The sequence below is a fragment of the Myxocyprinus asiaticus genome, chromosome 49 (genome assembly GCF_019703515.2).
Source record: "Myxocyprinus asiaticus isolate MX2 ecotype Aquarium Trade chromosome 49, UBuf_Myxa_2, whole genome shotgun sequence".
NCBI classification, from domain to species: Eukaryota; Metazoa; Chordata; class Actinopteri; order Cypriniformes; family Catostomidae; genus Myxocyprinus; species Myxocyprinus asiaticus.
This window is the reverse complement of record NC_059392.1, coordinates 22403730-22475818: the sequence shown is the minus strand read 5'-3', so window position 1 is coordinate 22475818 and position 72089 is coordinate 22403730. Positions and strand designations below refer to the sequence as shown.

The 72089-nt window shown below is 37.7% G+C and overlaps 1 long non-coding RNA gene across 1 annotated transcript; it reads left to right on the top strand.

Annotated features, from left to right (window-relative positions):
- The first annotated feature begins 49788 nt into the window (after positions 1-49788).
- Positions 49789-50369, top strand: LOC127438462 (uncharacterized). The gene is made up of 3 exons (XR_007896744.1): positions 49789-49906; positions 50006-50081; positions 50179-50369. It is a non-coding gene; the product is annotated as an uncharacterized LOC127438462 (long non-coding RNA).
- Positions 50370-72089: the final 21720 nt, after the last annotated feature.

Sequence of the window (72089 nt, the reverse complement as noted above, 5' to 3'; positions counted from 1 at the left end):
GTGAGCTAAAAGAGGCCATATCAGATCATTTTTGTATCCCGTTCCCTAGAATAATGTTAACAATGTGACTAACGTTACCAAAATGTTGCTTTCTTTAAGCATCACAACCAACAATGGCGTAAGTTTTGGGCAGAACTATCTGTTGACCAAAGGGAGACAGGAGGACTATTTCCAAATAATTTTGCCATTCTGTTTGGTGAAGCTAGTGATCATACACACAGGTTTTATGCACAAATACGTGCATAGCACAGTTAGCGAATGGGACCCATCGAATAAAATAACTCACTCGGGCTGTGCTGCAATAAAGCAAACTGACATTACTGCATATTGCTGTGGTGACCAAGTCTATGCACAGAATTGGAATTTCTCGGCATGTCTATTTTTGCACTGGGACTCATATCTCCAGCCCTTCGTTTTTGGGGTCAGTTGGCACACAGCTGTTTTCCTACACTGTTTCAAACATCTGTTCTGATCTCATTAGCAAATGTAATTGTGACACTACTCACTAGCACCCTATTTTATTATAATGAAATACTTTATTTTGCCTGAAAAAAAAAAAATAAATAAATACAAAATTCATCACAATACTCTGTTTTTGTTGATGTACTTATGTGGTTCATCAAAGAAAGTCAAGTAAATGGAACGACATAAGGATGAGTAAATGATGACAGTTTTTGTTTTAGCTGAACTATCGTCCTATTAGCTCTTTTAATTGAGTAATGAAGCATTTGAGTATTTAACTAACCATATCTTCATAAAAATGTGTCTCTAGTGAACAAATGAATGACAAAAAAAAAATATATATATATATGTGATGAATACTGATTCAATATGTATTCTTAAAAGGTGCACTCAGTAATTTTGTCCTCATTAAAAAATTTTTGCAATATATGTAGGAAATCATGACCACTCACATTCAAATGAAGACTCCAGTCATATCAGTAACCTTACAAAAGCTGTTTTATTCTACATGGAGGGTCCGCACGTAGGGGCTGCCATTTTAGAATCTCATGACCAGCCGAATACTACTCACTTAATCTCAGTAACCATCCTGTTATTTGACGCTTTCACTCATTGATTAAAGTAATTATGGCTGACTGTGAATACTAAAAGTACAAATTTACTAAAGACAAAAGTTACTGAGTGCACCATTAAAATCACAAGATCATTATTTTAATATGTGCCTCTTTTCAGTGGAGAAGTAACAATTTTCACAGAACCATTATTTGTAGCGTGCGCCCGTCCTGCACATGTTAGCTAATGTTAGCTAACGGTGCTTAGTTAGCCTCTGCTTGCTTGCAAAAAACAAAAACAAAACATGCTGCAACCCCCATTTCAATGATAACAGCGACTTCTCTGATGTGATCTCCCTTAATCCTTTTGCACATACAATCAAACCGGTGTGATTACGGTAGGCTGGGCTGAAAGGTGTACGATCAAACTGGTGTGATCTGCATTCGTGCTGCTGTTTACCAGCTAAGAGGTACTGAAGCGATTGTCATAATGAACCAGCTGCTCAAACAGTCTTTTCAACATCACAGTGTCTTTATTTTTGTTATGTTGCAAACATTCAAATAATAACTAAATAAAAGTTTAAAGCCGTTACTATAGGCGTGCACTGTTTTGATGCAGTGATGCGGCCATGTTTTCTGACATCAAACAAAGAATGCATAAACTAATTACGCTCGAGCCTTCTCCCATTCCATCCATAACTCACTCTCACCACTCCCAGTGCAAAAAAAGTGGAAGGGCTAGATTTTTAAAACCTTCTATGCTTGATGAACTCAGAATCCAACAATATGACGCTTTGTGCGGCGCCATATGCAAACAATATGGCGGTGCACATAGCCGGCAATTGCGTTCACAATCACATCTTATTTATCATAATAAATCATTATAAACATCTAAAAATCACATTATATGTTTGATAATATATCATTTAATCTGTCCTCCAGTGCATCTGCTGTGAAGTGTAAGTTTATATTTATTTATTTATTTTATAACAGCGCGCATTAAAGAACTCAAGCTGGGGGATGCATCAGTGCAGGAAAAACTCATATGCGAAAGGGTTAAGCATTTTTGGTAGTACTCATACAGAAGAATATACCATCACCAACATCTAAGATCATCAAGGTTTAGGTTATCTCTAAGAATAAATTTCTTTAGTTGATAATCACACATATACATGAACATGTGGCTGAATCTAAAGTCTTAAGCCTCAAACACAAGCTGGCACAGACATACTTCAGTCATGAAAACTCTCTAAAAGATTTAGCATGTTAATGTTGGTATGACATATTAATAGGATGTTGGTCTTGGCGGACTAGATCTGCTACACTGCTGCTGCTTTTGCTGCAGAGCAAATACGAAGACTTGCTACTGCTATAATATACACAGACATATGGAGTTAAACATGTGGACATGCTGCTGCTGTTGTACAATTCAAAAAACACAAGACATGCTGCTGCACAATTAGACATAAATGCAATCCCCCAACAAAGCAAGGAAGATGCACACACACATAACACATAAACACAACCCTCAAACAAGCAGATCTACCACCAAGACTTTTGTACTGCTGCTGCTCTGAAGAGCCATGTGCACTGAGTGTATGCTTGCTAGGTGTGCCTGAGTCTGCCTGGCCGAATGGCTTAAACAGCTAGTAACCTGACTCATAATGTGTACATGGACCTGGAAAGCCCATACCTTATTTATATAGTGACTTAGCCTAGCTAAGATAGCAATGTATGTCAATGCCTAGTTTGGCTACAGTTTACCTTGATAAAGACAGCTTCTCTGTGTCATGCCCAAAAGCAGACCTTACCGTGCAAGCTGCTAGAAGAAAAAGCTGCACAAATAGCCTTTTCAAAGAAAACCCTCAAAGCGCTACAGTGAAACAGGCTCGCAAACTGCAAAAATTTAAATGTTAGGCAAAGAAAGAGTACACAAGTTGATAGGCTACACGATTACATGTCAAAGGACCTATCAGCTTACGCCATGTGAACAGATTGGCTTACGAAAAAAATCACATTAACATCATTCACTGGGTCATTATTTTGCTCTATAAGAGTACTGTAAAAGATGTATGTTTTTGTATGAGCTAACTCATACACTTTTTCCATCTCATACTACGTATTATTAAGTCTTAATAAGACTGGGTTGGCAGTTTACATCTTCCAAATTGTGCATATCTTAATTTTCATCTCTGCTGTTCAGGCTGGTCTGTTTTATGGCTTATTAATGGGTTTTGGGCACGTTTTATCTAGTCAGGCTGGGAGACCACGTATAACTTTGAAGATTACTTACATTTTCTATAAGCAATTTCTGCACCACTAGTTTCTCAAACACTTCCCCAGTCTCTCATTGTTCAGATTCTCTTTTTGGCGTTTACAGAGCCTAGAGCTGTCATAGAGGAATGTGTGATTTCTCGGAACATCTATTTCAGTGATATTTGTCATATAGTAGGAACATTTTATATGTGGTATTCCAAATATATTTACAGCTGGTTGTAGGCAAAATTATTCAAGCATGTTTTACATTCTTGTAGAATATTAAGTCACACAGTGAACAGCCTTTAAGGAGGACACTGTTTAAATAATTCCACCCCCTGCTTTTATAAGCAGCACCATGGACGATTTTTACTATAAACAAGGAACCTGTATCTGCACCAACGCACCGCATAAACCATCTGCCGTGTCCATAGAGCCCCATTCAAAGAGACACTGCCTGGTTTAGATGCCGTCTGCTCACGATTATAAAACCCCCACATCACCCCAAGCCCATACAATGAAAAAGCCGGATGCACTATTTTCAATCCAGCCATATCGATAAAGACATCTCTGAACCACTATTAAAACAGTGTGAATACATTTGGTGTCTTTTTACAACCAGATGTTTTCTAAGAACACTCAAATACATTTAGATCTGTTACTAGTACTCATAATGTTGATTACCTTTGATTTTGTGTTCATGCCAAGAACTCCCTCAGGTCCTCTATACAGATCCAGCTGTGTTGTGTGTGAATAGAGGGACTGGGGAAGAAAAAAATGTAGGTCAGAAAACAATAAGGAATTATCACAAATAAAACTTGCATTCTTTCACTGTCTGGGTACAATTTTAATAGTTCAATAAAGGTGCCCATCTGTGTAGAGAGTGCCTGGAAAGTGTGTGTGTGTGTGTGTGTGTGTGTGTGTGTGTGTGTGTGTGTGTGTGTGTGTGTGTTACTTCATGGAGAGAAAACATTACATGCAACATTGATTAAAGCGGAGGAATTTATAGACCAAAGTCCATGTTGTTCTAACCCAACTAGTAAAGTTTTCACAGTGCCTCTCACCCCTTAGATGTTCAGCTGTCAGACCATGAAGAAAGCCTCTAGTTAGTGGAGTTTGCTAAGGCAAGCATCACTGGGGTTATTTAGATTTGTTTTTACTGACCAGATAACTGTCTGATCATGAAAAGACCATGGGCTCTATTTTCATGAGCGTCCAAAGCACAGTGTTATGCGCTACGACCATGTGCAACGTCATTGTTAAACATGAATAACGACAGACTAGATTATTGCGTTCAATCTCTTTACTCCACGCTGTCAAAAGCAAAAACACTCTCCAAAGCAGGCCTTTCTCCACAGCACCCATTTGTGGTCTTAGAGGGGAAAACTAAACTTAACGATTATATCAAATTTTTGTGAGAGCGCTTAATCTAAGTGCAATTTTCATGCCAGTGCAAAGTGCAAGTGGGCGTGGGTGGGAGTGTTTGCGCAATCTGTGGGTGTCTGCACGCAAACTGTGGGTGTATTGTATGTTAATTATGTGACGCAAAGCACAATTTGCTATTTAACTGAGAAATAGGTCATTGTGTTAAGACGTTTCAAAAGCACGTCTGTTTGCTGCACAAAGTCTAAACTTATTTCCTGCATTTGCAGTTTGCAGATTCCATCAGTGCATTCCAATACAATCACTGTTAATACTAGCCATGATATGTCTATATGTTCAGGTGGTTCATCAGGTTCATACATTTTAACATGTGCATTACATAACCAACTACATTACATGCTTGTTTGAACACAAATTGCACAGTAGCTTAATTAATGACCGGGGATGAGCCCTGAAGAGCATGAGCCGAAAGTGTCAGAGGAGCATCACAAAATGATATGGTTGCTTCAGCAGTTTAGCTTTTCATCTAACATTTGCTTTTTATGACACTATTGGTTAGATTTAGGTTTAGGATAGAGAGATAATTAACCTTAGAAGCCTCATATGTTTCAGAGAAAATTTCACTTCATTTCAGCACCACTCAGTGGACATTTCACCTCAGATCTACCATGGAAAATGTCGCCACAGTCACGTAATTTTCATGAAATCAGAAACCATGTGTTCACTATAGCAATTTGAATTACTTTCTTTATATATATATATATATATATATATATATATACAGTTTATTTATTTTATATTTCCAGGTTTTCCATGACTGTTGGGACCCTGAGTTGGTGAAGCAGAAATATTGCTTTGTGATGTCATAAATGATTAAAAGCAGTTCTTCATAGCTGTAATTTTATCACAAATGTTAAATATGTGCAAAGAGATCCCCTGTGATGTGAATGTGAGAATTTATCAGCCAAGTAGGCTAATTTTGTCTGCAATGCTGGATTATCCACCTTATTTTTCAGCAAAACTAAGGTGCCGCCATTATCAACCTTGGATGTGGACCACTTCCGGTGTAAGCCACTTCCAGCTATTTTAGCCATACAAAAATACTACATTATGCTGCTTTATATTACAGGTTGGCAATAAATGTCGACATATTATTATCATTAATTACGATTTTCATAAACTCATTGGTTTTGAGCACATATAGTTTTACCGTTTCTCACATTTTACAATTGTTTAATCACACACTGTTGCACTGGCAGAATGAATGAAATGAGGCGCTGACACGGACAGTCCTGGGCGCCGTCTTGACACGCCTCCACAAATTTTACTCTCCGTTCTTGTCAGAGAGCATTCTCTCTTCCTTAGCGGTGCATAGTAAACAAACACGCAGATCTCGCATTCAGCATGGCTTCTGAAACATCGCCTTTGGAAATAAATAAATAAAGGCATCATTGGAGGTAATGCAGGTACATATGAATAGAAGTTTACATGGAGACAAGAAAGACTGCGTCATTACAATCTCGGTAAAGAAAGAAGCAGATTTTATTACCGTCTCTTCAATACAACAACACACAGCAACAACTCTTTTACTATAAATGCTGATGTTAGAAAATTATCTGACAATGGCACATAATTCTGCTGTACATCCTGTGGTTGTGTAATAGTTTATAAGCCCAGTTCACTAACTCTGGTATTATAAACTTCTAGTTATTTACATTGCCAGCGGAACTTTCTCACATTCACCGGAAATGTAGCCGCTGCTTACTTCCGCGTTGCAAAATAAGGTGGATATGATAGACCTGCCAAGGGAGGCATCTGCTCACGCAAAAACATCTGTACCTTAGTGTACTTCATAAAGTCTTATGAAAGACTTTCCCCATGACAGCCATCTGACATCAGTACATAAAAAAGCACTGCACGTTTGCGGTCTGTTTTATTACACAGTACACAGAACAGATGTAAATCCGTTGGTCAAGCCTCGATGAAATTCACAGCTTTGACATCACTTCCTAGCACAGATTTAAAATCCTCAGGCATTTTCTTGCCTTCAAGGCCATACTGTGGAGTCACCTTCAAATGAGATATATGTTCTCCAGTAATTCCCATTGCTAGCGTGTTGCAGAAAAAAAAAAAAAAAAAAAAAAAAAAAGGCAAACATGCTTTCAATCACTTATTTATATTTACATAAACAAGCTTATTGGCGTAATTTGTAGAGTTCATGATCTTGTTGATTGCAGTGAAACACACCAGCTCTTTAAGTTTCCGTAGCTCAACAGGTAGCATAGCACTAGCAGTATGCATATGCTAATGCTAAGGTTTGATTCCTACATTTTCCAGTTCTATGGGTGAATACATAGGCTGCAGCTGTGGCTACATTCAGTGGCGTAACATCCATTAATTGGCAAACTGTATACTTGACAGTTGATAAATAATACATTTTAGGTTAAATAATACAGTTCTAGGATGAAAGTTATTTCTGTCAATCCACCACAACACTAAAACAAGACTTTTAAATTTTGCCAGTTACATGCGGTTTAAAAAGAAATAACTGACCGTTCTTAAAATTTGAAAAAGCACATATATTCATGCACAAGACTATACAGACTTTAGTGTGCCTGATATCAATTTAAAGTAACAGATGAGAAGCTTGCATGTTTAAAGCTCCATTAAAACAGGTACTTCACTAAAATAACAAAGAATTCTGCTCTAAATGTCATGTTTGCGTTGAGATTAAATGCAAATATAATTGGCAGAAATGGTGAGCCAATACTTTTTTGACCTTTTTTATCTTGCAGTAACACACTGATATTATAATCAATGTCCCTTACAAAAATCGAGAGTTCATGGCAAATTTGCCACTGATCATTTTCACATGCAAATGCGCTTTGTGGCACTTGTGATCGGATGGCCTTAAAGTTATCCTACTACCAGGCAATAAACAGGGCACACACTGCAGGAGTGAGACAGAGAGAGAGAGAGTTAAAAAGTGACGCACGAGGTTAAAATGCTTTTCTTTTTTTTTCTTTTTTTTTTTTTCTGTCACAATGATGGAAAGCATTTAAAATAATCCATTAAAATAAAATAAAAGTAAATGTTGTATCATTTTCGGTTAATGCAACCCCTGGGTGAATGTATAGTTTAATAGTGGCCCTTTTGCTACCATGTGTCATATATTTTCAGTGCTCATGCCATTGATTACATTTTTCCAGTGTACAGTTCACCTGTTTCTGCTATCCACAGATTAGCATTGTCACCTTGTCCTTTGGAAACTGAGGAAGCTGGCTAACAGAGGTTGCTTATGGAGGATGTGAGTTGCTTCATCCTGTTTCTTTGAGAAAAAAATAATAATAATGAACTTTGACAATCAAAAACATGTTCCATATTTAAGTTCTGCCGTGGATCTGCTGGCTTCATACTGTAATTGCTCAAACACAATGTGGCCTTGGCTCTTCCTCTGTTCATATGACAGTAAATTTTAAACTAAGGCAGCTTGCCAGTACTTGCTAACACTAGTGGTGCAGTCTTGATCAGGACTGGCAAAAAGTGCTTTTTTTATGCAATTTATCTTTTCATTCTCAAAATGTGTCTGACAACAATCCTCTTGCTATTTAGCAACTGAAAATTAAAGCAATAACAATGTAACTAAGAATCAACATATTAACAAACAATAAGGATTCCAAACGGACATGACGCAAAGACTTGACTATGATTAGTCACTTACTTACGTATACACATTTCCCTCACACACAACACCCTAACATCGTGTCTGCGAGTTTTGCTCAGACAAGCACCATTTAAGCTTTCTTAAGAAAATGTAAAAAGCTAGTTATATTTATTATGTAAGAACCCTTTAAAAGGTAAACAGTGTAGTCGGAAAAGCCAGTTTTCAAACTGAGGTGGGCTGGGGTGGGTGGGTGGTGTTGAGAGGTCCCGGACCACACAATAATGCTAAAACAAATTAACTTGGGGGGTCTCCTGGTAATATAAAACAAGATTTTTATTATTATTATTTTCTCAGAAGACCTACGATCAAGAATTGTTGCTTTGAATAAAGCTTGAACAGGTAACAAATTTAATTTGAAGAGCTTAGATATTTATCTGTCCACAGTTAGACAAATTGTCTATAAATGGAGACAATTTAGTACTGTGGCTACTCTCCCTAGAAGTGGCCGTCCAGCCAAGATGACAAGGGCACACATCAGAATGCTTAATGAGGTAAAAAAAGAACCCTAGAGTGACAGCTAAAGACTTGAAGGAATCACCGGTACTGGTTGACATCTCTGTTCATGAATCAACTATACAGAAAACAATAAACAGGCATGGTGTCCATGGCAGGACACCATGAAGGAAGCTTATGCTTTCCAATAAAAACATTTTTGTGCACCTGAAGTTTGCCAAAGACCACCTTAACACCCCACACTGCTACTGGGAAAATGTTTTGTGGACTGATGAAACTAAGGTTGAATTGTTTGGGAAGAACTCGCAGCACGACATATGGCGTAAAAAGGGCACCGCATACCAACATGAAAACATCATCCCAGCAGTACTGTGGAGGCAGCATCATGATTTGGGGCTGTTTTGCTGCATTCGGGCTGCTTTGCTGCCTGGACCGTTTGGCATCATCAAGGAAAAAATGTAGTTTATAAGTTTATCAAGATATCCTAAAGGTTATTGTCAGGGTGGCTGTGCGCCAACTGAAGCTCAATGACCCTAAACATCTAAATAAATCCACTACAGAATTGTCACCGAATATCAGAGACAGGACCCAGGCACAGAGTTGATAAATAACAGGGAATTTATTTAATACAAAAAGGGCAAAAACATAAACCAAAACTCCCACAAGAGGGAAAAAAACAACGTAAACTACCCCGAAGGGCAAAAACACAAAGCAAATAATCCAGGCTGGGCAGGGGAAACAGGGAACAGGACTGACCAGACTGGAAAACAGGAACCAGGGAAAGAGCAACAAGACCAACTGGCAGGACCGACAAGGAAGAACAAACAAGACTGGAAACAAGACGAACTGGCACTGGACAGCAAACACAAGGAGACTAAAATAGGGAGAGAAATAAACAGGCTAACAAGACAGGGCAGGTGTGACTAGTAAACTAATAATGGGCAAACAAGGAGGCGGGGTATGACATAAGACAGAGAGACACACGGCGATACAGAAACAAAACAAAGCCACATGCTCTCACAAGACAACAAAACAACCAAATGGCATGAGTGCACATCACCAAGACAATGAGGCAATATACACCCATGCCAACTGACAAACAAGATGATAGAATGCGTAGCAACGCATGCCATGCTTTCTCACACTAAACGAAACCTGAGCATACATCGCAAGGCAAACGGCAAGCGATGAATGCAGCAGGCGACAAAAAAAAGACAGGACACCTGTGCGAGAGTTTGGCCACACACACCTTAGACTGAAGTGACCAAACCTCAGCACAACATGAGCTCCCAACCCGAGTGCGCAACACTAGCACGACGTGAGGTGCGCCCGTGTTTGCGAGAGACAGACAAACTATTGACGCAAGTGCATGCTGCCAAGATGACATAAGCGTGATGTACCCATATCAATAACAGACAGACATGGAGCACGAGTGTCCGGATCCTGACACAGACCGAAACTGAACCAGACAGGAAGTCAGGATCCAGACACTGTGCTCCCAACATGAAACAAGACATACCAAAGAGCATACAGCAGGGAATACAACCGAAACCGTGTGCTCATACAAAAACAGACAATGAAACACAAGACAGACATGGGACGATAATGCCACAGTCCTGTCAGACAAACACCCAGACTGAGAGTGACAGGACCGTGACAAGAATGGCTTCAAAAAAATAAAATCCACCTTTTGGAGTGGCCCAGTCAGAACCCAGACCTTAACCCAATAGAGATGCTGTGGAATGATCTCAAGAGTCATTCACACAAGAAATCCTAAGATTATGGCTGAGCTGAAGCAGTTCTGTAATGAAGAATGGTCCAAAATTCGAACGTTGTGCAGATCTAATTTGTAGCTACCAGAAAAGCTTTGTTGAGCTTACTGTGACCATGAATGAGATTTGCTGTGTTGTCGTCCAACCACGTTGCACTGTTTGTGCATTTCCGCCGTTGCGGGTGAGAACGGCACACTGAGTTTATCCATTAAAGAACCAATAATCATGGAAGATGGATTACTAGCCGTTCACCGCGTCTCTGAGTGATAAGACTAGCGGTTGCAGTCTCTTCCACGATCGCTAAACCACACACACACATACGACTCCTCACAAACATACCTGCACGCACATTTGGCGAACACATAACTTGGCGATAGAGCCTAGCTTTGTCTCTAAGTTATTGTACCAGCGGAGACACGTGTTAAACGGGCAGACGCCATTAACCAGTCTCTCCGCCCACATTCTCTGGCCGGAAAACCTTGTGTGACGTACTCTCCACAAGAGCCACGCCCGCCATTTTGTGCACCCCTTCTCTCCTTACACACATACACACATACACCCATTCACACACATACACCTCTACTCTCCTCTCATGTATTATAGGCATATCTGTTACCATATCTAATCATGTTACTGTTTAGTATGTATTTGGATGTCAGAAGTTTATCGACAGCATTGTATTGATTATATATTGATATTACTGCATCAACAAAACTTTGTTGTACTTTAAAGAGAAGTGTTTTGGTATTGTTCTGCATGCACCTGTGGATGTCAGTGCTCAGATTCAAGCCTTGTTCCATTTTTGAATTTTTTTTCCATTTTTGAATGTCGATGTTCTCCGGACATCGACTTTCTAAGATAGCAATCCAATACTGAGACTGCTATACAGTCTGATTATTAGTCCCTGATTCCAGCGTGGTGCCCCAGCAATATTAATTCATATTAATATTATATTGATTTTGATAATCGATAGTTATCTTTGATGACTGTTGATTTGAAGGATTAATAAGCTAATGTTGATTCTAATCAAAGTTCTATTGATTTTAATAATTAATAATCATTTTTGATAATTATTAATTATTGCTAATAACCAAACACGCTCCTGAATGAAGCCCCAACACCTGTTAAATACCAAAAAAAAACAACAACAAAAAAACAATCTGAAACTTCTGTAATTGTAATTTTTCAGTATGTATTACCAATAACATTTACATAATATATGGGTTATTTCCAGATATTAATAATAAATGTTTAATATACAGCATATGTATACACTGGCGGCCAAAAGTTTGGAATAATGTACAGATTTAGCTGTTTCGGAAGGAAATTGGTACTTTAATTCACCAAAGTGCCATTCAACTGATCACAATGTATAGTCAGGACATTACTGATGTAAAAAACAGCACCATCACTATTTGAAAAAAGTCATTTTTGATCAAATCTAGACAGGCCCCATTTCCAGCAGCCATCACTCCATCACCTTATCCTTGAGTAATCATGGTAAATTGCTAATTTGGTACTAGAAAATCACTTGCTATTATATAAAACACAGTTGAAAGCTATTTGTTTCATTTAATGAAGCTTAAAATTGTCTTTGTTTTTGAGTTGCCACAGTATGCAATAGACTGGCATGTCTTAAGGTCAATATTAGGTCAAAAATGGCAAAAAAGAAACAGCTTTCTCTAGAAACTCATCAGTCAATCATTGTTTTGAGGAATGAAGGCTATACAATGCTTGAACTTGCTAAAAAACTGAAGATTTCATACAAAGGTGTACACTACAGTCTTCAAAGACAAAGGACAACTGGCTCTAACAAGGACAGAAAGAGATGTGGAAGGCCAGATGTACAACTAAACAAGAGGATAAGTACATCTAGTAGTCTCTAGTTTGAGAAATAGACGCCTCACATGTCCTCAGCTGACAGCTTCATTCAATTCTACCTGCTCAACACCAGTTTCATGTACAACAGTAAAGAGAAGACTCAGGGGTGCAGGCCTTATGGGAAGAATTACAAAGAAAAAGCCACTTTTGAAACAGAAAAACTAAAAGAAAAGGTTAGAGTGGGCAAAGAAACACAGACATTGGACAACAGATAATTGGAAAAGAATGTTATGGATCTTAACCACATTGAGCTTTTGTGGGATCAGCTAGACTTTAAGGTGCGTGAGAAGTGCCCGACAAGACAGACACATCTGTGGCAAGTGCTACAGGAAGTGTGGGGTGAAATGTCACCTGAGTATCTGGACAAACTGACAGCTAGAATGCCAAGATCTGCAAAGCTGTCATTGCTGCACGTGGAGGATTCTGAATTTTTTTTTAAATTGTACTAGTAATTTTTCATGTTATTAATGTCCTGAATATACATTGTGATCAGCTGAATGCCACTTTGGTGAATAAAAGTACCAATTTCTTTCCATAAGAGCAAAATCTGTACATTATTCCAAACTTTTGGCCACCAGTATATTAGTATTAATTTATTTAAAAAAATATATATAATTAACTTGATTCCAACATTTTATGGATCATTGTAGAAGCATGCCTTATTATTAAAAATTATTTATTAAATTTGTATAAACTTATTTAATATTATATCATTAAATATTACTAAAAATATATGAATATATTTGTATTAACGTATATGTTTATATATATATATAACATATTAAATTGTACATTTTGTAGTGTGGCAAAATTTGAATCTGTTATGATGGCTATATTAATTGTTTTCACAGTATTAAATTAAGTTTAGACTAGTGCTGTCAAAATGAATGCATTAACACATCGATTAATTAAAAAATGTGAATAATTTTCTAAATCGCAATTAATACATTTAACGTTAATACTTAATAAACCAGCACCAACACTGGTTGGAAGGGCGAAACCTTTGTGATGTGTCTGCCCGGAGTCATTACACTGACGCACACACCTCAAACACACACAACAGTGATTCTTGATAAAGTGATGGGGAAAGGAGCTCTTAACACTATTTGTTGTACAAAACAAGACCAGATTGGACTTTTGACATAAATCAAGTATTTTTCAGCATAAGTAAGCCGCATTTTAATTACCACAGAAGCACACTGTCTTTTTTTTCTCCCCAATTTGGAATACCCAATTCCCAATGCTCTCTAAGTACTCGTTGTGGCATAGTGACTCAATCCGGGTGGCGGAGGATGAATGTCAGTTGCCTTCGCATCTGAGACCATCAGTCCTCACATCTTATTATGTGGCTTGTTGAGCGCTTTACTACAGAGACATGGTGCGTGTGGAGGCTTCACACTATTCACCGTGACATCCACGCACAACTCACCATGCACCCCAACGAGAGCGAGAACCACATTATAGCGACCACGAGGAGGTTACCCAACCGGGCCAATTTGGTTGCTTAGGAGACTTGACTGGAGTCACTCAGCATGCCCTGGATTTGAACTCACAACTCCAGGGGTAGTAGTCAGCGTCAATACTCGCTGAGCTACCCAGGCCCCCCACACCAAGTCTTCATTATCACCAAAATGCAGAATGGGATGTTTTTGTCTGCAAGCACTTTTCATGTTACTTGAATTGGTGCTATTTTAGTGCATTTTTATCTTTATATTGCGGAAGGCTTTGTTTGGAAAATGTTAATAAATATTGTTACATATTGTTTTGTTTTCTTTCCTAAAAAGGAAATAAATGTATTTTTACAGGGAAAAAAAAGTATATTTAGAGTCAACTTATAGCACTTTTACAATCTGGGATTAATTGTGATTAACTACGGAAAATTATACGATTAATCGCAATAATAAAAAAATTAATCGACTGACAGCACTAGTTTAGACACATATCTGATTAGTTAGTAATTTAACATTTTTGGTTTATGAATAATTGTATTACATTTAATATTTATTTTGTTGCCACTCACCAACTATAATTGAGAACTTCATTTCTCAGTGTCTTGATACCTTGGCTATTGTATAATGGCAAGTTTTTGGAATTTAAAAAAAATACACCAAAAAGACTAATTTCTGAATAATTTAATACTTAGGTACGTCAGTAAGCAGCTTTAATTAAATTAAACAAGCTAAAAGAGGGAATGGACCAAATATGACAAAAACGTATTTGCAAATCATCCTAAGTGAAGGCAGATGACACATTATAATTAATTCAAGGGCAATCAAAAATGCTTTTAAAGCACTATTCAGATGAAATGTGAGTTTACATAATTTACATCTGCCATTTCATGTTCTGTACTGATTTGGTTGTGATTGAGATAGGAATCCTGGGAATCTGTATGGGAACAAGACTTATAGATCTTCCTATTTTAGTAAGTATAAGATTTTAAGTTAATTAGTGTTTTTGCCAGCAGAAGTTTTTATTTAAGGTTTTTTTTTTTTTTTTTTTTTAGTTCAAAACCTTTAATTAAAATATTTGTATGAAATATAACAATTAACATTTCAATATAATTCCCACTACCTACTAGGTCCTCATGGTAGCGCGGTTACTCACCTCAATCCAGGTGGCGGAGGACAAGTCTCAGTTGCCTCCACTTCTGAGACAGTCAATCTGCGCATTTTATCACGTGGCTCACTGTGTATGACACCGTGGAGACTCACAGCACGTGGAGGCTCATACTATTCTCCGAGATCCACGCACAACTTACCATGCACCCCACTGTGAGTGAGAACCACTAATCGCGACCATGAGGTGGTTACCCCATGTGACTCTACCCTCCCTAGCAACCGGGCCAATTTGGCTGCTTAGGAGACCAGGCCGGAGTCATTCAGCACACAGTAGTAGACAGCATCAATACTCGCTGAGCTACCCAGGACCCCAAATGCTCTGAATTATTAAAAATAACAATTATCATTATGATTTGCAAATAAGCTTTTTGTTATATTTGCTCCATTTCCTCTTTAAGCTTGTTTCATTATTTGTTGACCACAAGAACAATAATAATAATAATTATTATTATTACAATATTTGTTGACCAATGATTTGATGTTTTTGCATGTAACCTTTTACATTTTTGCTGTTTCATTTTATATATATATATAAATGTGTGTGTGTGTGTGTGTTCCAAAATTGTAAAACTGTTACAGTTCAAATTTAGCTAAAAAGCCTATACTAGGCTGTTCAATGTCAGGTTCCAATGTGACAACTTTTACACCTGGAAAAATTTCAGCACTTGATAAACGGCAGTTATTTTTGTTCGACTTTAATGTGATTTTATCATTTGAAGATCTATGTATTGTGCTATTTAGGCTCATAGCTCACTTTGCACAATATTCCCTGCTATCTGAGACTGTGTTTGACATATCCATGGTAATAAACGTCCTTTATTCCCGAGTCCCGACTCCCGACAAATAACAAAATAACCGTTCGTGAACTCTCATGGTTAACCAAATATTTCAAAAGGTTACCGTGCACATATTTAGGGTATTAAGGCATCTTTCTCTTTATCATTAAACATTAAATGCATGAAGGACTTAAACATTTTAAAGTACTCTATACTGTTGCACAAATTCCATCACTTATATGAATTTAAACCATCAGCTTTGTACACAGCCAGGGTAAACTGCACTTTATCTTTGTGTTTGGTAGTGTTTTGTAAATCAGACGCTGTTCTCTGTAGTCCTTCAAATAAACGCGCTGCACCTGTGAGATGCAGATTCCCTGACGTGCACTCGAGTGTCTGTGCTCGTACTGCTGTAGTCCAGCACGCATTCGGCCAAACAAATGGTACGTCTCATAAGGCTGACATTTATGTGGATTTATAATAGATATCTCAAAATAAATAAATAATTGATTTAGAGCTTGGGGCCCTTTGGGTTTAGAGGCCCCTGGGCCATAGCCCAATCAGCCCGGTGGTTAATCTGTCCCTGCTGATGTCATCTCCAGTGTGTGATGTCATTTCATAACATGTATCTTCAATTAAAGGTCATTGTATCATAACATAACATGGTGGATAATAAATCAAGGGACACATAAAAATAAAATAAATATAATAATAAAAAAATTAAAAAACTCAATTTTCAGTGTTAAAATGAAAAATATACCACAAATAAATACATTTTAAATACATAAACAGATTTTTAAACCTATTAAAATTGTAATCTGGTGAAATTAAACATTATAAATAGCACAACTTGTACTGAGGACTCATGTAAATGTCGCCGAATTGCAGGAATGACCCCTCTAGCATTTTGTTGCTAACATTGGTATGTGACTATACAGTAATTTCCCTGGAAGAAATTCATACAGGTTTGTACTAACATGTGGGGATTTTTCTTTTTTTCTTTTTCTTTTTGAGCATCCCTTTAAAGAGATATTTTCATAAAATCACGGTCACACATTTTAAATCAGTGATGCATCACACCACTGAGTTGCACGTAATCATGCGTAAATCTGTTTGTGAGCTGAATCTCTAAACAGGTGTCTCTCGCACTCTGTTGACGTTTGATCACTTATTTCTTTTACGTTGAGCTATACGCTCATGCATTTTTTTATTTATATACTGTATATATATATATATATATATATATATATATATATATATATATATGTGTGTGTATGTCTTTTTTTCTAGAAGCAATAAAGCCCAGGTTACCTTCCTTCCTGAGTTGTTTATTCTGTCCAGGCTTTTAGACAGTGATGTGTTATCTTTTTATAACTCTAAGAACTACCAGTATGCAATCACTCTCTGCAGCTGCTGTCATCGATCAAGTACAGACAGGCAAACACGCATTTCCACATCCTGATTACTGGCATTTTATAATGCTGCAAACGACAAAACATGAAGCCGGCGTCCTTGTAAATATAAAAGCCCTGGGAATGAGCAGTCCAACAACCTCAGGTGAAATATCAAGCGAGCTCACCCATAAGAGATCCCGTGGGAACCGTTGGAAGTGGATGGGAGGTATATTATGATAATGGCCTGCTTCTTATTCCAATTAACGGCTCTTATCCGCGCCAGGGTTGAAACGTGCTGCATATTTATGCGAACCATCTACTGAAATCCCATTATCTCTGATGTTTCTTTATCTGACAATTCTATGGTGCTGGCTTGATTAAAAATAAAAAAGTGTGTGTGTGTGTGTGTGTGTGTGTGTTGTTACAAATACAATAGGATAAGTCATTATTTAAAAGTAAATACTGAAATAAAATAAATAAAATATCGTAATTATTATTTTTGTCTTGTTTTTTTCTAATAAAAAACTTCTAAACATCATTATAATCATCATATAATAAGTTGATATATTATACAGTGCATTCAGAAAGTATTCAGACTCCTTTTTTCCCATTTTGTTATGTTGCAGCCTTATGCTCAATCTACACTCCATAACCCATAATGACAAAACAAAAACCAGATTTTTGATAACTTGCAAATTTATTAAAAAGAAAAAACTGAAATATCATGAAATGCATCATGCCAGAGAAGGCATCGAGGGACACCTGTACCGTATTGATCATGTATTCACGTGGCAAAAAGTCAGCAAACCTTGCAATGATACTGTTTTTATATATATATATATATATATATATATAAAATAGGCTGCCCTAGAAAAACCACCCAAAAAATACAAAGTTAAACAGTGATGGAAAGACCAAAATCAAATTTGATTGCATGATTTCTCCTATTCCCCTTCGATCTTTTCGCTGGGGAGGTTGGGGTCATCAGAGGTTTTGGGGAAAAATCTAGACCCCCTAGCCCCCACTAATGGGGCTTTTCCACTGCACAGTGCAGCTCGACTCGACTCTGCTCACTTTTTGGGGGTTTTCCACTGTGGATAGTACCTGGTACTTTTTTTAGTTCCACCTTGGTCGAGGTTCCAAGCGAGCCGAGCCGATACTAAATGTGACGTCAAAACCCTGCAGATCACTGATTGGTCAGAGATAATCGTCACTACCAGCATCACTGGATTTGTGACATGGGACATCAACCCGCTAGTTTTAAAGTTAATAACAGCGATAGCAATATCATTTGTTCACGCGACTTTCGAAATGTAAAAAGATATGGCTGTGCGCAAAACCACGCCGTGGTCAATAAACGAGGTGCAGATGTTCCTCTCGTTAGTGACGAACGAAATGATGCGAAACGAAAACGTTTTTCAGGAAGTGTCTCAGCTGTTGGCTGCACATGACCTACCAACAGTGTAGGGAAAAGTTAAAAAAAACTTAAAAGTGACTACAGAACCATCAAGGACCACAACAGCTGGAGTGGTTCAAACAGAAGAAAGTGGAAGTGGTTCGACCAAATGGACGCTATCTATGGCAATAGACCGGCGAGCAATAGGAGGGAGAGTGTCCTGGACTCGGCGTTGTTGGAGTCCACGATGGAGGATTGTACGTTTTGTTACATTAACTCTATATTCTGCTTGAAAGCTTCACTTTATTTAGTTGACCAGCTACTGGAAAGCTTGCTTCTAAAACAACCAGGCCAATTTAACTGTTACACATGTGTAAAATCACCATGCAACAACTGCTTTATGCTGCACAATGAGCTAGTAGCTAACTGCTAGCTTGTGTCGCGTTTAAGATGATGTCACGGCAGTAGAGGCGGCGCAACTATGACGATCAGCCTATAATTCTACCCACGTTGAGGCGGCACTAAACTGCAGTGGAAAAGCAAGCTCAGAAAAGTAAAGCGAGCAGAGTCGAGTTGAACCATAACGTGCAGTGGAAAAGTGCCATTAGATCCTGTCATGATTTTAACCCAACAGACTGAAATGTAAGTCATTATTTACCTAAACTTTTCTCCTCTGCTATAGATCGCAAGTCTCATTTGCTTATTTGCACTTGCACATTTTTGAATGTATGTGTCATGATCACATAGTCAAATGTCAAACAAGAACAAATGTTTTTGGCATAATAGGCCTCAAATCATTGGAGAGTTTCTTCACACTCTTTTATAGCAATATAATTTACTAGATTGTACAAGTGAATTCTTTCAACCCTCTAAACACCTGTGACCTGCCTGAGAGCTGCTAGCTCCCCCCTTCAACCATTTCCATAAATTTATGGGCAATATGGACCAGATCCAATACCCACAGTCATCTTGACTCCTGCCAAGCCCAGCTGTGCACACCATGATTGATTAGCGCAAGTCCTACGCTCCACGCCAACTGGTGGATTGAGCTCTCATTGTCTCACAGGTCTCTCTGTGTCACACACACTTGTTGCGACATCATGACACGGATGTTCCAGTACTATGGCATCAGTCCCATCATGCCAAGTTACTGACAAGCGGCATCTGAAGTGTGATCAAAAATCACCACATACTTTGGTGTCTTGTGTGAGGCCCAGTTCATTTCAGTTGGTGCCAGGGTGATTCTCACTACAATGTGTGAAATTAATTGTAAAAGTTAATTATTTTAACTCATTTTGATTTTCAATACTTTGCACAATTTTATGAGCTCATGTGATCCATTAATAGCTACTACTACAAACCATTTAAATTATATGCGTTGGCTTGTCATTTATATAAGACAACCAAAGATTACTTTTTTACAGCTTATCAGTATGTGGTTACACACAACAAATTCATAATTCATCCCACCAGTTGTGAACGTTATATTTCGCTTTATGTTGAATATATTCATACATAAAACAATAACATATGCTTCACTTACGTTATACCATCTGATTATAATAAATAACTTATATTAAAAAGCTTTCCTTGACATCATCATGGCGAAGATACTGCGATCGCTCAGGGATACACTTCGCCTGAAAGACCCCTCCGAAGTGGTATTCGGACCAGTGTGGATTTAGTGCGAGTTAAGTGCACTGAGCTTTGGCATGTTTCAGACACGGCACAGTCTTGAACACTTACTCGGCGCCGCATGCACGCGCACTTAAGTATCAAAACTGCAAGTGTGGGTATTGGGACAGGGCCAGACCCTTCTTTAAAAATGCCTTAACGTTCAAAAGCACTTCCCGCTTCTGCCACTGGGGGAACTGCTTTGAATTTTGGTAAGCATAGATAGAGTTTAGCTCAAGAAAATTCAGCCTATACTGTTTCTGAATTCACTGTGAGATCAGTCTGCTTGTTGACACTCTATTGCCATGGTGGTGAAATCCTTCACAATTGCGCAGATATGCAGAGAGAATCATCTCTCTTTCTCTCCAGATATTATTTTCATGCATTGTTAGTTTATGATGGCAAGTATTTCTACGCTTCACAGCTCAGGAAAAGTGCTTGCAGGGTAAGGACAGATTCATAAATAGGGTTCACAACAGTGTTTACAGTTTTATATCAGATAGAAGGTCCCATGTGTTTCCTGTATCTGAATTCTCTAGTCGTATTATTTTGCCTAGTCTCTTAGTACTCTAAGAAAAAAAGAACTCTGGTGGTACCATGGTGCAGTAACTGTATCATATGGTAATACCATGGTACTGAAAAATTGACATATTTCCATTTTTATTTTTATCTCATTCGTATTCACAGGTGTTTGTGAGGTACACATATTATTATTATTATTTCACATATTATTGTACATTTGGCCAGACAAAGCATATTTATGTATTAGGTTCATAGAAAATGTAATTAATTTACAACTATATATTTGGATTTATAACTATATATTGAGATTTACAAACATATACTCAGATTTTTAACTATATATTCAGATGTATAGCTAGAACTTTTAGTGAATGCAATAAAAAATTTATTAAAACTGACATCAATCACTAAAGAATATGCTTAATGTAGTAACCCAAACTTAACTAAAGTAAAAAAAAAAAAATAAAAAAAAATATATATATTATATATATTATTTGACTGAATCAGAAATAATTTTCAAGGTTGAGATCAGGTTCAAGGTAACAACAACACAAAAACACAAATTTTTACTGTTAACACTGTAGAATCTTTGACTTTAATTTTGTGAAATGTAATTTTCAAGTATCTGACCTCTTTAGTAAGAGCGCTTTTAGTAAACATTTTCAAATGTATTAATCACAGTTTTTCTAAGATTTGAAAAAAGATTTCGAAGAACATCCTGTGCCTTATTTGTGTGTACACAACTAACCCCTTTGGGTTGTTTTAAGTCAAGGACTTGATTAAAACTCTCCAAACTGAGACCAGCTAATGACCTCAAATGAAAAACTCTGAACCACATAGTACGTTAGAGTGTCAAGTTAAAATGTGGGGTTTAATTATTTCTGTCCTTCCAAAAATGTCTTGGTGTTTACCAGGAAATAACCTCTTTTTCGCTCTGGCTTGAGTCATTTCACAACTAGAGTATTGGAAATTCTTCAAAACTCACCTCAGCTTGGCATGTCTCCTCTCGTCCATCCAAAACACAGCCACTTGACTTTTTCTTAACCTCCCGAATTTCTCTTATAAAACGCTTTAACTTAGGACTCCAAACTGGCTGCCAGTATTTCAGTTCAGGATTCAGTGCTGCCAATGACCAAATACGCCCCATCCAGGAGATTTCATGTTGCCTAATTACCAAATTCCTACAAATGAAGACTTCCTAGGTTCAGATATTTCTCAATTTTTGCCCCAAATGGGGGAATGATCTCATAATCAGAACAGATTTAAGACACATTTTGCCGAGGTACAGTGAATATTCTGAGAACATTTACTCATAGTCTAACTTTATGCATATGAGCAGCTACATGATGTGGAAACAACCAATGGGATTGAAGATAATGGAGCTCATCCACCTTGAGTCGGAACACCTATTAGCAACCAGACTGTTCGCACTGTGAATTCAGCGAAAGCAGGTCGAACATTCTGCTGCTGAAATTGGTCAGTGCTTACTGAAATTCAAATTACTTCCTTAGTGCCCAAAGCTACAAGTGTTGTTGAGGTGAAATATCCACAACATGCGCTGCCTTACGACTTAAGGCCTAACACATTTCAGAAAGTAAAGACACAAAAAATCAAGCTCACATACCTTGAAGCATTTGCGTTCATGTACAGTGGCAAGTAAAAGTATGTGAACCCTTTGGTTTTCTGCATTAATTGGTTATAAAATATGATCTCATCCTCATCAAAGTCAAAGTATAGACAAACACAATGTGCTAAAGCTAACAACACACAAACAATTATAATCTTACATATCTTTATTGAACACATCCAATTAAAAATTTACAGTGCTGTGGAAAAAGTAAGTGAATCCTTGAATTTAATAACTGGTTTATCCTCCACTGGCAGCAATAACCTCAACCAAGCATTTCCGATAGCTGCGGATTAGACCAGTACAATGTTTAGAAAGAATTTTGGAAACAATCCAGCCTTGGTTTCATCAGTCCACAAAACATTTTCCCAGTAGTGTTGTGGAGTGTCAAGGTGGTCTTTGCCAAACTTCAGGCACACAGCAAAGTTTTTGTTGGAAAGCAGATGCTTCCTTCGTGGTGTCCTGCCATGGACACCATGACTGTTTAATGTTTTCCGTATAGTAGACTCATGAACAGAGATATTAACCAGTTCCAATGATTCATTCAAATCTTTAGCTGTCATTCTAGGCTTCTTTTTTACCTCATTAAGCATCCTGTGGTGTGCCCTTTGAATCATCTTGGCTGGACAGCCAGTTCTAGGGAGAGTAGCCACAGTACTAAATGGTCTCCATTCATAGACAATTTGTCTAACTGTGGGCAGATGAATATCTAAGCTCTTCAAGATGACTTTGTAACCCTTTTAGCTTTATGGAAAGCAAGTAGGTTGTAGATATTCTAAGATCTCTTTTTGCAAGGCATGGTCCATGTCAGCAGATGCTTCTTGTGAAGAGCAAACTCAAAAATCAAAGTAGCTCTAACCCACACCTCCAGTCTCATTTCATTAATTGGATGCCAGGTTTGCCAACTCCTGACACAAATTGTCTTTTGTTGACATCATTAGCCTAGGGGTTCATATACTTTTCCAACCTTATGTTTGAATAAGGTATTCAATATGTACAAAAACACTAAAATAATTTGTGTGTTATTAGTTAAAACAGATTGTGTTTGTTCATTATTGTAATTCAGATGAAGATCAAACCAGATTTTAAGACAAATTATAGGGTTGTTTTTCTTGCCACTGTACTTGCCTAGAGCATGTTGGGTTCTTGCACTTGCACAAAGCAAGATTTGGTGGAATTGTAATTCCTACTGCTAAAATCCGGAAACATTTTCTTTGTGTTCTCCTTGCTTAGCTCTAGGGGCCCAGGCTTAATATGCGACTTATATTTGTAGCATTACCCGTACTTGTTTTTATCACTTACTTAAGACATTAACTTTCTTGATGGGAACAGAAATGTAAATGTAAACACCCACACAAAACTGAGATGCTCTAGTCACATTCTGTCCCCAACTGCTTTTGCATAAACGTACATACAGATGGTGAAAGTCCTTGGCATTTTTTGCAACATAAAGCATTAGGATTATCCAAAAAAGGGCCATTTACAAACTGTCAATATGTTCGATTAAAAACATTTATAATGTTTTTCATGATTCTAATGCATTCCTTGTATAGCTACTGGCATGCAAAAATTAGTAGGCCTGCCAACAACTGCAAAATTGAGCATGTCCAATATCTGATATCTCATTTCTGTGCATGACAAGCCTTTAAGACAATTCACGTGAAAAATGCATGAGAAAATTACATCAAAGAGAACTGCAGCTCTTGGTTCATTAAAGAGAAGGAAAAAGAAAATAGAACAACATTGCTATAAAGAGGTAAGTCAACAAAGTCATTAGGGTTGTGACATCAGAGTTGATTAACCATAGGAAAGAAATGTCACAAATGAGCTCTCTTTAAATTGGAAGTGTGTAATTTCTACACCATTAGCATCAACTGCAAAAACAAAAATTAATATTAAACAGCTTTCCCTAACACTCCCCGTTTGCCAGACAGATAGTCCTGTTCCAGACTCACACCACTGGTTAAGTATTTCTCAAGCTTGGTTCATAACTAGCAGTGAAGAAGTTTAGAAATATCACATGTATTGCATATGTCACAGCAGTGCATCGCTTTCTTGTATATTTAGCTGACTTCCAAATATAATTCAAAATGCAGTTTATCTGCATGAACTGTTCAGTCAAATCCATTTTTAAGCAGTATTTCAAAGTGACTTGTACAAAAGATTTTGAAATTAGACACACATACACAAATAGCCAATTATTATCCTGGACTTCCAGCTGAGCTACGCTGACTGAAAGCGAATTATCTGGATATATATATATATATATATATATATATATATATATATATATATATATATATACATACATACATACACACACACACACACACATACACACACCTTTTTTTTTAAATATATTTATTTATATATATTTTTTGACTATTTCTGTTTGTTTCATATTGACAGCAGCCTATATGAAAAAAAATAAAATAAAATAAGTCTCCTGTTTCCCCTCAAGAACATGGATTTTGCTGCAGGAAGATGACTATAAAAATATCTACCCACAGCTCTGAACGCTTGTCTTCCTTCTCAGGATAGGGTCACCTGAGTGGGTAACATCTAAGAACGTGGCATTAAAGGCCTCCTACTGTCCTGGAGTGATTCTCTCAAGGCATCCTCATCATTGCTTGGTTCACTTGTGTTATGCTCTACGAAGTTTCTGTGATGCATTAAGGGAAAATCCTGACCCTGAATCAGCCCTGGAGCATATTTTGTGAACCCAGTCCATGATCAGCTGTGGGGGTGGCCAGTGGAGCGAATCTTCCTCCAGTTCATAACCCACCTGCAATGCATTGTGGGTAATGAATCATATTTCCTAAGGCACCAGTATCAGCCCCAAAGAAAAGGTAGGATGATCAAAAAATATCACACAAATCCAATAAAAAGCCCTTTCAGCTTGTAGATGACTAAAAAAATTTAGGAAACAATACACAACAATTGTGGCATCAATAAACTAAGAGCAAAACTTTTTGCATTGTAGCATATTTCCATTGCATCGTGGCTTAATTCTGAGCTGCTGTGGTTTAATTCCATAATGTAGTGGCTTATTTCCATTAAGTTTCATCTTATCTTCATTGTGTTGCATCTATTACTGTTGTCTATGTTTTTTTTTTCATTGCGTTGTTTTTTTTTTAATTTTTTTATTGCCATTGCATCATATTTCCATTGCCTTGTGTCTTATTTTCATTGTGGTTTTTCTATTTCTATTGCGTTGTGTTTTATTGCCGTTCTGCTTATTCCCATTGTGTTGCATCATATTTGTATTGCATTGTGGCTTATTTCCATTGCATTGTGTCTCATTTCTATTGTGTTGTGTCTTATTTTCACTGTGCTTTGTCGATTTTTGTTGCGCTACGGTTTATTTCCTTTGCATTGTGTCTTATTGCCATTCAGCCTTATTTCCATTGCGTTGTGTCCTATTTTTATTGCATACGGCTTTTTCCATTGCATTGTTTCTTGTTTTCATTGCGTTACAGCTTATTTCCATTGTGTTGAAACGTATTTCCATTGTGTGGCGTTTTATTTTCATTGCATTGCAGCTTATTTCCATTTCATTATGTTTTGTTTTTGTTGCATCCATGGGTGTAAAGTAGCGAATTACAAATATTCACGTTACTGTAATTAAGTATTTTTTCCCAGGAATTGTACTTTAAGTAGTTTAAAAATTGTATACTTTTACTTGAGTACATTTTAAGTGATGTAACTGTACTTTTAATGAACTATTTTCCCACCATCTGTCTTCGCTACTTCCCTGTCCTCATTTTATTTTTATCTATCAACATGATTGGCTAGCGTGACTCCCTTCAAATTAATTCACACATAAAAAGCTTGAATGGCAGCTGTAGATCAGGCGCTATCACTGAGATTATTGGGTTGATGTGAGAGATTAAGGCGATGTTATCAATAGGGCTGGGCAATAAAACAATCTTGATGTTTATCTGAAAAAAATAGAGAGAGAGAGAGAGAGATGTCCTCGATATCAAAATAAACTTTTGAGTAATTTTCTATACTTAGTCTATGTTATATGTCTAGAACAGGGATGTTCATTACATTGATCGCGATAGCAAGACAAACACTGGTTGGTTGATCTAGATAAAATATAAAAGATTGACTTCTTAATTCCTGACGTCTGTAGCTGCATGCTGTTTGACTTACAGGCGGCTAATGTTTGTGCGCTAATGCAGGTACATGCCTAAACGATCAAATACACTCCATAATTCCGCCAGTGCCCGTTTTGGTGAGGCATTAATGTAAACGTAGTCGGTTTGGTCTAAAGTGAACGTAAACAGTGGGACAAAAAGCATATTTGCATCAAAATGTCGGACTTGAAATGTGCACGTAACCGAACTGAGCACTGTCTAGTAGGCTATGTCATAAAAAGGCTATTAATCAAATAACAAGGAAATGAGAAAACCACTCTCTGCTTTTGGCTGAATAACTTGAGTAATTTTAAAAAGTATTAATGTAATATAATAAAACAGTGACATTTTTAATAACAATATTTTTTAATAATACTGACCCCTGATATAGAGAGTGTGTCAATGTGTATAGTAAATTACCAGGAAAGTAGAGATGCTTAGCCTTTATCATGTTTTTTTCTAATGCCTGATAGAAAAGTATCAACCTTTATAAAGCAATACTTCAGGCAGAATATTCCACCAGTCACAAACTTCAGAAAATTGTGCATCATGCATGAGAATGTGAACACATCTATTTTTGGGCTAAAAAGACACAAGAACTAAATCAATGTGGAACATTGTATCTCAAAAGGAGGACAATGTGGCCCCCCATGTGCTACTTAAAGAAATAGTTCACTCAAAAATGAAAATTCTCTTATCATTTACTCACCCTCATGCCAACCCAGATTTGTATGACTTTCTTTCTTCAGCAGAACACAAATTAAGATTTTTAGAAGAATATTTCAGCTCTGTAGGTCCATACAAGTGAATGGATGCAAACATTTTGATGCTCCAAAAAGCACATAAAGGCAACACAAAAGTAATCCATACGACTTCAGTGGTTAAATCCATGTCTTCAGAAGAGATATGATAGTTGTGGGTGAGAAAAAGATCAATATTTAAGTCAGTTTTTGCTAGAAATTTTTCTCCCTGCCCAGTAGATGGCGATATGCATGAAGAATGTGAATCACCAAAAACAAAAAGAAGAAAGTGAAAGTTAAAGTGGAGATTGACTGAGCAGGGAGGAGAATATATAGTAAAAATTGACTTAAATATTGATCTGTTTCTCACACAGCCTATCATATCTCTTCTGAAGATGTGGATTTAACCACTGGAGTCACATGGATTAGGCTACTTTTATGCTGACTTGTGTGATTTTTGGAGCTTCAAAATTTTGGCACCCATTCACTTGCATTGTATGGACCAAAAGAGCTGAAATATTCTCATTCAAATCTTAATTTGTGTTCTGCTGAAGAAAGAAAGTCATACACATCCGAGATGGCATAAGGGTGACTAAATGATGAGAGAAATTTCATTTTTGTGTGAATTATTCCTTTGAAGCCCGATGTGGCCCCTGTACCAAACAAATGCTCTACCCCCTTTATTGTGCGGGACATGACGAGCCAAGTGACCCTGCTTTTTTAGTGGTATTTATTTCTTTATTTTTTGCATTCCCTGCATTGTTTTGAACATGTTTTATGTGCAACAGTAACTCTCTGTCGACATTAAGGGAAATTTAGACATTACACATTAACTGATTTTAATGTAATTGTTTCATACATTATGATATAAAATGGGGATCATTGTATTGAAAATAACTTTTTCGCCTTTTCATTTCTGTAATCATGATACCCTTTTATTTTTTCCATCAGATTCATGTAGTGTTTATAGATAAGTGATGAATTTTAAAAGTTGTCAGTCACAAACACCTATAAAATACCTATATTTTTTATTCTTTCTGGCAAACAGCCATAAAAGGGAATGTAAATTACGGTATGTGTGCTACATTTTTAAATTGCAGCATAGAGTTTTTATTATAAAGGGGCATAGTTTTCACAACTCATGAGTACTTTTATATGAACTACTCTTTTACTCTTACTTAAGTAGTTTTTAGGACAGGTACTTTTACTCTACTCAAACTAAATTTTTTAAGAAGTAACTTGAGTATTATTTTTCAGTACTCTTTCCACCCCTGATTTGCGTCTTATTTCCACTGCTTTGTGCATTGCATCTTATTTTTATTGTATTGCAGCTTATTTCCATTGCTTTGTGTCTTATTTCCATTGTGTTGTGATTTATTTTCATTGTGCTCTGTCTATTTCTGTTTTGCTACGGTTCATTTCCTTTGTATTGTGTCTTATTGTCATTCTGCCTTATTTCCATTGCGTTGCGTCTTATTTTTACTGGGATGCGGCTTATTTCCATTGCATTGTGTCTTGTTTTCATTGTGTTGCATCTTATTCCCATTGTGTTGCATCTTATTTTCATTGCATTGCTGCTTATTTCCATTGCATTGCATCTTGTTTTCGTTGCGCCTTATTTTAATTGCTTTGTGTCTTATTTCCATTGTGTTGTGTATTATGTGTTGTGCTTTGTCTATTTCTGTTTTGGTTTATTTCCTTTGCATTGTGTCTTATTGCCATTCAGCCTTATTTCTATGGCTTTGCATCTAATTTGTACTGTGATGTGGCTTATTTCCATTGCATTGTGTTTTGTTTCAGTGCGTTGTGTCTTATTTCCATTGTGTTGTGACTTACTTTCATTGTGTTGTGTCTATATCTGTTGTGCTATGGTTTATTTCTATTGTGTTGTGTCTTACTGCCGTTGTGTCTTATTTTGGCCTAAATACTGAAAGTGCGAAGACCCTTTTGTTCTTCTGAGGATTATTATTAGGGCCCAAGCACTGAAAGTGCATAGGCCTTATTGTTCTTCTAATGATTATGATTATGATTATTATTATTATTTATTATTATTATTAGATCCCAAGCACTGAAAGTATGGAGGCATCTAAGGATTATTATTATTATTCTTTTCAAGGTTTTCGGTACTTTTGGGGTACTTATCATGCGTGAAAACTCTTTCACACACATCAGAGTCATCAGCCATTAGGGCTTGAGGGGCTCTGTAGCGTCACCTAGAAGATGGGCATGTTTGGGGGGCTCTGTAGCACATATCTTTTAAGTTACCATCACCAAACTTTGTACACATATAGATCTCATCAAGCCATTTTGGATTGTTTGATTAATGCATTCTCTGGAATTTGAAATACTCCTCCTAGAGGATTCATGTTACAGGTACCGAATGTGGGCAACATTATGCCAAGACATTGACGATGCTAAATTGCGAACTAATTTTTGATATATTGAATGGTGTTGCCATGGTGACACGATGAAGTAACGTCAAAAAATGGGAAACAGGAATTGTCTCAGATCTTCTGCATGCATCGTGTGATTTACATCAAAATTGAGCCGTATGTTTGGCCTTGCGGGTTGATCACATTGATGTGGCTGTTGTGGGTCACGGTCATAGTGCCATTAACTGGCGGAAGGAAGTGTGGCACTTTGAACAGACTTTGAAATATCCCTCTTATGTTTACCTGAATTGCTTCATTTGTTTTAGAATAATGTCAAATATGTTAAAATTCTGAAGCAATTCTTGATATCTTAAATAGTGTTGCCATGGCAACATATTAAATGTCATTATTCCTTTTATGTATATGTGGTGATGGGAGCGTGGTTGTGTGTCTGTTTGCGGGAAAGAGGGAGTGGTGTGGCTCGTCAAACTGGTTGACATGTATTTTAACAGCTGTTTCTTGTAACAGTGATAGCGGGTAGAGACCTCAAAAGCAGCTAAAACACGCCAGAGTGCAGACGCTGGCATCCGTTTATATTGAGTGCTTGAGCCATTGAGTATTGTGAAGAAGTTTATGTTTATTTTGAGAGTGAATTATTGACTGAGTGAAAAAGCCACCAAAAACTACATATGCTGTACACCAAAGGAAGAAGAGATTATAATATTAATAATAATAATATTATTTTTTGGGCTGTTCAAGGGTTCAACATTGCCATAATTACACATTTATTACATTTGCCACACATCAAAGTTGTTTACCATTATGTCTGAGCAGAACGTAAGACATGGTGTCTGTCTTGTTTACTCGACCAAATGCATGTGTCCATCATGCATTGTTTTCCGAAAGCCACCAGGTGGAAATGGTGCTTAGGCCCATCATCGCTGCTTGCAGCTATATTTTCCATCATGTTTCTTCTTGTTTTTATTGTGTTGAGTCTTGTTTTCATTGCATTGCAGCTTATTTCCATTGCTTTGTGTCTTATTTCCATTGTGTTGTGTTTTATTTTCATTGTGCTTTGTCTATTTCTGTTTTGTTATGGTTAATTTCCTTTGTATTGTGTCTTATTGTCATTCCACCTTATTTCCATTGTGTTGCGTCTTATTTTTACTGTGATGCGAATTATTTACATTGCACAGTGGCTTGTTTCCATTGCATTGCATCTTATTTCCATTGTGTTGCAACTTATTTTTATTGTGTTGTGGCTTATTTCCATTGTCTTGCATCTTATTTTTCACTGCAATGTTTTTTGTCTGTTGTGCTGTGTCTTATTTCCATTGTGTTGTGGGTTACATTTGGCAATAAATAAATAAATAAATAAATAAATAAATAAATAAATCACACCCACCAATATAAAGGCCTTGTTGTTTAAAACATTTTAGTCAACTAATGTGGCACCAACATACTGAGGGAAACTTTTAAAGAATCATTGAGGAGCCTCTCAGAATTGGAGCAAATTATGACTTAATACATAAAATATTGTTTTACATTGGGGGCACATTAAGAGCTGTTCTGTTAAAATTGACATTTACAAGAAAAAAAAAAGAATACAACCTTACATCCTAACACCTCCTTGTATTTGCTTTCCATTCAGCCTCTTCATGTTTGAAGTCACTTATCATCATGGTCTTTGTGTTACTATATTTAATAATATACAGTTGTTTAAATACTAGACCGGCTCATTTAATTCAGCTGTCATATCTATGATGGCCCGGGGAGAACAACACAAAGTTAGCAAATCAAATTTTGCCACCTCATTGGGTTCTGATGGAAACTCAAGCAATTATTCTTTGTTAAAAGCACCTCTGATGTTTGACTTTAAATGCAATGGTTTTGCAAACATTTTGTTTTTATATACATTTTGTTGGATTGGGGCTTATTTATGTTGAGTTGTGGCTTATATCCATTAGGTTGTGGCTTGTTACCATTGTTTTGTGGTTTATTTCCATTGCGTTTGGGATTATTTCCATTGTGTTGTGAATTATTTCCATATTTTGAATTGTGGCTTATTTCTATATATAATCAAATTAATAAAATCAAGTCCCACACTACATTTTTTACTTGTTAAATATTCTGTTTCACTTTGAAATATGCCACATTACATAAGTAAATAAGTTGTGAATGGCAATTCACAGGGCCTTCAATGTTATTACAGTTCAGATCACTATGAACAAAAGAAATACCCTCAGACCACTTTAAACCTAGTCACAGGTTTTATGATTTACAAAAGTAGGGCATCCAATGTTTATCCCTTTCTTAACAGAGTGCAAAACCATGTCTCTGTCTTTACAAGCTAACAAATACATGACAAGCCAACAGGCCTTAAAATGTTGACATCTGGTCAGAGAGAGAAACACTCATGTTCTGTCACTAAGAGTGCCATAGCTCTCATTCTCTTCAGAGCAATACTGTATGTTCCCATTTATGCAAGATCATGCATTGGTGTGCTTTTCTCATCTGAATTCACTAAGCCATATTTTCGCAATCAGAATGGAAGAATGTACTCTGAAACTGTGTAAGTATTGAAGTGTTTCCTTTGAAAAACATCAAATAATTTACAACAGTCAATAAATGGAAAACACCACATTTCACTGCCCTCATATAATTCACTTTCAGAATATTTAATTGATACAAATTTAAATACTAATGATTATCATCTGCAAGTTCGCTCATGAGTTTGTATACCCCTTGTAGAATCTGCAAATTGTTTATCTTTCGTTTTTTATTTACAAGGTAAAAAAAAAATTGCTTTTTTAATTTAGTACTAAAAAACTGTGGTTGATCGCTTGTTGACTAGTTGTCTAGTCAGTCAGTCTCTTCCTGTCGAAATAAGGGCGTACTCACACTAGGCCCGGTTGCCTTGTACTGTGCCCAAGCATGATTGTCCCCCACTCCCCACTCTCCCGCTGGCCTGCAGTCACATTGCACTTAACGTTCCAGGCCTGAGCATGCTTACGTCATTATGATGTGACTTTTTGTTTTGAAGAAAACAGGAAGAAAAGTCCATCATTGTAATGTAACTTTGTGGCTTATTTTGAGTCGTTTGGGGCACGGTGACTCATGGCCCTCTCACATGCCTAATTATCGACAGCATCGTACCACTGGAATTTATCCTTTTCGTCCGATGAGCTGCCAGATTTACGGACTGCAGATACTGAACCCGCAGTTTTTTTAGCTTGTCATGTCATTGCTCAATGGTTCTTTGGTATCCACGAGCACAAAGATAGTCGCAAATTTTACCAAATATCTCGTAGTTCTTGTCTGTTCTTGTGTGTTGTATCCAGTTGTTCCTGTATACTCTCATCTGCCCAAATTTCCAGTTAACACTGCAGCTATGCCATAGACCAAAGTGATCCCTTTGCCCAGTCTCATCATTGATGTCATGTTTCGAGTTCCGTGCTCGGTCACGGTTAGCAATCACACTAGATGCGTACCATGCCTGAGCCCACCTCTTCAAGTGGACCAAGGCACGGTTCAGTGTACCGTGCCCGGACATGGTACGGAGCGATCACACTAGTCAAACGAACTAAACTTTGGGGGTCAAACGTGCTCAGGCACAGTACAGATTGCCTAGTGTGAGTACACCCTTAGTGGTTCTTGGCCACAATCAGCGACAGTGTGGACCAGACTTTATTCCTATCCAATCTGGATGCAAAACTAGGCACTGTCGAACCCCATGCACATTACTGTACCTTTACTGTTCATCTGGCAAAAATGGATATCGGGAGCCATCAGGAAAAACCCTGTAAGATCTTCCCACGAAAAGTGTATATGTGGAACTGAGCCACCCAAGAGGAGGATATCTCAGAATCAGCACTCTATGACTAAGACACTTCCTCAACTTGTGCAAATGAGCTCTGGCTAGCACACACTCACGCTCACAGAAAACTCTCAAACAATTCATTATATCGGTCTTAATACCCTGCGAACCTTAATGCATAGCTCCAAGCACTATTAAAATCACTTCCTGTGCTCACACTCCAGACAATTAGGAACATCTCAGAGTTTCATCAAAAAAACAGAGCAGCCCGCTGACCCTCTGTGCTTTCCTTTGTTCGTTGGCCCTTCAAGTAAGGTAGCAATTAATCATTCCAACCACCAGACAGATTTGAAATTTACATAAGGTAATGGCAATACATTGTCTTGAAGGGGGAGCTCAAGGAACCACTGTTCTAGAATCAGCTTTGCTTCTACGTTAGTCTCTCATGAGCCAGACTTTTCAGTTTGACCAAGACTTGTCCACATTGCAGCTTATTCTGTCCACTTAGACAGGAAGGACCCATCTGATTTGCATGTAAAGCAACCAATCATATATATTTTTTAAGATGTTTAGGAGTGGGATGATCTGAATCAATCAGAAATAAAATCAGAGTGACAACTTTCCCCTGTTTCTACACCAGTTCCCCTACACCGCGCTTAACAGGCAAGTGCCCCGGGGCCTCAGACTATAGGGTCCAGGGTCCTGCAAAGCCTAAGGCCATGCAACCTAAGACTTCCAAAGGAAGCTGAACACCAGGGCCATTGGTGCATACAGTGGGAGATGACCACTTAGGTCCTCAGGCTCCTCTGCAAATATAGTGCAAACTGGCCACTTGGGCACCCTCGCTACTATTTTTGTCATTTACTTTTAGCCTACCAAATCATGTGCTGCCTAATTATTTCTGCCAAATTGTCTGCAACACTTAAATGGTGACCAAAAGTTTGAAGCTCCAAAAAGCACATAAAGGCAGTATAAAAGTAATCCATATGACTCAAATGGTTTATCCATGTCTTCTGAAGCAATCCAATCGGTTTTGTGTGAGAAGAGATCAAAATGTAACTCAATTATCACTATAAATCTTTATGATTTCAAGCTTGCTTACACTTCCTAGTACCATCTAGCGCTCTGCGCATGCATCAAGCACTAGGAAGTCTAATCGAGCTTGAAATAATGATTGTGCCTAGAGATAATGTATTGTGAAAAGCACTATACAAATAAAAATGACTTGACATATTACTCATGTCGCTTAATCTAAGACAACAGTGTTCTAACCATATGCAATGTGTTAAGATTCCAGCAACAAGCAATTTGTCTGCCTACATGCAAGTATATAGGCTTAAAACAACACTGCTGTGCAACACAGCACAATCATAGCTAATCAGAACAGAATTTTGGAACAATGTGAGTTCACAGTGGCCAATAAAGGAGTTATAACATACTCTTTATTTTATATAATTTAATTATCTTCCCTTAGGTCCACTGATGTTTTTTTTTTTTTTTTTTTTTTTTTTTTTTTTGCAACAAAACTTAATAATTTTGTAATATATGATCATTTTCCACCCTGTCTCTGGCCCTTTGTCTGAAAAGTTCAGTTTTGGCCTAAGCATCTCCTTTAAACTTCAAAGTAAACGCCCACTGTTATGATTTGCTAACATCGTGCACCCCCTCGAATACAGACACATTTGAATCTCAATCAGAAGAGAATGAAAAAGTTCCACAATATTATACAACTACATTTCAGGGTTTACAGATTAACCATCAAACAGTCATGACATTTAAAATATTTATGCATGAAACTGTTTACTCACGGTTTTGCAATCAGGTCCAGTAGTGTTTTTAACTGCCATATTCTTCAATAGCAGTTACTTTGCAAAGCTTGAATCATATTTTGACTGGTTCACAAGCAATCTAAGCTGATATGAAAAAACATACAAAAACGCACATAAATAGTTCAAAGCAGGAAGAAAAAAAACACACAGACACACACACACACACACACACACACACACTGTACAGTATCATCGTGTACTGAGGTTCACATCATCGGAAATGCATCAGAACTGTCAATTATATAATGTCCATCTAGTGCATGTTTACATACACCAACAAATAAAATTAGCACGGATGGGTGCGAGAACACATCCAGGATGCACTTGTGCTCGAAACAGCAAGACACAGAGCAGTGGTATGAAAGACAATGGCTCTCCTTTACAGAATTGTAACTAGACACTGGGTCTTTTAAAAGTGCCGCGAGATACATGACAATGGTCAAAGATGTCTATCTAGTGCATGTTTATATACAAAAATAATTCAAAATAGTCCAGATGGGTCCTCTTTGGTGTTTTTAAGAATAGTTAGTAGGCCACACCAGGTCTGTCCGTCCTGCACTCTCTCACTGTTTCCGAACTGAGCCTCAGAGGACGGGGCCAAGGGTGCGATGTTGTAAAGTAGGCGTTGATGTTGTTGCTGCAGAGACGTTCATGAATTAATGGGCCCCCTAGTGACGTAGGGAAGAATTATACGAGGTGTTCTTGCAGCTTGCTTTTAATAAATGCTTTTATTGTATTGGGGATTACATTTTGAGTTCTGAAATTTACAGTATGCTTTTATAGTAAAATTATGAAAATATCAAGGAAAGTTTGGTTCCTCATGAGATGACCCCTTTAAATAAAAACCAAGTGATCGATAGAATGTCCAAAAGACATTTATAATGTGTTGCTGTAGTGTGTCGCATCTGATTAAGATATGATGTAAAGGCCAAATTAAGTGTTTTAGGACAGAATGAGATTTAAACTGGATCCTGTTTACTGCCCTGAATAAAAATCCCAGTTCCATATCTATTAGCATCTCAGAGTAACTACTCTGGGTTCTGGGTTCATCCTGGTTCATCTCGGTCCCAGCTGATATTAATGTGCTAAATTGGATATAAAAGGCACAAACCGACCTGCGATCAGCTCTTTTGGTTTGAGCTCCTGGCCCATAATTCCAAGTGAAGTGACAGTCGTTACATTTCTTGTACAAGAGGAATTTGCCCTGAAGGTTTTACTCTTCTTGGATGAGTGGGTATCTATGGCAACAGATTCAGTGGGGAAGAGGGATCTCGCCATGCACCACAGAGGATCACTGATTACTGTCTGACCCATGTTAAAGGGAGTTTATTAATTTAGTGAGATCTGTCTACTGCAATTCCTATGCAAGAAATCGAACTGTGGTGAGATAAGACTTCTCACTAAATATTGAAACAATCGCTGTCAAACCGCATGGGTCTGCAGCAAAGAGAGAGAATATCAGAGAGTGATCTGAGCATAATTGGGACCTAGGTTAATAATTTAAGTCAGAGTGTTTGATTTGGTTTTTCTTGTGCTGTGAGAAGCCATTTTATTTGCTATCAATTGGAAGTTTTACCAAAACCAGACACTTTCATGAAAGGTCTGTATCAGCACACTGAAGAAATCTTTGCGCTCCAATCAGACAGATCAGCAGAAAAATGAGCTGGTAATGGGACAATCTCGGTTTCTAATGAGAAAGCATGGATTTTTTGAATCTTAATCTTCATGAGGAATCCAAAAACGTCATGACCTGAAAAAATTCTGCAGACCCCAAAAAAGTTTAAAAAGGTGTAGGGGGAAAAGATTTAGGATTAGTTTAGCAGATTTTCATACCCGCCATTCTTGACAATCTTTTCAGGGTGTAATCTGTATGGCTGGACCATGAAATATCCAACTACTTATTAAGATTGAATGACTGAACTTTGGATCAACACATTCATTCTCCGAACTTCACATTGTCCTCTGTAATGCAATATATGCAGAGGCATCTCTTTGTTTTAAAAAAAATGGTGGGGACATTTGGTGTTGAGGGTGCTCATAAGTGCTAGCTGTGATGTCATAAAACAGTGAAGGCTTACAGTATATTCATTTTTAAACTATTATTATAAGTAGTGTTTTTATAAGGAGACTGGAAATAGAATGGGAAAAAGAGTGTGACAAACGCGGAATCGAACCCGGGTTGAAAAGGCAGTCTCACCAGAGTTATGTTGCACACTACTGAAGTGACACACAATGCAGTTTGTAATAAATTTCTATGTTTACAATAGACTACTGGGGTGCAAATAGCTGCGCTGTGTGGCAGGTGTCATTTAAGTGTCAGAAAATAATACATAAATACTAGAAAATAAGACAATTATTTTCCAGCATGACACTCATGGACAAACATGGATGTGTGTGAGTGCTGCCATAGTTGTTGCTGCTACTCTATGTTATGAGTCATGGAATTAGTGGGCCAGTTGCATTTGGGGGTGGTCTTGGGTGGGAAGACATGGCCAGTATGGCCTTAGACTGCAATGTGAGTTGGAGGCATTAGAAGTTAGGTGGGTAGTGCTTGTTAGCCATTTCTATTTCTTGAGATCCATGGCCCCATGCGCTCGATTTCCATTGTGCTTGTTTGCCATCTTCATGGCCCTGCATGTTCGATATCCATTGGCAGGAAATTTGAGTCGTGGAGCACCATACAGTATGGAATCACATTCAGAGTGTAAGAAATCAGAGTCTGTAATCATTATATACTTTGCAATTTTTGCTGTGAAATCAATCAACTCCAATTGGCTCAAAATCTGCAGACTGAAGCCAACTAGCGTTGACTAGTGCAGTTGAGCACTGACTCGGCCCAACTGCAAATCAGGTCTAAAATCAGTGTTAATGTCAGATGGTGTAATCCGGTCTTGATATTTTCCTGATAAAATGATATTTTACTTTTTCAATAAATAGTCTATGTCATGTATAGATCCAGAGATCAAGTTTGCAGTAGTATATTTGCTCTTTAAAACTTAAATGCAAAAATTAACATTACAATTAGGAATGCCCAAAATTCATTTAAGAATAATTTCAAAAGCACACTTGGTGGCTATTTTTCAAAATAAAACAAGTTCACATAAACTCATTACAAAGTGACCTGATCAAGTGCTAAAATGAACTTGTGTTGCATTTAATAATATTGTTCTTGCATCTGCAATCGTCGGCCCCCAAATGTTTGTGGGTGGGTGGATAGATGGTGGAATCAGCAACAATATACTAAAATGGAGCATCATAAGAGAGCGATTTGGAACACTCTTCATAGACAGCAACTCAACACATCATTCAAATAGCGCTCCTCATGAGGAGCACACAGGAGACTAGACTTGCAACTGATTTCAATACAGGTTACGCGAGAGGAAATAAGCAATACTCTAATGAGCATAAATATGCAAAGCACACACAAATTGTGGGTTAAATAGTTAGTTTTCTATCATATTAAACTATTTTTTTATCGATAACATTCAGTATTGAATGGATTACGAGTATATTTATAATCAAAATGTATCTCGCTTTCGTCCACCATTTTGGATTTATTTTTCCACCGAGCACATCACTGTGCATTCTGGGATTGCCTAACTGTGGAAGGATGCGTAAGATGATACCATGGCAAAAACAACTTATCTTAGGAGGCAACATAATTAAGTTACCTTCCTTTTGGAACAGCCTTTGCTTCGGGAGCACTCCTATGATGTCTTAAAGTGCTGCCTCTGGAGGCAGCTCACAAGGATTTGGAACAGACCCTAAGTGTGACTTGTTGGTCCAGTGTTAACAATATCACTTTCAATACAAGAGGATTAGGGTTTTAATCCGGCCTAATACACCTTTTCATTTGACTAAAACCAAGCACACTAACACTGACATTAAGCCTTCAATATGGGATGTCCCGGCTAATACGGGACAGTACCCCTTGGACAGTTGTTTGTTATGCCTGATCAGGAGCGTCTGTGCATCTGTACTTACAGTCAGTAAGTACAGTATTACCATATCCATTTACCATATAGCACTAAATGTAACATTTTGATATGATGATGTACAGTATTAGCACAGAATATTTAAGCTTAGTAGGATTGCTGAACCATGGATAGATGATGGAATGTTAGCAAAGCAAGCTAATCGGTTAGCATGCTACAGTAACCGGAGCACAAAAGAAACATTTAATTTGACCATCTCTTTCATTGTATCATGTGATGTGTCATATACAACCTACACAACATTAATTAATGTATTTTTATGATTAAGACAACATAATTCTTTAAGCAGTATTGCAGGATTTATTATCTGACACTGAATAGCATACCCAAAATAACAGCCAATAACATTGATTCAGAGGTCTATCGGTATAAGATTTAGGGGAGGATTAAATTTTTCTTCAAACCGGATTGCTACTCATTATAAAAAACTCTAACAAAATTAAAACTTCCCTTACAAAAATCTAGTGTTCTGGCAAACTAGCTGCAAACTTGCCACAAATGTGCCACTCATTATTTTCACATGCAAATGAACTTGTGATTCACTGCAAATTTTTTCCCAGGACTTAGCAGCTCTTTACTGGAAGTGGTGAAGCTGCAGCAAACCTTTGGCAACAATGGACAATTTGCTGCAAGTTTGCTGCAAAGCTCATTTGCATTTAAAAATTACGGCAAATTTGCCATGAACTCTACATTTTTGTTAGGGTTCTACTCATATTAGATACATCCCTGCAACAAACTGTTTTATAATGATAAAGTGGATAAAATCGGCAATGACAAAAAGTGGTGGGGACATGTCCCCATCGTAAATGCACGAATAAACATATACACAATGCATCATAAAACGTTTTCATGCTTTGTCTGTTAACATATGTTTACTGTTTGTTGAAAGCTGTGCCTTGAATGATATGCCCATTATCATCAGTGTCTCTTAGTGTTTCACCTCACAGGTAATTAAAATTGCACGTTCTCAGTGAATGAGATGAGTTTCACACTTGAGCATGAGTGTAATCCATTGGGTTATTGTGCATCAATTATTTTTGGAAAACTGTTGTGGAAATGTAAGGCTTGTGCTGTCACTGGTTTTATTTGGGTGGTAGTTTAGTACTTGCCTATGCATTTAAAGGGTTCTCTGATCACAAAATAAAAATTTTGTAATCCATATGACTGACTTCCTTCTGGGAAACACACAAGGAGATTTTAATAATGCCCAGGCGGCTCTCTACAATAAATAAGTGTGTGGGAACTTGGACTTTAAAACTTAAAAAAAAAAAAAAAAAAAAAAAAAATCAACCTTAATGTAGTTCCAACAACTTGTGAGCTATATTCTAAAACTTCTGATTTGTTATGGAATGGCACAAAGAAAATGTTCCTATTACTTGATATCAAAACCAAAACACTGGCTGACTGGCTACTTCTACCATTGCATGGTGTATGGTATCATACCAGGGAGCCCTAGACATGAGTTTGATTTCTGACCTGACATACACTGAATACTAAAAACATATTCACATTTGCATTACTTCATAGTTGCATTTCATCATGTCATGAAAAAGACCAGCAGCAAACCGACATCTTCTGCAACTAATCCACCAATCAATGATGACCACATGATGAGTTCAAGTTTATCAGCAAAGAGTCTCCTTCCTTTTTTACCATTGGTAAGAATTCTGTGTGACCTTGTGCCTTCATTTGTTTGTCAATCAGCAAAAAACTATTTAAATGAAAATGGGTGTTCAAAATCAAGCCGGTGAGAGCACGGATGTCAGAATAATAAGGGACATGGTGAAATATATGACTGCATCAAACCTCAACGTGCGACAGGTTTATATGAGGTAAGGGCCCCTCACAGCAGCCTATAAATTTCCCCTCACACCACCAGGAGCGAGAAGCTAAATAAAAGATGAGGGTACGAGCATGTGACATGTCAATCTGCCATTACACATACCTCTCAATGCACTGACCAAAGAATTGCAGCAGGCATGACTAGAATCAATAAGACTTTTGAGCTAAAGAAGGACTTCTATATAAAGAATGTGATGCATGTTTTATTAAAAGACATGATTTGGGTAGCGGATTGAAAAAGTGGGTTGACTTGCAAAGAAAAAGTGAGATTAAGTGCAAAGCAGTTGTGATGTGCATTCCATATAGATTGAGAATAAATGGATACTACTTGATTCTTGACTTTTCCTAGCATACCTGAGCTGACTTTCATGCTGTACACTTTCTAAGCAAAAATCATCAAAACTAATGTTTTATTGTGGGCTGTCACTTAAAGAGTTACATTCATTGTATTCTGTCTTTTTATTTTTTTGTGGAAAACAAAAGGAGAAATTGTGAAGAATTGTTTTCACCAGAATGAAAAATGGTTTGTCGAAGACCCACATTATTAATGACAAACATCATTGGTTCTCACATGTCATGTGACCGATCGCGTCACCACAGTTCAAATATGCGGAATAGAGAATGAGATTTGAGAGCTGCAATAGAGGGGAATTTTTTTCAGTGAAAAACTGAAATTCTTGCTTTATGTTCATTGTTCTTTTTGGAGCTTGACAAACGTTCAATATTACGACGGCGTTATAGTGCCACGTTAAAAAAAAAAAAAAAAAAAAAATTGGGGGGTTTCCCCCTTTTGGGATGCCCAATTCCCAATGCGCTTTTAAGTCCTTGTGGTCACGTAGTGATTCGTCTCAATCCGGGTGGTTGAACACGTTGCCACGGAGACATAGTGCATGTGGAGGCTTCACGCCATCCACCACGGCATCCATGCTCAACTCACCACATGCCCCACCGAGAATGAACCACATTATAGCGACCATGAGGAGGTTACCCCATGTGACTCTACCCTCCCTAGCAACCAGGCCAATTTGGTTGCTTAGGAGACCTGGCTGGAGTCACTCAGCATGTCCTGGGATTTGAACTAGCAAACTCCAGGAGTGGTAGCCAGCGTCTTTACCACTGAGCTACCCAGGCTCCTAAGTCAAAATTTTGAGAATAAAGTCATAGCATTACGAGATTAAAGTCATAATATTTTGAGAATAAATTCACAAAAACTGCCTGCCGCAATTTAGATCACGCTATTACCACAAATAAAAGAATTAAAAAGTAGTAAAAATGAATTTTATTTAAAATAGGTGTTTGAGAACATTTTCAACCTATCATATCAGCAGTAATTCATCAAACACTAATCAAATGATGGAGAAGAACGTTATAGCTTGACATATCTCCAGATGCGCTGTGTAGTCATGCACACATTTTTTTATGGTTATGCAGGATATTTAATTTATTCATGGGAAGGCTACAAGTGCACAGTGCCTTGAACTGTAACCAGATGATCTATTCATATTTACATAGGTCTATAGGTCAGTACTGATGTCTGTCATTTTAATCATGTTCTTTGTGCATCTTTTCAGGTCCCAGCCAAAGAAACAAAACTTTAGGCTACATGAGAGCCCATTATTATGATGCACATCTTGTGCATTAATGTTACATGCATTTCTTGTGTCACTTTCTCTAATCTTTGTGAAGTTTAGAACTAATACATTTGAAACCCCATATCTTACAAAAGCCATTATTATTTCTGTAATTAAATTATGTAGTAGTTAATACATTTTGGTGCTTTGGCAAGGTTACAAACAACTTCCATGTTTGTCAGTATTTCCACATTATTTTCATATTGAGAAGACAAACTCCTGGACATATTTGCCAAAGTTTCAGCACCTTTGGTCCGGACAGCTTCCGTAACAAAGCACTTAAGTTCTACTTTATCGAGCGATCTGCATGCTGGTTTGGGAATCTGCCGTTAATCCATCTTAAAATAATGAGCGACGTTAGTTAAGATATTCGTAAACACTTAAGTTGCAACGTTATTGGGAAACCCAGAGATGGTCTTATTTTTTGGTTTGTTTTTGCTCTCAAAACAATACTATAACTGAGGGGATGTTACCACATTCATGTAAAAAAATAAATAAAATAATATTATGAGAAAAACGTCCAAATTTAGACAAAGTCATTGCATTGTGACATTAAAATTATAATATTCCTCTAAATTCACAGGGCCTGGGACATTTTTCAAAAGCCAGCCTTGCGCCAAATGGCAAATCCTACATGAGCGCTAGCAAATGAAAATCAGGCGGTTGCAAACGGAAGGGATTTGGTGATGGTCGATTCAGTCTCAGAGTGTGAGTCATGAGTCTGATCTAGGAGGAGAAGGAGCTTCAAGTCAGACTTCTGAACAATAAAAACCACTCAACTCTAGACTGACACATGAGAGGTTACATTTACGGTGAAGTCGTGATGTCCCCTGTAGAGCAGGACCTTGAAGGAACACATGACAAGATAAGGTAAATGTCAGCAAGAAAGTATTAGAGATGTTAATATTTTGAGGGTAGTTTACCATATCTGAAGAGAGGCTGCTGTTGAAGCTAGAGATGGAGTTTATCAGTTTATTGAGGTTACTTTACTATGAACTATTTTCTGAGCTGCTATTTCTTTTAGAAAAAATTCTGCTTAATCCAGCAGAACCTGGTTTGCAGGTCTTGGCTGAACTGGTCTCTCAGCCTTGCCAAGCTGGTGCTCAGCTAGTTTAGGTGGTCAGCCAGCTGGTCTCCCAGACTGACCAGCTGAAGAGAGCCTAAAACCATCCAACAAACCAGTCTTACCAGACTGGTAGACCAGCTAAGATGAGCAGACTAGGTTAGGCTGTTTTTTTTTTTGTTTGTTTGTTTTTTTGGTTCTGTTTGTTTGTTAATGATATCACAGTTGTTAATGATATCTCAAGTTCAGCAGTTTATTGAGGAGAGGACCATTATTATTATTATTATAAAGTGACTAGATTTACAATTTTCAACTGATGCAATGAAATGAAGAAAAAAACAAAAAAAAAACAAAGCTTTTTTGTTTGTTTGTTTACATCACAATTGTGGCAAACTGTTCTGAGCACGCCGAGTAACTGTTCCAGTAGCATTTCCACTTGAGCACAGTTCGGTACGGTACAATTGCGAACCATTCCTGGCCTGGATTCCTCAGCACATTTAGCTTATGTACTTATTATAAAGCAACCTAAAGCTTTGGGAAAGGCGCTATATAAATAAAACTACTTCTTCTTCTAACCGTACTCAACGTCTGGTGGAATAGCTTTAGTGACGTGGCAACTTACGATTGGTTACTTGCCCAATCAGTCCATTCTAATCCTGAATAACACGATTCTGCAACGAGAACCATTTGGCATGATGGTAGAAAAGCATGGATGGATGGATGGATACTGTAGATAGATAGAGGGGTGGGGATGGATGGATGGATGAATGATGGTAGTCTTGAAAATATGATATCAATACATTCTGTTCTTAAAAAATTAATAAAAAATACTCTAGAGGGGTGAGCTAAACTGCATGATAGAACACCTTTCAGTGCCCATGATTGCTGCTTCTGTAAATAAATGCTTTTTTTATATATATACACATTAACCCTTGTCTATTATAGTCCCAATATTGTTACTCATGGAGCTATTTTCTGCATAGTACTAGTGTGACCTGTTTGTATAGAACAGAATCTCTGCATTAGCAACATCATTCCCCTGTTCCGCCCACATTTACCAGTAACTATGGCAACAGTTATTTGGTCAGCAGTTTCACCCATACCAACACTTCAACTGACTATACATACAGCATCATTTTGGCCCAAGTTTCTGATCTCCAATGTAAATCTCCAAATTTTAATAAACTGATTATGGGAAATATTGTATATGATTCAGTATTATTCATAGTGAAACAAAGTATTATTCATAGAAAGAACAGTTGTGGATCTAAAATCTGATTAGATGAGCCACATTTATAGCTGTTGTAAAATAGCTCCTGCACTTACAGGGTTCCTGCTAGTCCCTATTATGTCTTAAAAAAATGTTTAAGCCATTAAAATGTCTTAAAGACAGGAATGTAGTGATTAAGCTTTGATTAAGTGAAATAGATATATCGTCTGCATGTGCTGCGTGCTTTAAAGTGAAGACACAGGACTAATCTCACATTTAGGCTACTCTAAGCACACAAGGGCTCATGATAATTGTGATTATTTTGAAAAATACTGCGATTGCAGTCTGAACTGCAATATGATTATGAACATTTAAAAAAAAATCCCTTAAGCCTTTATTTTGGACGAAGCTTTTATTTTGGCAGAACAATGACGGAAGACATTTCTGTTAGTGGTTGAGTTGGCTTCTGTCCACAAAAACCCAGTGTTATAAGGTTACTTTAGATTTGGATAGTAACTTTTAGTTGCCAGTCATATTTGGAATTACGCAAATGCGCAACAAATGCGCTGAATACAGTATATAATGCCCTCAGATTATTAGCCTAGTGCCTGGTTTGAGTATGTGAAAAACACTACAGAGAACAGCGCAGCGCACATACAGTAAACTCAGTGAGCTGCACATGCAGACTATTTATGTATTGAATTTATCTGCAGCCCTTGCAGTTTGATAATCACACTACGTCATATAGCGATTCCAAATTTATTTCGATTTATCGTTCAGCCCTAGTGCAAGGTAGAGTTTTTCAATTTCAGAGTGGTTCATATTCATAAGTACTGGACATTTCTAAGCGATCACTGATCTACTGTTGATGAATTCTCATTTTATTATATGACGATGCTCACTTAATAGTGTTTATATTGTAATACACTACAGATTATCATAAGTATTTTAAACTTGTACATACCCTGTTTTGCTGATAAGCAGTTAAGTTCTTAGGCATTGTTGAATTTGTGCCCCAGATTGTTTAAGTAAAAGAATTTGATACATTATTTATTTTGAGCTTGTGTAGGTTTGTTCTAGTATGAACCAGACGTGCTCAATAGGATTGAGATCCGGGCTCTTTGTTGGCCATGGCAGAACACTGACATTCCTATCTTGCAGGAAGTCATGCACAGAACGAGCAGTATGGCTGGTGGCATTGTTATGCTGGCGGGTCAAGTCAGGATGAGCCTGCAGGAAGGGTACAACATGAGGGAGGAAGATGTCTTCCCTGTAACGCACAGCGTTGAGATTGCCTGCAATGACAACAAGCTCAGTCCAATGATGCTGTGACACACCACCCCAGACCATGATGGACCCTCCACCTCCAAATCGATCCCGCTCCAGAGTACAGGCCTCGGTGTAACGCTCATTCCTTCGATGATAAACGCGAGTCTTACCATCACCACTGGTGAGACAAAACTGCGACTCGTCAGTGAAAAGCACTTTTTGCCAGTCCTGTCTGGTCCAGCGAAGGTGGGTTTGTGCCCATAGGCGATGTTGTTGCAGGTGATGTCTGTAAGGACATGCCTTACAACAGGCCTACAAGCCCTCAGTCCAGCCTCTCTCAGCCTATTGCGGACATTCTGAGCACTGATGGAGGGATTGTGTGTTCCTGGTGTAACTCGGGCAGTTGTTGTTGCCACCCTGTACCTGTCCCACAGGTGTGATATTCGGATGTACTGATCCTGTGCAGGTGTTGTTACACATGGTCTGCCACTGCAAGGACGATCAGCTGTCCTTTCTGTCTCCCTGTAGCGCTGTCTTAGGCGTCTCACAGTACGGACATCACAATTTATTGCTCTGGCCACATCTGCAGTCCTCATGCCTCCATGCAGCACGCCTAAGGCACATTCACGCAGATGAGCAGGGACCCTGGGCATCTTTATTTTGGAGTTTTTCAGAGTCAGTAGAAAGATCTTTTTAGTGTCCTAAGTTTTTATAACTGTGACCTTAATTGCCTACCGTCTGTAAGCTGTTAGTGTCTTAACAACCGTTCCACAGGTGCATGTTCATTAATTGTTTATGGTTCATTGAACAAGCATGGAAAACATTGTTTAAACACTTTACAATAAAGATCTGTAAAGTTATTTGGATTTTTACAAAATTATCTTTAAAATACAGTGTCCTGAAAAAGGACATTTCTTTTTTTGCTGAGTTTTTGCTAAAAATTTATGTCCACATACTGTATGTGGACAGTGAGACTTAGTTGTGAAATTTAAAATAACATCAAGCTATAGAAAGTTTTTTTCATCAAATTGTTGATTTGGTTTCCAGGAGTGTTGGTTATTCATGTTTTTGTGACGTTACAAACATTAAAACTGATTTTCTGTAAAGTTGAATAATTTATTCTTATTCAAAGTAATGTCCAGCATCATCCAATCACTGCCAACCATGTTAAAATAAAATGTTACAATATAAAATTCTGAATCTATGTACTGATTATCATTGTCCCATGTCTGCCAAACATGTTGAGTGATCCAAACATCATCTGCAGCCTGAAACTGAACTATAGAATGCTCCCTTGCTCCCTATTTAGTGAATGACTTAACATCCAGTGTGCTGTCTGTCTTCACTGGTCTCAGAACAGTTTGAAATGCAACTTAATTTCATCCTAACTTCATATAAAGCCTCTGAAAGCAAACATTTTTCAGCTTTTCGATTAACCCATTTATTCTCAATGTAAAAATGCACAGTAAATTAGGAATGCATTAACTAATGTTAATGAATAGAATTGTATTGCACAATGATGATGTATTAGAGCTGAAAGTTATTCAAAATAACTAATGTTTTTTTGTTTTGTTTTTTTTTTACTTAAGGAAATGCAGTACGAGTTTCCACAGATGTGGACATACAGGTAAGTTTATCAGCATGCTGACGTGCAAAAAAATGAACAAACTGTTTAATGAGGCATTTAAAACGAAACTAGAGACTCTCCTCTTTACAAGCAAATAGGTTTCAATGAAAAAAACCTAAAGAGATTTCTTACCAGAGGCACTTTTGTTGGCGCTGCGTCCGTAGGAGCGCTTCAAGGAAATCGACGGTGTGCTGTTGTGTCACATGACTCGGTGTGGCAGAAGTTAACCCTTTAAATGACATTCTAGAGTCTTGAGAACAGTATTCAGTCAATTTTTATTTATTTAAATTATGCATGGCATATAGCAAAGTCAAAATACACCGTGCGGAGTCACACAATGTTAAATGGCAAACATTCTTTATTAATGGTGTTTGTTTTACTATTTCTCATACTGGTACTTTTTAACAAACCCCTACCCATAAGTTTTCAACTTTATTGCAGAACTGCTATTCATTTTCAAGCAACATCCAATTTTTGCATGGCAGATGGTAAAATGGGTGAAAAAATCCCATAGATTTGCATTGAAGGAGGGACCCACACCATATCTAGAGACTAGAATATCATAGAGACTTGGGGACAAGCAACTACTTTGTAAACACACAAAAATCCCTAGCAACCACAAATCGACACATTAAAACTTTCAAAACACCTTAGCAACTACCTTACAACCACCCACAACACTGTAGCAATACTACCCTGATGTATAAATTCTTTACCATTTTAATAATACCAATGTTCAGTAAATATATCATCAATTAATCATCACTGTTGTGCACTAATGAGAATTATCGTTTTTGCTTTATGGAAATGAGAATTTGGGTGGAAATGTGAAATTATTTAATGTATGCAAAAATGCAAAATGCAAAATGCAAAATGCAAAAAAAAAAAAAAAAAAATGTAATGGTCCCAAAACTAGTAATTTTTCCAAGAAAACAGGTTCTTGGCACACTCTTAAAAATTGCTGTTAATTTACTTCAAAATATCAACAGTATAATCCTGTTATTTTTAAATGCAGTACATTACTGTTAATTTTGGTTGGTTAAATGACTTGGACGTAATATTACGGTATTTTACAGTATTGATTGCTCAAAGGAAAGAAAACAGTACTTTACAGTATTTTTTGCATTGCATTTTGGGAACACAAGACTACAGTGAGCCCACACGTGTTTAAGGGGTGATTTTTTTCACCCATCTTCATCTTCTGAATTAATAGGTGAGTACCCTTTTGATTTGCTTTTTAGCATAGCCATAAAACATTACATTTATGTTCAACTCATATTGTGCTGTGATAATGATTTTGGTAGCCTACCTGCCATCAGATCCCAATATCAACTAAATAAGCTGTTTGTAACGTTATATTTCTGTCTTTAAGCCCAAGATCTTTGTTTCTTTTACTAAAATTGTTTTCTTTAAGTGATTTGTTGTCAGATTGAATAATGCACTGGATTTGGGTTAATTTGTTAATTTGCATGTCAGATTTGAGATTTGAGTCTGAGCTGACACACAAAACAGTGCAGAAACACCTCACTCAAGCGGTCAGTGGTCAGATAACGTTAACAACTTTAACGTTCAGATCTGGGCTGCAAATCGCAAAAGCATTGTAAGCTTAAATAGGTTGTAGAAACCATTGGTGACAATACTTTCTACAATCTACTAACGACGAAGTCGAAGTATACAACGCCTTTGGGAAACGCAGCTGTACAGCTGATAATGTTAAGTTTTATGCAGGGATGCATGATATTCCTTCTCTTTTAATCTGAAAACATTGGTGATACTGGAATTGTATCTAACTTTTTAAACACTTGTTTCAGTGGGAAACCAACTGTAACTGTGACACCGAGTGCAGCTGGATTTCTGAAACGGATCTTCCATATTACAGGGTGAGATTCATAACGTAACTTCTTTTTATTCTGCGAAGTGCAGCCTTCAAACAACGTTGCAAATTTTATTTAAATAATGTTCCATTGTTCTCTCTGTAGCGCGCTGAAATGACAGGCATCTTCGTTTGTGTTCTGATGATGATAGAAAATCATACACATCTGGCATGGCATTAAGGTGAGTAAATGATGATTAAATTTTTATATTTGGGTGATCTATTCCTTTAAGAAAGCTGTCCTGACACTAATTATGAATAAACACATTTGTTTTTCAGGCGTTTCATCGGGATAAATCCTGAGAGAGGCACCAAGGCTGGACGAGGCAAAGTCCTGTCAAAGCGTACGGGGAAAGTCGCCCAGAAAAAGATGACATCAGTCAACCCTCGTGTCTCCAGTCTACTAAAGAAACTAATGGACTTTGAGTGGGACTTTATATAAGTCAGTGAACCCAGTCATTCACACACACACACACACACACTCACTCAAACTCACACAAACACTCACATACGAACACTATCTCACCCACACACACTCAACACACACAAACTCACATAAACACTCTCTCTCTCTCTCTCTCTCACACACACACACACACACAAACTCACACAAACACTCTCACACACACTCAACACACACAAACTCACACAAACACTCTCTCTCACACACACAAACTCACACAAGCACTCTCTCACACACACACACACACACACAATCACTCAGTACACACAAACTCACACAAACACTCTCACACACACAAACAGTCTCACACACACACACACACAAACTCACACACACACTCAACACACACACACACACTCAACACATACAAACTCACACAAACACTCTCTCTCACACACACACACACACTCTCAACACACACAAACTCACACAAACACTCACTCTCTCACACATACTCAACTCACACAAACTCACACAAGCACTCACACACACACACACACAATCACTCTCTCACACACACACACTCAGTACACACAAACTCACACAAACACTCTCTCACACACACAAACACTCTCACACACACACACACTCAACACACACAAACTCACACAAACACTCTCTCACACACACACACACACACTCAACACACAAACTCACACAAACACTCTCACACACACAAACAGTCTCACACACACACACACACACACAAACTCACACACACAAACACACTCAACACACACACACACACTCAACACACACACACACACTCAACACACACAAACTCACACAAACACTCTCACTCACACACACACTCAACACACAAACTCACACAAACACTCTCACACACACACACACTCTCAACACACACAAACTCACACAAACACTCACTCTCTCACACACACTCAACTCACACAAACACTCTCTCACACACACTCAACACACACAAACTCACACAAGCACTCACACACACACACACACACAATCACTCTCTCACACACACACTCAGTACACACAAACTCACACAAACACTCTCTCTCTCTCACACACACATACACACACACAAACACTCTCTCTCACACACACACACACACACACAAACACTCTCTCTACACACACACACACACACACACACACACTCAATACACACAAACTCACACAAACACTCTCTCACACACACACACACACAAACACTCTCTCTCTCACACACACACACAAACACTCTCTCACACACACACACTCAATACACACAAACTCACACAAACACTCTCTCACACACACATACACAAACACTCTCTCACACACACACAAACACTCTCACACACACACACACACTCAACACACACAAACACTCTCTCTCTCACACACACACACACACTCAACACACAAACTCACACAAACACTCTCACACACACACACACACAAACAGTCTCACACACACACACACTCAATACACACAAACTCACACAAACACTCACACACACACAAACACTCACACACACTGTTTTAGTCATTCATTCAGAATGTCCAGAGTTCAGTGTTTGGACAGACAGAGATTTGTTATTATTTGTTATAGTATGTATTTATTATTTATCTGGCTGAAATGTAAGTTTATTTACCCAAATCAGCTTTGGGCTTTGTTTTACCAATTGCCTTATAATTTTGTACAGATGTTTTGCAAGAATGGGGTTTTGCAAATAAAGAGAGACGTTTTGAAAAGACACTTTGAAGCTGTATTATTTATCTCAAAAGTTTGTCACTATTTCAAAGGCTACATTTATACACTATTAAAACATGGTATTTTTTTTTATTGCAAGACTAAGGAATAATTTATTAAATCACAAGGTTTAGAAAAAAAAAGTAAACACATTGTAGTCCTTTTTGCTAGCAGTCCATTACTCAATAGCTTATACAGTAGCATGTAGTGTATTTTACTGTAGTTTACAGTAAAATCCTGCAAATATACCTGCTGTGAAAAAGTGCAAATAAACAGTAATTAACTGCTAATCCTTTTGTCAGTATTTTACTGTAAAGGTAGTAAAATAACAGCTTTATGCTGTATTTAATAATAATAATTAATAATAATAATTTTCTTTATTTATCACATATACAGTGAAATTCTTCTTTTTTCACATATCCCAGCTAGGCTGGGGTCAGAGTGCAGGGTCAGCCATGATACGGTGCCCCTGGAGCAGATAGGGTAAAGGGCCTTGCTCAAGGGTCCAACAGTGGCATCTTGGCAGTGCTGGGGCTTGAACCCCCGACCTTCTGATCAGTAACCCAGAGCCTTAACCGCTGAGCTACTGCTGCCCCCAACACTAAATTTGCAAAAACAGTAGCAAACTGTAAATTTCCTGGCAACCCTGCTGCCAGTTCTTTACTGTTTTTTTTACAGGGAAATTTTTAACAGTGCAGGTTTTATGTGATTCATCCTTTTCTAAGTCAAATAATCTATAACATGTTATGTATTGAGACAGAATAAATGGAATGTTTTGTTTGCACTTTTGCTTGATATTTCTAACTATTTTTTGTTAGTCAGATGTGGCGTAGTCGAACAGGCTGTTTTTTCTCCTGAGATAGAGAGAAAACCACCATATGGAAGAAAGGAATACAGTGTAAATAGACAAAGTGGAAGCACTGATAACACCAAAACAGAAGCGTAAAAAGGAAATTAAAATAGAATTTACTACAGCAAGTTACTTCAGGTTTCTGGTGAGAAGTATCCACTCTTATTGTCGCTTCTCGAATTTATATATTGCATTTACACATTTGTTCATTCTCTCTCAATTACATGGGCGTCTCTTTGTTTAAAAAGTGGTGGGGGGAGGGGGTGGGGTTGTTGTGACTTCACGAAGTGGCGAAACTTGTGAATATTAATTAGGTTATGTGCACATAATGTCAAAGAATCTTTTACAGTTTTGATAAATAGTCATTCTTAATGACCGATTCAAGCGCTTTAATATATATTTCACACGATTAATTTGATAACTCCGTACATCTAACACTGTCAGTGCTGGGATTTTGTTAGCCAGTGGATAAATATATGGATCAGTACAACATGCACCTGAATGACTGATTGCTCCCATGGTAAAGTGTTCAGCTGCAATTGCGTAGATTTGGCTTGAACACTGGAGTGATTGGCTAACATCTTTGCAGAGCAAACGCCCCCTCTGCCGTAACATGTGTGGAACTGTTTTTTTATTTTGTGTGTGTGTGTGTGTGTGTGTGTGTGTGTGTGTTTTCCGAGAATGAAATGATTAACAAAATCCCTTGAAGTACCCAGTCCAGGCAGTCATTGATAGCTATATATCCCAATTTATGTGACACATGCAATCCAGCTACTCCAGCTGTTTGACTGAAATAACAATCAGAAACTGAAAGTTGGCATAATGTTATTCCCCAATAATTATATTGTTAGGCAGATAAAATGTGGTGATACAATAATGCTATATAAAGCTGACAACAGTGAAAATGGACCAAACTAAAGCCCAAAGTATACTTTGGTTTTGGCACAAACGTTTAGCATCTGCGTACAGTTGAACGCGAGCCTGTCAAAGTATACTTAATTTGACTGTGCGCATACAAAGGCGGTTGGCGAATGCACGCTATGACTGCTATGAGATACTGGACTATTTCTCTTCAGGAGTTCAACTTTAGACCCATAAAGATGTCTTTATATTCCTTCAGACTGGAGTTATACAATAGCAGGTATCTCCTGACCTCCTCACACATGCGCTCTTGACGTGCACATCCACTGTTGTTGTCTTTACCTTCATCTCCTGTTGTTTTGCAGCAATTAAATCTTCTTCTAGCACTTCTTTGTGACACCAATGGCTCAAATGTGAGTGTTACCACCTTGTGGACCCACTAATTTGTGCAAAAAATTCCAGGTGCATGGACCTTCTGCGCATTCGAAGACGGGCTGTTAGAAAAATCAAGTTCTTCCTGTTCAGTGCTCGAGCACTCTGCTGATGATGAAATTTGCGTCATGCGTCATGCGTCCTGTACGCGGAGGCTCAGTGTTCACGTCTGACTGAGGTATACTTTGGGCTTTACACAAGCTGCGAATGTGAAGGGTTAATAAATCTATATCCAGCTGTAATCGACCATGGTCCCGGGTTTTTGCCTATGTTGTGTCGCCACTTTAACAAGCATCCTGTGTAAGAAAATACGTGTTGCTCACCGGGTGGCGAGTCTGCCTCGATCAATTTGCAGGTCAAGGGGATCCCCCTTGACTGTTTAGCAGCTTAAATATGGGACAATGGCCCTCCTGACATTTTCATTTCAGCCAAAATACACGACGTCTTGGCTAATATAAGACAGTTGAGACAGTTGGCAACCTTACATCATATACTTCACCATTGTCTTTTGTTGCACTCTTCGCTTCATGTTATTCTTACATAATAAAATTATTTAATCTCAAATCAATATTTTGTGAGCAATTATGTATTTCTTTGGTGAGTAACTATGTAATAAACATGATTTGCTCCAAGTTGAGCCCTGATCATGGTTTATTTCACAATAAAAATGGCTGAATAAACAATTCCATACTAATAAAAAAAAAAAAAACACTGGCAGAAAGTGTAGTATTAAATTTGTTACTCACTGGCATTACTGTCATGTCCAATAAAGTTGGGACAGCTCCATCTTTCAATATTGGTTTATTTGCAAAGCCTGAATTATAATGGTACTTAAAATATTCCTTGAAATGTGCTGAAAAAGGTATACTCACATTTACGTGTTCAGGAACTTGCTGTTTTTCCACATCCAGTACCACAACATCTGGGGAAATTACTTGGTATCTTAATCTTTTTGTTGGTTAAAAGCAAACTACAGTAACAATAGTTCTATATTGTAATAGCCTTGGGATTATTGGGATTAATACGAATGTAGAGATCATACTATCATTTGGTGCAAGCCCTGTCCTACGGTTAAACGCTCGGATTCTTGCTTGAACCATCAGATCCTGCTGAAGCAATGACGGCAGGGGAGCAGATCTTACCCCACCCAGGACGGGATCTAAACTGGTTGTGATGGGGTGGAGGGGGGTGAAAACAACAGAAGTAGGCCAACAATGAGAGACGGCTTATAAAAGCGGATGCTATATTGTGATTGGATGCCTGATAAAATGAATCCCGAGATCTTCCCGCTAGAACTATGCTTACGTTTACATTACCACTTTCAGTGTTTGAGTACCTTAGCCTCTCACTATAAACTCACCATGAAAATTACGTATGTATGTCAAATGACACTCCACTTTGAGGTCACAATGTAGCTGATTTCAAAATAACTTATTTTTGCTATTTTTTGACTGGAGAGGAATTTTTGGATTCTGAAACTTACAGTATGTTTTTATAATATAATGACCTCCTACAGTAAATGTCAAAATATCAAGGAAAATGTTATTCCTCGTGACATGACCCCTTTAAGAGATAAAAAGGACAACCTGTCCATGAGGATGTACAGTATATAATCTGTTCTGCTCATGAGAAGAGAGCTGGTTAGAATGCTCCTTAAAGGAGCAAACAATTTGAGCTTGTCATATTAATGGAGTAGAGTGTTCAAAGAGAGTGAATCATATATTCAGAATGACTTCCATGACATAAATTAGAGTGTAATCACACAATCTGTCCATATCAACCCACAATACAAAGCTGCTGAAGTGAAAGGTTTTTAAAAAGTAAGATGAGAGTTGGTCACTGTTCCACTTGACACCCGTAGTCAAAAACAAGCTTTTTTCCTCTTGAACACAGTACTTTAATTTGACACAATTATGGTCTTCAAAAGACTTTTGAAACCTGTGGAGCACTTTTACCCTGACAGAAACTTGAAATATTGTCGAGGATGTTTTTCAATTACAAACCCTAAATCAAAGCTATTTAGATGTCACAAAACTGAACAAAGTTGATTTCTTCAAGAAGAATATGAAATGGTTAGATGTGGGTTGTATTTGCTGTTGAATTGCACCACGGCCCAGTTGGATATGAACCATCAAAGAAAAGTTGGGTAAAAATTACTTAATTTGTAAACATTATACTTGTGGAATAGTTGGAAGAGGTAAGCGCTATTTAGATATTTTAAACACTGGTCATATACCCCAATCACTTGTTGGCAACAATGAGCCATGTACAAATCTTTTTGCAACTATATAGGTATAGTAACATGATGGTTGTTTTTTTTTTTGTTTTTGTTTTTTTTTTTCAGGAGAAACATCTGAGAAGCTAAGACTTCAGTAAAAGTCTCAATTTCCTCTCCATTTTACCTCTTGCTGTCTAGTAGAAACATTTGATATATTAAATTTAGGTTTCTCATTTGTGATTTTTTTATATTATGGGCACATTGAAGACTGGACTCGAACCTTCACCACCAATAAGAGCAGCACAGCTCAACATTTCAGACCACATGCATTCACCACTGCACCACGGCTCCTTCACAGAACAGTTCTCAACTATATTTATGTCTTTGGGATTGCTTGCATCCGGTCTGCTTTTCCAAAGTCCTCACCACCTCATTCCACATTCCAGCTTGCTGAAACATCAATTGACTTATGAGTCTGATCATCCTCCAGATGGATCTATTTTAAATTCATACCCAATCTAAAAATACTTCTCCCTGCGCCACTCTGAACTCTCTGTAGTCTGGCATCACAAGACTGCCACAGATGCAGATGTAATGTTCCCTTCTGAAGACTCAGAGAGCAGCTTGCCCTGCCTGTTTCAAATGTATACATCTCCCTGCAACCCTCATCCCCAATCTTGTTTCCCTCACCATCTCATTGCCCCATATTCTCCCATCTTTCTGTAATAATATCTACTGTCGATGACTACGTGACGCCATGCGAAGGGCAGACATGTGAGAGACAGCTCTGCGCACATTGCTAATTTTTTTTAATTATTTTCATGATATAATCCGGTGAAACTTGATACACCCAGTTACACTGTTTGAGGTAAACATGGCAAAGAAGTCAAATCCTCGGGCTCTGGAGACATTAAAAGACACTTACGGGTTCAAGATGAAAGCCCAGACAGGCCTGTGGACCGGGAACTCAATTTGGATGGTGCGGCGGGAGAAGGAATCCAGCGTCAACTTTCCAACATGTCTGGTGATGTTGACGAAGGTACCTGTGGACTTGGAGGATCTCGCTGTAATACATCGATCGATTACGGTGATGGAAAAAAAATTCTCTGCACTAGTCACAAGAGTGACAGATGTTGAAAAATGAATCGATTATTTGGAGGCATCAGAGAGGGAATTAGCCACTAATCCGCCCGCGACCAAAGTTGATTTGGAACGTGTTCTTGAAAAGCTTGAAGAGCTTGAGAATAGAAGCTGCAGGATAACATTCGAATTGTTGGAATTCCTGAGCATGAGGAGGGCAGACATATGGTGAAATTCCTAGAAGAGCTTTTCCCGAGTCTGCTCGACATAACAGGCCACAAGCTGGAAATCGAGCGAGCTCACAGAGTCCCAGCTCACAGATCTGCTGAGGGAGAAAGGCCCCGATTGATTCTGGTCAAATTTTTGAGATCATCCGATAAAGATCTCATGTTGAGCCAGGCGAGGAGCAAAGGAAAGCTTTCATTTTCTTGTTCCTGGACTTTGCGAACTCGACAAGAGAGAAACGCGATCGGTTTAAGGAATGCAAGAAACTCTTATATCAGTGGAAGATCACTTTTGCTCTGATGTTTCCAGCCAGACTGAGAATAAACACCAAGGACGGCAGTAAAGTATTTACATGTCCCAATCAGGCAATGTATTTTATTGAAAAAATGGGTGAGTAACCACTGGGTGTTTTTCTTGTGAGTGGATTGACTCACTGTACATACTCTGGCTTTCGGAGGAAGCTGGGCGCCATTTTTGTTTCTTTTTGCGTTGGCTCCGCCGAGTGGTTGGAGTTTGTTTTGTTTTGTGGATTAACACTTTTCCTTAAAGAAACTTTTGCATTGACAGAAGATCACTTTTACAATGAAGTTCCCAGGCAGATTGAGAATAGACACTACGGATGACTGCAAAATATCTACATGCCCACACAAAGGATGTCTTTTATAAAGTTGACAGACTGTGTAAATCATGGGATATACTTTTATGCGGCCTCCAAATGAATTGACTCTTGACCATCCGAGGAACCGGGATGCGTGTTTCATTTCCTTTTTTGCTGGTCTCGCCTAGCGGTTGGAGCTTTTTTTGTTAAATTAACACTACTTCGGGACAGTTATGGATGAATCTGTCAGTTCCTTGTGCTTATGCCTCCTGTTGGCTGGAGTATGATTTGTGGAGTATTTTCATGGGACATTGGAATGATTATGTCATCTGCTGCACTCATCAGCTGGCTCACTGAAGATTCGTTTGTCTGACCGATATCTGCTGGAATTTGTTTTGTGAAGGAACACACCTTCGAGACAGTTCTGTGAATGAGTCTACACGTTCTTTGTGTTTATTCTGCCTATTGGCTGGGGTTTGTTTTACAAAATATTTGATGTTATGTAATTTTGCCTTACAAATTTGTGAGGCAGAATTGAGCAATTGAGCAATTAGGCGTATATGGACTCTGAGTTTAGAGGGATTGACACTGGTTGGCGCTTTCATGCGTGGGGTTAATGCTCACATTTTTCTTTTTTCTGTTTGTTTTGTTCAGGGGGAAGTTCGGGGTTTTATTGTTGCATTAATGTTGAAATGTGGTCTTCATAATTTTGTCTTTGGCTCACAATAATTTTTTTTTTATTATATCAAAATGTCAGTTATTAATATGAGTGTACTATCTCTATCCACATGGAATGTGAATGGGTTGGGGCACCCCATAAAAAAGAAGGAAGGTTATTTATTTTCTTAAACGTAAGATATATGATATAGTGTTTCTTTAAGAAATGCATTTTCCCCGCAGGAAGCTGAAAAATTTGGGAAGATATGGGGTGGACATGTTTTCTTTAGAGTTGGCTCAAGTAAGAGCAAGGGAGTCATTATATTGGTAAATAAACATTTACAATTCAAATGTCTCAAACAGTTTAATGATAAATTAGGAAGAGTCATTATTGTTTTAGCAGAAATTCAGGGGCAAAGTCTGATTTTGGCTAATATTTACGCACCTAACACTGATGATCAAGGCTTTTTTATAGATCTTGAAGGGATGTTGCAAGCCGCTGGCACCACTCATGGTATAATTTTGGGAGGAGACTTTAATCTTTTGATGGACTCAGTCCTTGATCATAGTGAAGCAAAAGTGTGTAAGCCCCCTAGAGCAACATTGACGCTTCAAAGGATGTGTAAAAATCTTGGTCTTACAGATATTTGGAGACTGTTGAACCAATCTGGTAGAGACTATACATTTTTTTCATCAGTCCATAAGATTTATTCTAGAATAGATTTTTTTAATATATCCAAATCCCTCATTTCATCTGTTGTTGATTGCTCAATTGGAAACATTTTAGCCTTAGATCACGCCCTGGTGAGTTTAGAGGTGTTGCCACATATAGAGAAAAAGAAATCGTATAGTTGGCACCTTAATGTATCTCTTTTGCAAAATCCTGATTTCCAACAAATGTTAAAGACTGAAATCAATATTTATATGGAGACCAACTGGTCCTCGGTATCCTCTGTGGGCGTGGCTTGGGAGGCATTTAAGGCGGTTCTTAGGGGGTCGGATCATACATTATGCCTCATTCATCAAAAAATCCAAAGCATGAGAACTCGTGGAGTTGGAAGGAAATATTAAAAGTGCAGAGCTGAAGCGCCGTATGTCAGCTGTTTGCCTCAGAGAATTGACCCAATTGAAAAATGGATATAATACTATTTTGTCGCAGAAAGTGGATTTTTGGCTATTCAGGGCAAGACAGTCATACTTTGAGTTGGGGGACAAAGCAGGGAAGCTTTTGGCTAGATATATAAAGCAGAGAGAGTCTCTTTCTATCATTCCCTCAGTGAAATCTGCTGGTGGTGAAATTTTTACCTCAGCCATTGATATTAATAATGCCTTTAAAGAGTTCTATCTTGATCTTTATAGTTCCACGTCTTTGTCTACTGATGAAGATATTAGAAACTTTGTGGAACCATTAGATCTTCCTAAACTGAAGACTGAGCAAAAAAACGCTCTTGATTCTGAGATAACCTTGGAGGAGCTTGACGAGGTAATAAAGTCCCTACCTACTGGCAAAGCTCCGGGGTCAGATGGTTTTGCCGCAGAATTTTTTAGATCCTATGCTACAGAACTGGCTCCACTTTTGTTAGAAGTTTATACTGAATCATTAAAGAATGGAAAGCTTCCTCCAACCATGACACAAGCCCGGATCAGTCTGATTCTTAAAAAGGACAAAGATTCAAGCGAGTGTAAAATTTTCCATCCAATCTCCCTGATCCTACTAGATGTAAAAATTGTGTCAAAAATTTTGGCTAATCGATTAAGTAAAGTTATGACATCTCTTATACATATAGATCAGGTGGGGTTTATTCGGGGCCGTAGCTCTTCTGATAACATCAGGCGTCTCATCAATATCATGTGGTCAGTAGCGAATGATCAGTCTCTGACAGCATACTGGCCAGTAATGGTTTTCCAGCCGGGCGCCTTCCAGTGGCCCAAACAGGGCATTAAGTATTTGGGGATTTTATTTTATTCAGTGTTAATTTTGACCCTTTAATAAAATGGTTTTCGAGCGATGTGGGCAGGTGGGCTTCATTACATTTATAGATGATTGGGAAGGTTACTGTTATTAAAATGAATTGTATTCCAAAATGTAACTACCTGCTACAGTCTCTCCCTGTAGATGTCCCCCTCTCTTATTTCAAGCAGTTTGATAGCATAGCGAAGTCCTTCATTTGGAATGGTAAATGTCTCATATTGCATTTTAATAAGTTACATAGGCCGATAGACAAAGGTGGGCTAGGCCTATGCAAGATTTTGTTTTATTACTATGCATTCAGTCTCAGACATTTGGCTCATTGGTCACTTCCACCTGAGATAGCTACTCCCTGGTTTGTTATTGAACAGGCAGTTCTTGCCCCTATTTCGCCATTACAAAGAATCTCTATCAAACGAATCGGAAAAGTTAAGTTACACCCCGTTATTTCGCATTTACACTTGGTATGGACTAAAGTGTCCAGATTGTTTAAATTGGACACTTATTTAAATGTTGCCTCAAGCATATGGCAGAACCCAAGATTGTGTATTGGCAAGTCCCCTTTCTGCTGGCCAGAGTGGATTGTGAGGGGGGTTGTTACACTCGGTGACCTATATGAAAGTGGAGTGTTGAGATTGTTTGAAAACTTGGTCCAACATTTTGGGATCCCCAGACCTCAGTTTTATAGGTATTTACAACTGCGCCACCTGCTTTGTACTATTTTTGGGAGTAGTGCACACCCCTCTAAGGAGGCAGATGCTTTGGGAGAGGTGATTGTGGCTTTTGGAAAAGGTCATGAGGTATCAGTGTATTACTCCCTGTTAATTCAGAGTCTGGGGGACGGAGCCTTAACTTCTCTCAAGAGTGTTTGGGAGAAAGATTTCAAATTGGCATTGGAGGAAGGAGTGTGGGCTAAGATTCTTAAAAACGTTAAGTCTACATCTAGAGATGCAAGGGTACGTCTTATACAATTCAAAATTTTGCATAGATTTTATTGGACCCCCTCTAGACTGTATAGGCTTGGTCTTAAAGACACACCCACCTGCTGGAGATGCCAGTTGGAGGATGGATACATGGCCCATGTTTTTTGGTGGTGCGTCGAGATCCAGAAATTCTGGTCGAAGATTCAGAGTTTTGTGTGCGACGTGGTTGGCACTCGGTTTTCATTTTGCCCCAGACTTTGTGTTCTGGGCGATGGGGCGGTCATCGATGTGGGGGATGGCCATATTGAGAACTGGGTTCTGACCTATGTGATGATCGCCAGGCAGGTTATTTTGAGGGGTTGGAGGTCAGCTGGTGCGCCCCCATATCCGGAGTGGTGCACGGAGGTGGGGAGGGTGGCAGCTTATGAGGAGGTGTCATCAGGAAGACGGGGTGGCTTGGATAAGTTTATACGGAAATGGGGCAGGTATTTGGAGATTTTGGAGGGCTTTCGGGTGGGGTGTGGAGAGAGTAGTGTAATATAGTTAGTATATATATATATATGTATATATATGTGTGTGTCTGTTTGATTTTTATTTCTATATATTTACTTATGTTTGACCACAGGGTTGTTTTATTTTGGGGGGGGGGAAGCGGGGTTGTGGGGTTTAAATGTTGATTTTATATGTTTTGCATTTCATTGTTATTGTATGATTTAATAAAAATAAAAAACAAATTATAAAAAAATAATATCTACTGTTATTATGATATGTTTCCATTAAACACCCGTCTGACTTTACATATTGGATGGCTTTACCCACAGTGGGGTGTAATGTCTGGCATGTCTTTACAATACGTTAACTGGGTATATTAGGTTTATTTGTGACATGTTTCCATATTATTTATGATGTTTACTGATCTATTATTGCATTCTTATTTTATACAACATAGTGGTGTAGGACACATTTTTTGTATATAAAAGTTAAGCTCTATCCTCCCGAGACCCGCGCATGACTGCTGTGTGTATTTTTCATCCCCTTTTTTTTAATTTGTAACTAGTAGCCGTTAAGAAACATGTCAAAAAAAAAAAAAAAAAAAAAAATATATATATATATATATATATATATATATATATATATATATATATATATATATATATATTGTATTTTATTTTTTTATTTTATTTTTCTTAGACCAAATAATTTTCCTAAAAATGTATGTCAACAAATGTGGAAAGTGGGACTAATTTGTGAAATTTTAAATTATACCAAGCTACAGAAAGTTTTTGAGAGGTTACAGACATTACATCAGAAATTAGTATAATTCCTTCTGATTCAAAGTTATGGCCAACATCATCCAATCACTGCCAAACATGCTAAAGTAAAATTTGGCATGAAAAATTCTGAATCTATGTACTGATTACCATTGTCCCATAACTGATAAACATGTTAAGTGGTCCAGACATCATCTGCAGCCTGAAACTAAACTTTTGACTGAATGTTAGGAGTGAATACACTTGGCTGCATAGGAAAGCTATAGGATGCTCCCTTGCTCCCTTATTAGGGAATTGCTTAACCTCCAATGTGCTGTCTGTCTGCACTGGTCTCTGAACAATTTGAAATGCAGCTTATTTTCATCCTAACTCTGTATAAACCCTCTGAAAGCAACATTTTCCAGCTTTTGGATCCATCCATTGATTCTCAATATGATAATGCACAGAGAATATAGGATATTTTAAGGAAAATTATCCCATAGTCCACGTATGTGGTCATTGTGTTTAACAGCGTGCATTTTTATAATGGCATATTGGATTAATCTAGAGAGTCTAATCTTTTGAATCAAACAGGTTTTAATGTAAAAACTGAATGATGTTCCTTGATAGATGTAGTTTTGTTTCCATTTCTTTCAAAGACAAACTCATCTGAGATCAGTGCCACGTTGTTTTTTTCACAATTCTCGGTCTGTCGAAAGTTTAACCCTTTAATGACAGCCTAAAGTCTCCTGAACTGAGATCAGTCAGTTTAAATTAATGTAAATTATGCTTGACCTAAAGCTAAGCCAAACCGTAATGTCCACACATGTGGACGTGGGGTCTCAGGAGGCTACTGACAGAAACTGTGACATGAAAATAATTTTGACTCATAGGAAATCACGTTTCTCTGTAATCTATTATATCAAGTCAATATTTTTAAGAACTTCAGAGTGTAAAAAGTCATCTCACATGCCACTTAGGTAACTGGCAGACTTAGGAACTTGTGGGCAAGGCCAATAACACATCTAGCTGCAAAAAAAAAAAAAAAAGAAATATTTTAAATATTTATATTGAAGGGAATTTATTCATTTAATTGTGTATATGAAGGAAAAAGTGTGGAAGAAAAAGATGCACAACCAACAGAACCGCAGCCTTATGAAGATTGTCAAGCAAAATCGATTCAAGAATTTGGGTGAACTTCACAAGGAATGGACTGAGGCTGGGGTCAAGGCATCAAGAGCCACCACACACAGACATGTCAAGGAATTTGGCTACAGTTGTCGTATTCCTCTTGTTAAGCCACTCCTGAACCACAGACAACATCAGAGGCGTCTTACCTGGGCTAAGGAGAAGAAGAACTGGACTGTTGCCCAATGTTCCAAAGTCCTCTTTTCAGATGAGAGCAAGTTTTGTATTTCATTTGGAAACCAAGGTCCTAGAGTCTGGAGGAAGGGTGGAGAAGCTCATAGCCCAAGTTGCTTGAAGTCCAGTGTTAAGTTTCCACAGTCTGTGATGATTTGGGGTGCAATGTCATCTGCTGGTGTTGGTCCATTGTGTTTTTTGAAAACCAAAGTCACTGCACCCATTTACCAAGAAATTTTGGAGCATATATATATATATAAAGAGAAAAGTCTACCCACAGGATAGGTAATGCATAACCAGTTAAAGTCTAACCACTGAAAACACAGTTTACAGCTCAAAATAACACACTATATTTGTATGGAAGGAATAATATATGTGCTTTAACATACATATGAGCTCCACATTTCTGTTTTTAAACCCTCCGGAATGACTCCCGTAGACTACTATTGTGAGTGCATTACTAAAAAGGCAATTTTTGTTTAATTGGCAGCGTATCACATATGCTGCCAATACAGGTTGAACCCAGAGTATTGTACTTGGTCTCATAGAAACGTGTTACTATACCTAGATTTTTGCAAAATTATTTTTACATGGCTTGTTGCACGGCAGATTATCAGTTCATCAACACTTTCTTTTCTCCCTGTTCCTCACACAAAGCTATCTTATGACATAAAAACACTTTTACTCTAGTGCATAACTTCTAAGGCGATACATTTTAATTAGACTTTGACTGCCGTTAGTCGATTAAAATATCGAATCGCGATTAATCACATGATTTTTCATAGTTAATCTCGATTATCGCAGATTTTACATGATATCTCCGATCTCCAACCACAAATGCATTCCATTGCCAGATGCTCGGAAGGTGACATTTAAGGAAACAAAACTGCAACGCTCCCCTTAGCTTTGCAGGTGTTTTATCGTCACCAGAGATGTCTCCTAGCAACCCAATTCATAAACAACTTGCACGCTAGCATTTGTGCTACAGGTGTACGATTAGCATAAATTTACCATGTTTGAACACCTGCTACTCTGCTAACGTTTGTTAAACACGCTTTAATATCATGTAATGTAGGAACGTTGACTCATTTGTCGATATTATTTAATACAACTGAATGTTTATCACTTATTTTGTATGTCTTCCTAGGTGCCGACATGATTGTGTGACATCACGCACCTGCATCTCGGCGAAATTGGAGTTTAAAATTTCCACACGACTTTCCAAATTGGAATTACGACTTCAAGTGGCATTCCATTGCACTTTTTCCAGTGGGAAGTTGGAAAATCCTACTTTCCGAGTTGAATGGAACGCAGCATCAATCGCGATTAACGCATTTACCCATTTGACATCCATTTGATTTTGACATTTTATTCAGCTCCGTAGGAGTGCTAAACACTGCCTGGAATAGGGTGGAACCTTTGCAATGTGTCCGCCTGGGGTCATTAAAGTGACATTAAAGGGAAACGTTTAGCATTACTTGAATTGGTGATATTTTATTTCATTTCTATCTTTTTGCTATGGAAGTTTTTGTTTATAAACAAAACAAAATAATGCTCTAATAATGCTTTAATAAAGCATTATTGTTCCATAGTTTTTTGTTTTCTTTACTTTTTTTACTACAAAAAAAGATGCATTTTGACAGGAAGAGTCAAATTTCGGCACTTTCGAAATCTGCGATTAATCACAATTAACTATGAAAAATGATGAGATTAATCATGATTAAAACATTGAATCTACTGACAGGACTATTATTAACCCCCCCGTCCCCCCAAAAAGCCTTTCACAATATAAAGATAGAAATTCACTAAAATAGCACAAATTAAAGTAACATTAAACGTTTCCCAAAGTCTAAGTAGGAGGTTGACTAATTGAAAGCACTAGTCCCCATAGGTTGAGTTTTTGTTTCAATTCAAGGTCCACAGATTACTTTATTTTTATCACAAGTCCCAGCTGGGTTTGTTTTGTAAGAGGTCTTTTCTTCACCGCTTGACCATTAACACAGAATCACTGTTGTGTGTGAGTTTGTGGTGGGTACGTCAGTTTAATGATCCTGGACACATTGCCAAGGTTCCGCCCAAATTCAACCAGTGTTTTATAACTCACATGGAGCTGAATCTAGTGTCAACACTGGTAAATGCATTAATCATGTTAAAAAAATTAACTCATTCAACATTTCAAATTAATCACAATTTCTGTGACAATAGCGCTACCGAACAGAAATGCAAAAAAAAAAAGTTTTCAAAATAGCTTTCTGAAAATGCCCCTCGTCTTCTGTTGTTCAAACAGTCAGATAGTCCCACCTCCAACTCACGCCATTGGTTGAGTAACGTCGTTAGGCGGGGTCTACGTTGGTCGCTCAAAACTACCAGGAATTTTAATAGTGCCACACAGACAGTGTTTACAGTTTTTGAGAAAATTAATCTATGAATGGATTACTTATAGTTGTCTCTGCATATTAAGTTGGGATAGGAGAAAGTATTTTAACACTGAAAAAGTTACATACTTTAGCTTTAATGTATTCATTTCGACAGCTCTAATTTTAGAGTTTGCATTACAAACAAATACAGTATATTTTTAAGCTTGTCCGAACGCGATTAAATTGCACAGTAGCTAAACTGATTGAGTATTGCGCTTGCGTTGCAACGGATCAGGGTATCAGTCATGAAGAGCATGCAAGTCGACATGTGAGCCAGAAGTGTCATAGAAGCACCACTAAATGACGTGGATGATTCAGTAAGTGTTTTTTAATCTTACATTACTTTTATGACACTATCTGTTAGGTTCAGGTTCTAGGTTTAGAGAAAGGAGGTCAGTTTTTTTGCTTTTAAACTCAATAGAGCATTAACCTTAAAAGCCTCATCTGTTTGGGAGAACATTTAATTTGCTTTTAGCATCACTCAGAACAGTCGCGATGCATGTAAGGAACTACATCATATCATTGTTCAAAAATGTCGCCACAGTCTATTATTCCTTAGAATATTCCTTTAATAGTGCAATCCAGTTGGGCAATTTAGATTTTTTTCCCCCCCTAGTCTTAATAAACTTCTATTTCATTCTACAGCCCAGATACAAAATCTCATCTTTGCTTAATACTATTCAATCTTCTTCTTTCCTACTTAATTCCTTTTTTTTATTCAAAGGCCAAAAAAGAACAAAGAACACAAAGAAACGACTGTATACAACTGCATGCTTGACCGCCCACAGTCTAATAAAAAAAAAAAAAAGATAATGATAATGTCCCTCTACATTACGGTCAACAACCAAATTCCCTAATTTGTTCTTTTCCTCTCTTTCATGTGCTTTTGGTTTAAAAAATGACTGCCCACTGGATATTTCACGGTGGGTGTCGGGTACAAAGGTATGATCCTGTCACACAAACGGACATGCTGTGTATTCGACACACCATTTGCAGCTAGAATTTCTGCTTTCGTACCTGCTCACATCAAAGGCACCGCCGATAAGGAAGCCAGTTAGTGCAGCCTAATTATTGGTGCACAACATCTAATGGGATTTAAACTGCAGACTTCTCCAGCGACTCTGGAATGAATCGCTGTATAGCTGTCTTAGTCTATTGCGTCATTATGGCATCAATTTTAGGTCAGGGGAAGGTTGACATATAAGCTTTGTTCCAAAATCTAGTATGCTGTTTAAGTAGTTTAAGGCACCATAAGTAGTTTGAGAGTCTAGGAAGACCAACTTGATTATGGGATTTAACCCATGCTTTATGGGAGTTGGTGGCTGCTGCAGAGCTCTTTCGGCATGCTTTGTTGGAATTCGCAATCCTTTATTGGATTGTGGTGCATTATGGAAGACTTAAATTAAACCGACTAGCACCTTTGCCTTTTTTCAAATTTTTGCATAATTTTTTGCTTCAAATTAAAGTTTGTAATTTTGTTATTCATATCAGTTCATGCCCCTTTAGAGTTGAATTTTGTGAAATCACTATGGAAAAATTGAATGGGAAAAATACGTCTAGAACTAAGGCTGCTGAAAAAGTGGCCGGTCACTGTTGCGCTCTACTTCACAGTAGGATTAGTCAAAATGTCATCATGATAACACTTATCTGTCTTTTTTTAGTCTCAGTTTGTAAACTTGCTTGGTTTTTAAAAAATGCTTCAAAGCGTACTGTTGCTGTAGACAGAGTGCAAAAGTTGGTGTACAGTCAGCATACTGCATTGATTTTCCCAATTCCTTCATCGATAAAAGTCAAGTATTGTCTCATTTATATAACTCTGTCTCATTTGAGATAAAAACATTAATCTTGAAATTTTCTCTCAACCGCTTCATTCAGTAATTCTCTCCCGAGTTTGCTTGGCATACACCGTCAGGTCAATAGGCCTATTTACATTTCTTGGTTGATTGCTTCACGTTGATTCTTAGAACTGTGGAGCTACTTCAGCAGTTTGTCAATGTTATACTTTACTTTCATTTTTCATTCTTATTGATACATTTGTGTTTGTATTCTTATATTGATCATTTTTTATACATAACATATAGTAACAAGAAAATGTATGTGGACCCTTTGGAATTAGCTGGTTTTCTGCATTATAGCTGGTTTTCTGCATTAATTGGTGAAAGAAATTGATCTCCATCTTTATCAAAATCACAAGTATAGACAAACACAATGTGCTTAAACTAACAACATACAAACAATTATAATCATTTATGTCTTTATTGAACACATCCCATTAACCATTCACAGTGCTGTTTCCGGTAGTTGTGGAATAGACCTGCACAATGTTCAGAAGGAATTTTGAACCATTCTTTCTTACAGAACTGCTTCAGCTCAGCTTAGGATGTCTGGTGTGAACGGCTCTCTTGAGGTCATTCCACAACATCTCTATTGCGTTAAGGTCTGGGCTCTGACTGAGCCACTCCAAAATATGGATTTCTTTTTTTTTTTTTTTTTTTTTTTTTTAAGCCATTCTGTAGTGGATTTACTTAGATATTTAGGGCAATTATCCTGCTGCATCGCCCAACTTCTACTGAACTACAGCTGCCGCACAGCCACCCTGACATTATCCTGCAGGATATCTTGAAATACTTGGGAATTAAATTTTCCCTTGATGATGGCATGCGGTCCAGGCCCAGAATCAGCAAAGCAGCCCCAAATCAAGATGCTCCCACCATCGTACTTCACCGTTGGGATGATGTTTTTATGTTGGTATGTGGTGCCCTTTTTACACCATACATAGTGCTGTGTGTTCTTCCCAAACAATTCAGTCCACAAAACATTTTCAGCATTGTGGGTGTCATGGTGGTCTTTGGCAAACTTCAGGCATGCAGCAGTAGCTTCCTTCATGGTGTCCTGCCATGGACATCATGCCTGTGTAATGTTTTCTGTATAGTAGTTCCAGTTCCAATGAATTCTTCAAGTCTTTAGCTGTCACTCTAGGGTTCTTTTTTTCCTCATTGAGCATTCTGTGTTCTGCCCTTTGAGTCATCTTGGCTGGATAGCCACTTCTAGGGAGAGCAGCCACAGTACTCAATCATCTCCATTTATAGACAATTTGTCTAATTGTGGAAAGATGAATATCTAAGCACTACGAGATAACTTAGAAACCCTTTCCAGCTCTATGCAAAGCAACAATTCTTGATCATAGGTCTTCTGAGATCTCTTTTTTGCAAGGTATGGTCCACGTCAGCAGATGTTTCTTGTGATTAGCAAACTCAAAATGTTTGAGTACTTTTTATAAGTCAAAGTAGCTCTAACCCACACCTCCAATCTAATTTCATTAATTGGATGCCAGATTTGCCAACTCCTGACTCTTATTAGCTTTTGTTGACGTCATTAGCCTAGGGGTCACATACTTTTTCCAACCTACACTGTGAATATTCGAATGCATTCAATATGTAAAGAACAATACAATAATAGTGATCTAATGTGTGTTATTAGTTAAAACAGATTGTGTTTGTTCATTAATATAACTTACAGTAGATGAAGATCAAACCAGATTTTAAGACAAATTTATACATAAATGCAGTTAATTCCAAATGGTTCACATACTTCTTCTTGCCACTGTAGTGTTGCAATGTCCATTAATTATAATATTTGTTTGAAGGCCAAGAACTCTATATGTGTACTCCAGTCCACCAACATCGAAAAAAGAAAAACAGAAAAAATCTATTAAACCACAATAAATGTAATTGATACGACTAACTATATTACAAGTTTCCTGAAAAAATACAATTATTGAAATGAAATTTATTCACTCTCAAATAAAAATCATATTAATAAAGTAGTTTAAATTAAATATGGCGGCTATGTCAACATCAAACCTCATTGGTTCTCATTTGTGTCTCATGACCAAATGGGCGACGTGGCTTTCTCATTTTAAATGTGTGCTTGTTTAACTTTGAGAAAAGTTTGAGTGGTGCGAGTGGCCACCATGGCAACTGAGAGGGCAGCGTAGCACTGTTTCTGAGGCTAAACTTGCACTTCCCTTGCCATCCCTCCCCTGCAGTGCGTATGAAACCCAAGAGCAGCAATCACGCTTGATTGAATCAGCTTTCGATGAGCGACATGCAACGAGAGTGTAAAAGACGCAGCCTGGTGTTATTTGATTCTTTAATAGATCAGCAAATCCCATTATTCCACTTTTCCCACTCTTCTTGGAATTGCCATTGTGAGTGAGTGAGTGATCTGATATTTGGAGATGTTGAAACTATCTACCACGATCATGCCAGAATGGCGCACTCAGCATCAAATAAAGATCAATCAGGGTTTTGGAGAGCATCATCCATTAAACATAGTGCTATCAGACTTCTCATTAGCGGCATTATTGAACCATATTGCAATCTAAGTTTGTCAAATGTCAGCAACGTTTCAATAACACACTTTCTGCTACGGTTTGATCTATGATGTCATTTCATATAAGGCTGCATATGAATGAATGCTCTGCAGTTGTTTATGAAAGAAAAAGTTTGTTTCTCATGGCAGGTTGAAAATGAATGCCACATTGGCTTCGGATTTAAAATAATTAGTTTACTCAAAAATTACAAATCTGTCATTTCCTCGCCCTTATGTTGTTTCAAACCACTATGACATTATTTATTCAGTGGAACATTAAAAAAAAATCAAGTCTGAGGAATGTCCTGGTTGCTGTTTTCCTTGCAATGACAATTTATGGAGACTGGAGCTTTCAAGCTTCAAAAAGTACCATAGAATTATTATTAAATCAGTCCATACACTGCAAAACATAATTTTCTTAAAGTAGTTTTTGGACATATTTTCCTGTAAAAATATTTAAACATTCTAAAACAAGAAATAGGGGTGTGCAGCGAAGCCATTATCTGTATCTGTATTTGTATTTGTTCAAATGACTAAATTATCTGTATCTGTATTCGGATAGAAGCGGGTGTGGGCGGGGCTTAAACCAGAAGTGTGTCAAAACTAAATGAAACACCCATTTTAAATTTTAGTCTTACATTTATAGTTTATATTAATAAAATATGCCTTGTATATGCCTTTTCATAATAATAGCCTAATAATAATAATAATAATAATTTTTATTTTATTATAATTATTATTATACAATTATTACTTAATGAAAATGAAATTATTATTATTTTTTTTCTTACCAGATG